Raw genomic sequence first — 56,209 nt, forward strand, 5'->3', positions numbered from 1 at the left:
TTTTTATTTGTTTTTGAGGTAGGGTCTTGTTCTAGCCCAGGCTGACCTGGAATTCATTATGTAGTTTCAGGCTGACATCAGACTCACAACGATCCTCCTCCTACCCTGCCCAGCCTGCTCCCCAGAGATTTCTCTGTAATGAAGACCCCTCCATCCTCTCCTCCCTCCCAGGAACATAAGGAAGGGAGTTCCCTTCTGGCCTGAGTATTCCTAGCTTCCCTTTGGATACTAACCCTCCCTCAATAAGTCTCATAATTCATAATTTACCCTTCTTGGAGTTTGTTTTCTCAATTATTTATTAAAATGGACAAGACCTCAGAAGTTGGGATTCACAGGCCTGGGGGGGGGAACTCCAAAATCCCATAATAATGTGAGTGCTTATAGTCATATATACACGAATGTACATACATACACATTTTATTTTATTTATTTGAGAGTGACAGACAGAGAGAGAAAGAGGCAGCCAGAGAGAGAATGGGCACATCAGGGCCTCCAGCCACTGCAAACGAACTACAGATGCATGTGCCACCTTTGTGCATTTGGCTAACGTGGGTCCTAGGGAATTGAGCCTTGAACCAGGGTCCTTAGGCTTCACAGGCAAGCGCTTAACCACTAAGCCATCTCTGCAGCCCCACGTGCACGTTAAAAAAAATCATATATATTCATTCTCCATGGTCCCTGGAGCTGAGTGTCATTCATCATCTTTTTCTCTGTCTAGAATGCACTTAAGTTCTTGTGGCCTGGAGTAATAAATTGAACCAGGGACACATGGATAGTGATGGAAACAGAGCTAAGTTATTGAGAGACGTTTATTAAGAGCTGGACAGATGGCTTAGCAGTTAAGGTGTTTGCCTGCAAAGCCAAAGGACCCAGGTTCAACTCCCAGGACCCAGATAAGCCAGATGCACAAGGTGGCGCATACATCTGGAGTTCATTTGCAGTGGCTGGAGGTCCTGACACGCCCATCCTCCATCTGCCTCTTTCTCTCTCCTTTTCTCTCTCTGTCAAGTAAATAAATGAAAAATTTTAAAAAAAATTTAAATTTTATTTATTTGAGAGTGACAGAGAAAGATAGAGAGAGAGAGAGAGAGAATGGGCACACCAGGGCTTCCAGCCACTGCAAACAAACTCCAGACGCGTGTGCCCCCTTGTGCATCTGGCTAACATGGGTCCTGGGGAATCGAGCCTCGAACCGGGGTCCTTAGGCTTCATAGGCAAGCATTTAACTGCTAAGCCATCTCTCCAGCCCCCCCCCAAAAAAAAAATTTAAAAAGTGCTGGACAGATAGCTCAGTGGTTAAGAGTACATTCCTCATAAGCACGAGGGCCTGAGAGGACCTGAAGTCATCCTGGCTTGCTGTCCTAGCACCCATATAAAGAGCTGGGCATGGCCATGCCCGTCTGTAACGCAGTTCTGAGGGGCAAAGACTGGGGAAGCTCTGGGGCTCATGAAAGCAGCAAGCTCCTGAATCCGAGACTCCTGCTCAAGGACGCATGCAGACGGGTGAGTGATGGAAGAGCACACCCAGGTCAGCCTCGGTGAGAATGAGACTGACTTAAAAACAAAAGACACAAAAGCCTCACGCCGCGAGCGTCCTGACCCTTTACAGTGGTCAGCAGTGTCCTCTAGCATTTGGACATGGAGGGGCTTTTCTTATACTTACTCTGTTTTCTTTTTTATTTTACTTTTTTCTGAGGTAGGGTCTCACTCTAGCCCAGGCTGACCTGGAATGCTCTATAGAGTCTCAGGGTGGCCTCGAACTCACAGCGATCCTCCTACCTCTACCTGGGATCTGTGCTGGGATTAAAGGCGTGCGCCACCACACCCGGCTTCATTCACTTTTTCTTAACTGCCTCTTCCCATGTACTGAGTACCTGCCATGGACCGGGCCTTTCAGCAGAACCCTGTCACATGCTCTTAATTGCTCTCAAAACACTAGAGCTGAGGGTCGCTGGGGCTGAAAGAAGAAAGACACTGCTTGTGGAGCCCATCAGTCCCTAAGGGCAAGTCCTTAGCTAAGCCGGCACACCCCGCAACAGAAGAGAGGAGAGCAGGAGGTGCCATGGAAGCAAGCCCAGGAGTAGGGTTGGAGAGCCCACACTGCTGGATGACGGCAGCCTGCGTCTGCTACGGGCACCCTCCTGAGGACGTCTTCAAGTTGCTGTATTGAGGACATTCGTGGAACCACGCACTGAAAAGGAAATCGTGGTTTGGTAAGTAGCAGGAAGAGAAACAGCATGCTCTTAGTGGAGGCAGAGGTCTTGTCCAGGAAGAGCTGGGTTAGGGTTAGGCGTCTCCTACCCGACCTTTGAGAGCCTCACAGACACGCCGGCATGCATGGCCTTCGTAGTGCATGGAAGAGTCAGGTCTGCGTGGGGGAAGGGCGTTTGGGCCTTCCTATTTTGGTGTGTGAGTATTGGTCCTCCCCTTCGTCCCTAGCCCATCTAGCGCTACATTATGATCTAAAAAAATATTTTTCTTATGTTATTTAAGAGAGAGAGAGAGACAGACAAAAAGAGACAGAGAATGAGTTTTGACATGCCAGGGTCTCCCCTCACTGAAAAAGAACTCCAGATGTATATACCACTTTTTGCATCTGGCTTTACGTGGGTACTAGGATATCAAACCCGGACCATCAGCCTTTGCAGGTAAGCGCCTTAATCACTGAGCCATCTATCCAGCCCCCAATTTATTTATTTATTTATTATTTTTTTAGTTTTTTGAGGTAGGGTCTCACTCTATCTCAGGCTGTCCTGGAATTCACGATGCAGTCTCAGGGTGGCCTCGAACTCATGGTGCTCCTCCTACCTCTGCCTCCCAAGTGCTGGGATTAAAGGCGTGCACCACCACGCCCGGCTCCCAATTTTTTTTAATTAATTTTATTTATTTATTTATTTGAGAGAGAGAGAGAGAAAGAGAGAGAGAGAGGAAGAATGGGCACATGGGCGCGCCAGGCCTCCAGCCACTGCAAATGAACTCCAGATACATGCACCACCTTGTGCATCTGGCTTATGTGGACGCTGGGGAATTGAACTAAAGTCCTTTGGCTTTGCAGGCAAGCACCTTAACTGCTAAGCCATCTCTCCAGCCCCCAATTTTGTTTTTAATTCATGCTTAGTCCTTTTATTATTCTGAGTACATAATTCTTATCCATTGCTGAGCTAAGTGGACAGACTACTGTTGTACGTTCGCCCTTGTACAACTTTCTGGTTTTCCTCCAAAGTTCATGATTGCTTAACTTTCTGCCCTTGCTCAATCTCTTCTGACCCATAGCCAAATTTCCCCATCTCACATAGGTTCATAAAATGCCTCTAGAGTTATCTTGGCCATAGTCTAGCCTGTCAGCCAACCTATCTGAGAAGGGATGGGAAGTGAGTTTGGGTCTGGCAGATCAGTGAGATGCAAAGGCCCTTCCTTCCTGGATGCTATGAATCTTCTGGCGAGCCAAAGAAACGAATTTGGCATCTTTCTTAGACTCCCTCCCACCAAGGAGGAAGTGACAAAGAGGAAGAGGCTATCCTGGGGGTGGTGGCCCAGTGAGGAGATATGCTATGCTCCCAGGCAAGTTAGGACCCTGGGAGATAGATAGAAGATGGCCTGCCTCTCACATCTTGGCCCTCCTTTCCTGTATTCCCTTGTCTGCCCTGCACTGGCCTGGGACCTCCTGTGCACCAGTTTGTATGGTTTAAAAGAACCAAACAAGAACAAAGGACATGAAGCCAGGCGTGGTGGCACACGCCTTTAATCCCAGCACTGGGTAGGCAGAGGGAGGAGGATCACTGTGAGTTTGAGGCCACCCTGAGACTACACAGTGAATTCCAGGTCAGCCTGGCTAAAGTAAGACCCTACCTTGAAAAACAAAACAAAAAAAGAAAATGAAAGAAAGAAAGAACCCCCAGCATTGCCCTTGGCCCACACGTTTCCTGTGCTGTTCCCCTCCCACAGCCCCTTCGGCCTGCCTGTTTCAGCTCCTCCCCTGCCATCTCGGGCTTACCACAGAGCGAGCAGTGCTGAATCTATGCTGCAGAAGGAAGTCGCTGGGGCAGGATGGGGGTAGGGAAGCCTAACAACTTGGTTTCTCGAAACCCATGTAAAGCCAGATACACAAAGTGGTATATCTGGAGTTTATTTGCAGGGGCTAGAGGCTTTGGCATGTCCATTCTCCCTCCCTCTCTCTCTGAGACACACACACACACACACACACACACACACACACACACACACAAAACTGCTCTCTAAATACTTACATTTATGCTCACAGAGTAATCCTTTTGGTTAGAGAAACTTCTCTTGTCATCTGGCAGTGACCACTGGGGAGACTCAAAGTTCACTAAGATGATGAAAAGAACTGACAGTGGTGTGTTCAGCACAACTCTATCACACCCTCCAAGGCTCAAGGAACTTGACAGAGGATGTGGCAGAAAAAAAAAAAAAAAATTAAGAGCCAAAGGAAAGGGAGGAGTGCTTTGCAAAAATGTCTTCCGAATACAAAGTGGTTGTGGTGTTCATGGCCTCACGGTGGCTGATGCTACCTATACAAGACCTGCGTGATAGAGGGGAGATGACATCAAAATAGAGGAGATGGGGGCTGGAGAGAGGGCTTGGCAGTTAAGGCGTTTGCCTGCAGGGTCATAGGATCCTGGTTTGATTCTCCAGGACCCACGTAAGCCAGATGCACAATGGGGCGTATGCGTCTGGAGTTCATTTGCAGTGGCTGGAGACTCTGGCACATCCATTCCCTCCCTCTCTCTTAAATAAATAAATAAATAAATAATATTTTTTAAAAACTAGAGGAGATGCTGGGCGTGGTGGCGCACACTTGTCGGGTTGTTTGCAGTGACTCGTGGCAGGAACTAACACAGCACTAAAGATCTCTGCAAGTCTGTGGCTCCATTGGGTGGCTCGTGGGCCAGTTTATGTTTTAGGTATTTTGAAGCAGAGGTTTTCATTTTGCTTTCCATGCAGTTTGCTTCATAGCTCGACAGCTGTGGAGCCAGGACCAGTAATATCAATTTGTTAACACTTTTTTTTTTGCAGTTGGATATAGTGCTTGCTGTTCTTCCCCATCTTTATTTATTTATTTTTTGGTTTTACGAGGTAGGGTCTCACTCTAGCTCAGGCTGACCTGGAATTCACTATGTAGTCTCAGGGTGGCCTCAAACTCAAGGCAATCCTCTTACCTCTGACTCCCGAATGCTGGGATTAAAGGCGTGCACCACCACGCCCGGCTTGCCTGCTATACTTTCTTTGTGGATCCTAACTTCTATCAGTTACATCCTTCCTGTCCAAGTAATGCTTTTACCTTGAATTATGTCTTTCTGATTTATGTGGTATTTGTATTTTCTTCCACATACGTACATAGCTTCCATTCCTTATTTTCAGTGTTGTTCTTTGGGTTTTTAAAAATATTTTTATTTATTTATATGAGAGAGAGGAAAGAGAAAGAGAGAATGGATATGCCAGGGCCTCTTGCTGCTCCAAATAAACTCCCATTACATGTGAGTCTGGCTTTATGTGGGTTCTGAGGAATAGAACCCTGGTTGGCAGGCTTTGCAAGCCAGCACCTTCAACCACTGAGCCATCTCCCCAGCCATTACTTGCTTTTATTTTGAAAGTCTTTCTATGTAGCCCAGGGTGACCTTGATCTGACAGCAATCCTCCTGCCTCAGCCATTCAAGTGCTAGGATTACAGGTGTGAGTCATCATGCATGCCTGGTTTCCCAATGTTGTTCTTTTAACAATTTATCTGACAGCATCTCTTTTCTTCCATGTGTACATGCATGTGATGTGTATGCACATATGTAGACACACATGCATGCATAGGTACCAGAAAACAACCTCAGGTGTCATTCTCAGATACCACCTACCTCTCTTTTTATTTTTAATTATTTATTTATGTATTTGAGAGAGAGAGAGAGGAGAGAGAATGGGTGCACCAAAGCCTCCAGCCACTACAAACAAACTCCAGACACATGCTTCCCCTTGTGCATCTGGCTTACATGGGTCTTGGAGAGTCAAACTGAAGTCCTTTGGCTTTGCAGACAAACGCCTAACCCCTAAGCCATCTCTCCAGCTGCCCCCCTTTTTTTCAAGGTCGGGTCTCTCTCTAGCCCAGGCTGACCTGGAATTCACTCTGTAGTCTTGATAATCTCCAAACTCACGGTGATCCTCGTACCTGTGCCTCCCCAGTGCTAGGAGTAAAAGCGTGTGCCACCACGCCAGCCCTACCCACCTCATTTTGGGACAGGATCTCCCACTGCCTAGAGATTACAAATGAGACTGGCTGTCCAGTGAGTCCTAGGGATCCTCCTATCTCTGCCTCCCAGCACCAAGATTACAGGCATGCTCCCCTGATTATATGGTGGGGGCATAAATGAGATGGCCACCATAGCCTCCTGTACTTTGAATGCTTGTTGTCCAGCTAGTAGCAGTTTGGGAGGTGAAACTTAGCTACTATAAAAGGGATTTTTGTTTTCCCATTTGCTGTGTTGGGTCTCATGTTTTGTCTAGGCAATAGGAAGGTAAGTACAACACATGGGAACTAGGCTTAGAACTCGGGGCTTTCTCCCCTTGCTTGCAAGCCAAGCACTTTGCCAGGAACTGTCTTTACACCCTTCTGCAAGCAACTTGTACATATTTTTTTCCTTTCAGATATAAGAAAATACACATAACACTTCAGGGCCTTAAATACATCACTATTCTTGTAATTATCACCACCCATCTGCATAGCTTCATCTTACAAAATTGAAACTGTCCCAATTGGACAACCTTATAAAAGTTTTAAAAAAAATGCTACAGAAATGTTCACATGTATATTAAAGCAGAAAGAGTACCTCAATGAAACCCCAGATTCCCCAACTCCAGCTTGCACTGTGATCAGCTTGTGATCAGTCTTGAATTATCTACACCCCAAGCCCCATCTGCGGCCACCATAGTTATTTGGAAGAATATCTGAAATGGCATATGTTCATCTGTAACTATTTCAAAATGCAACTCTAAAAGATGGAAGTAGTTAGACCCAACCCCAAAACATCACCACACCTAAAAATGTTAGCAAGTTTCTTAGCGGTTCTCTGTGCTATGATTGGCTGTCTTGGGCATCTTGGGCCGCAGGTCTCCTGTCCACGTGTCCCCTCCCCCTTTATTCTCCTCTCCACGTGTCCCCTCCCCCTTTATTCTCCTGTCCACGTGTCCCCTCCCCCTTTATTCTCCTGTCCACGTGGCCCCTCCCCCTTTGGTTGTGCAGTCTGTCATTTGTCGTGGGAGGTTTTCTCCAGTCTGATTTTTTTTTCTTTTTCTTTTTCTTTTCTTTTCTTTTTTTTTTTTTTTTTTTGAGGTAGGGTCTCACTCTAGCCCCAGCTGACTTGGAATTCACTGTGGAGTCTCAGGGCGGCCTTGAACTCACAGTGATCCCCCTACCTCCGCCTCCTGGGCACTGGGATTAAAGGCGTGCGCCATCACCCCCGGCTCCAGCCTGAATGTTGTGATTGCATCCCTGCGATGTTATTAAGCATGTTCCTCTGTTCCCCACTTCCCTGCCTGCCTCCAGCCTCCACCCTTCTCCCTCTCTCATAGTTCTGCCTCCATCAGCAGACAAAGCCCTCCAAACACCTCTCCGTGGCTGACAACCCCCATGCAGTCAGCCCCTGCCCACTGACCCCTGGGCCCCATTTTTCTTGATGCCAGAGAGACTGCTGTCTCCCTCAGTCACCCATCACTCCATACCTATCTTCTTGCTGTGCAAACTTGTCATCAACAGCAGGTCCCATCCTCTCTCTGAGGCTCTCCTTAGACATCCCACCCAGGAGCAGGTGTAAAGGGGCCAGGGGAAGACCAGCATGGGAGGCAACAGGCCACGTGTCACTCCTTCCTCACAGGAGCTGACTTAGAACAGGAAGCAATGGGCTGGGCCTGGGCTGCGTCCTCCAGATGAGACCACAGAAGCAGCTGGTGAGGAAGAGCAGGCAGAGCCAAGGCCTCCAGGGGACCGAAAGTGGGGTGAGTACAGGACCTCTTGTCGGAGTGGCTTTTATAGGGCACACACCTCAGTCCCGAGAGTTACAAAGAACAGCTGTCCCCAGGAAATGGCTCTGTAGGATTGCCAGCCCTAGAGTGGGTTCTAGTAGCTTCTCCACGTCCTCAGTCTTTGGATGTCATGAGACCATTCATTCCCAGACCCTCCTTCTTGACATTCCTTGAAGGTTTTTATAATGGAGAGAAGGGAAGACGTTAAGTTTTAGGAAGGAACTTCCCAGCCTGCCCTCCAAGTCTCTGGGACTTGGATTTCAAGATGCCCAGCCTAGCCCATAGCATCCCGTACAACGGGGAAGTCTTCTGTCTAGAAAGGCCCCAGGCTTGCATCCTCTTAAGGTCGTGACTGGGCCTGGGTTCTGTGTTCACGGGACCGTATCTCAGGCAGGGCCAGGATGGATAGCTATAGGCCTGGCTTTGCAGAGGTGGCCTCCGGGTCATGTGTCCTCTGAGGGGCTGGCTGACCCATGCAGTGGGTTCCGAGAGGTTAAGTCTCAGTCATCAAGTGTAGTTTCCACGCTCAGTAGTGACTGAGCAGATAAACCATTGGCCAATAAGCTTGCTGAGTCAGGCCCAGCAGTCCTCTGCCCTCAGGGGAACAAATTAGGCAGGTCCTCAGGGGCAGGTGGGGCAATAGATGCCCTGGCTTCCTGTTCCCACTCCTCCCCCATAGTCCTTGGGTTTTTGGCTGTAGTATGGGGTGGCAATCCCACCTAGCAGGTGGCATTAACACAGAAAAGCAGGCGTGGTGGCACACACCTTTAATCCTAGCACTCGGGAGGCAGAGGTAGGAGGATCACCGTGAGTTCGAGGCCACCCTGAGACTACATAGTGAATTCCAGGTCAGCCTGGGCTACAGTGCGACCCTACCTCAAGAAAACAACAAAAGAAAAAGAAAAAAGAAAAGCATGCAGTAGCTTGTGTAGAGACTGTGGTCAACTAAGGATTGTGGGGGTGGGCAGACCCTGAGACAAGGAGGGGACCCCCTGATGTCCAAGGCATGGGAGGGCTTGTTTGGAAGGAGTGTGAGCTAAGGCAGCCACTGGCCTCCCTGCAACCAAGTGAGATGAAAGGCTGGACTGGTGTGGGACTTCGTTTCCCTCCTTGTGAGAAGGAAGGGTAAGCTGGCCAACTGCGTAAACTCCAACTGTCTGTAATCACCAGTAAGTCCAAACTCACTCACTCCGCTAAGGAGAGAGCAGTAGGGACAGCTGGGGCTCCCACTAAATCCAGCTCGATCTGCAGGCGGTGCTCTGAGAGGCAGTGGTGCGTGTGGATGGGACCTCACAGCACATGGGTGGCTTGGCTGGGACAAGTGGGTCCTGGGTGGGGCCCCTTTCTGCATCCCTGTCTTTCTGAGCATGAGCCTTACTGCTACCTAAGACTGTATTATCCAAGACCCCCAAGGGCTGGTTCAATAACACATGTTCGCCCAGAGGGTACCATCCTGGCCTCTGGGAAGCCCTGGCTCAGGGTGCCCTCTCCTGTGAGCTGGTCAACCTTGACTGACATCCAGGAGACACCCATACACAGGCAGCCCGATGCTGGCTGCAATCAGTCTCCCTTCTTTGCCCAAATGAAACCTCAAATGCTGGTGCCAATTCCCTCCCGGATCTCACGTGTCCAGACCAGCGGAGCCGAGGCCTGAGGAGGAGCCTCTATGAAACCTCCCCCGCAGGAGGCGGCAGCAGAGCTGAGGCCAGGCAGCCCAGGAGTGATGAACGGGTCAGGGAGGGAGGGGGCCCTGTGGAGAGTAAACTCTGCTGTCCCCAGAGAGGCGGATCCAGACCTTGCTGCTGCATGTACTGTCACACCCGGTGGACCTGGCAGTCTGCGCGGAGCCCGTGCCTTGCCAGGGCAGTAGGTGACATAGTCACTCTCAACTCGGGACCTGGAAGGTCCTCTGCTTTCTTCTTGTGGAACCTTCTCCTGTGTCCAGGCAGGCTGGTGACATGGCCAGAGTCCTCTAATGGGTTAGTGTTAAATTCCTCCTGCTGCCAGCCAAGTAGTGGTCCCTTGGTGAAGAATGGACTGTGAGAGGTGACGTGTGGAGTCCAAATCAAGTCTCACAGCATGCTGGCCTTGTGCTTGGCAGCTTCCTCCTCCTGTCAGGCCGTCTTATCAGAGGCCTGGAACCCTCCCAGCATCAAAGGAGCAGGGACAGGAGTTGAGTTGGAAGCCATGAGATCCAACTTTCCTGTGAGCGTGACACCCCCATGCAGCCAGGCACTAGAAGGTTCCACGTAAGATCTGAGGGGATTGGCAAACCCCCTGCTCAACACTGATGGGGGAAGAGAGCAGCAGAGAACTGCTGGCTTGCCCTGGGAAGAGGCCAGGCAGGAAGTCACAGTTCTGCCCATGGTCTTAAGCCCACAGCGCTGTCCCATGGCTCTCTGGCTGCTCCCCAAAAGCTGGGCATTGTCTTGGGGTCTGGAGGACTAGGATTCAACAGGAAGTGGCCCTTCAGCTGATAGAATAAGGCCCGCCACTCCACAGAGGACAGTCTGCTTTGCTGTAGAGTCAACTGCTATAAATGTTAACCTCGGAAAATGCCCACACAGTGACCTCCAGCCCGTGTGGGAGCAAGCCACTGTAGGGGGGCTACCACCCAGCCCCACTGCCACATGAAAGTCACCATCACAGGATTCTTTGCTCTCTGAAACAAGGGAGGAAACTGAGTGACCTGCCCATGGTCCCTGGACAGCTGGACAAAGGTCGAGCACAGCTCTGTCCTGGCTGTACAGCTGAGCCTCTCAGTCTCTGCCTCCTCCCCCACCTCCCCACAGTCCCCTGCCACCACAGACTGAGGCCAGGCACGGCTCCAGGTTGGTTGAGACAAAAGGTGGCCATGCCAACAGCAGGGATACTGTCATGATGGACAGTTCTGTTTCTACAAGGCCAGCATGCTGTGAGACTTGATTTGGACTCCAAACGTCACCTCTCACAGTCCACTCTTCACCAAGGGACCACTACTTGGCTGGCAGCAGGAGGACCTAACGCTAACCTCTGGCCATGTCACCATGTCTGTTCACTGCCCAGAGCTGGTCTTCACCCTAGTGAGCCTTCCACAGCCTCTGCCCCTGCCCTACCTGTAACTCTCTTTGTTTGTTTGTTTGTTGTTTTTTTATTTGCAAGCAGAGAGAGACAGACAGTCAGACAGAGAGACTGGGCACTCCAGGGCCTGTAGCCATTGCAAACAAACTCCAAATGCATGTGCTCCTTGTGCATCTAGCTTACGTGAGTTCTGAGGAATCGAACCTGGGTCCTTTGGCTTCACAGGCAAATGCCTCGACTGGTAAGCCATCTCTCCAGCCCACCTGTAACTCTACAATAAGTCTGGGCCTTGCTTCCTGCTAAGAAGAGATGTGTTAGGGTGCAGGACCAGGCCTCTGGGATGTTTGAATGTGGCCAGTGTGAGACATCGGAACCTCCACGCCCAACTGGTGTGATGCTATAGTTCTGGAAACTTCAGGGAGTAGGGCCTTGTCCTCCAAACAGCAGGCAGCATTCTCACATGTGCCAGCGTCTGAGGGTACACAGTCAGCTCTAGGGGAGTGGCACCCTGCCCAGTTGATTTTTAATTAGCATCACTTGTGCTCTGGTGACATTTGGAGTGATGGGGATCTGGCGTGTTGAAGCGTGATGGAAACTTGGTGGAAGTGGAGGAAGGGCTTCAGAGAATGTTCCAGAGTCCCCAAGCTGTGTCCCAGAAAAGGCAAACAAATGCCCAAGTACTCGCTGGATGAGTGAGTGTGAGTGAGTGAGTGTGTGAGAAGTGAGTTGAAGACTGTGAGTGAGTGAGCGAGTGTGTGAGGAGAGAGTTGAAGGCTGTGTGAGTGAGTGAGCGAGTGTGTAAGGAGAGAGTTGAAGGCTGTGTGAGGAGCGAGCGAGTGTGTGAGAGAGTTGAAGGCTGTGTGAGGAGCGAGCGAGTGTGTGAGAGAGTTGAAGGCTGTGAGTGAGGAGCGAGTGTGTGAGAGAGTTGAAGGCTGTGAGTGAGGAGCGAGTGTGTGAGAGAGTTGAAGGCTGTGTGAGTGAGTGAGTGTGTGAGAGAGTTGAAGGCTGTGTGAGGAGCGAGCGAGTGTGTGAGAGAGTTGAAGGCTGTGAGTGAGGAGCGAGTGTGTGAGAGAGTTGAAGGCTGTGAGTGAGGAGCGAGTGTGTGAGAGAGTTGAAGGCTGTGTGAGTGAGCGAGTGTGTGAGAGAGTTGAAGGCTGTGTGAGGAGCGAGCGAGTGTGTGAGAGAGTTGAAGGCTGTGAGTGAGGAGCGAGTGTGTGAGAGAGTTGAAGGCTGTGTGAGTGAGCGAGCGAGTGTGTGAGAGAGTTGAAGGCTGTGAGTGAGGAGCGAGCGAGTGTGTGAGAGAGTTGAAGGCTGTGTGAGGAGCGAGCGAGTGTGTGAGAGAGTTGAAGGCTGTGTGAGTGAGCGAGTGTGTGAGAGAGTTGAAGGCTGTGTGAGGAGCGAGCGAGTGTGTGAGAGAGTTGAAGGCTGTGAGTGAGGAGCGAGTGTGTGAGAGAGTTGAAGGCTGTGTGAGGAGCGAGCGAGTGTGTGAGAGAGTTGAAGGCTGTGAGTGAGGAGCGAGCGAGTGTGTGAGAGAGTTGAAGGCTGTGTGAGGAGCGAGCGAGTGTGTGAGAGAGTTGAAGGCTGTGTGAGGAGCGAGTGGGGAGCGAGCGATCGAGCGAGCGTGTGAGGAAGCGCGTGGCTGGGGAGCAGGCTCCCCTGGCGCGCCTGTGGGGTTACTCCCCGCTGTGGGGTTACTCCCCGCTGTGAGGTTACTCCCCGCTCTTCCGCGCATGACAGCGGTGGGACAGAAGCCAGTGGCTTTGGGAGTCTGGAGCAGCAGTTCCAGGCAAAACGTCGGCGCTGTAGATCACAGACGTCTGCGATGTCATTATATGCGTCCAAGGTAGGTGACTGGAAACTAGAGGCAGGAACGCAGGAGGAACTGAAAATAATGGTGATGCCACCAGCCACAGGACACGGAATATTCTGATAAATGATCTTTTCATTTCTCCGTTCAGTTTCACTGTAAAACTGAGTCGCACTGGACAGTTGTCTATGCGTCATTGCTACTGTGTAGGGCTTCCCAGGCTGTGCGTCAGTCATTAATCTTAAAATGTAAAAAAAAAAATCACAAAAACCCATCTTCCAACTTGACAACTGCTCCATAAATGCAGGTACTTTGATAGCTTTCCTGAGTGTGACAATAGTAAGTTATTCAATGTCTGCTCAACAGCTGCAATTATCCTGTTGTGAATTCTCTGCTCATCTTCTGTCATTAACTTCTTCTTTTTTGGTTTTTTGAGGTAGGGGTCTCACTCTAGCTTAGGCTGACCTGGAATTCACTATGGAATCTCAGGGTGGCCTTGAACTCATAGTGATCCTCCTACCTCTGCCTCCTATTTGCCTCCTGAGTGCTGGGATTAAAGGCGTGCTCCACTACAGCAGGCTTTGTCGTTAACTTCTAAGATCCCTTTAGAGAGAAACCTTACCTCACCTTTTGCACTACACAGATGTTAATAGGTTCCTCTGTGCAATTTAGTTTGCTCATGCCGGGCATGGTGGCACACACCTTTCATTCGCACTCGGAAGGCAGAGGTAAGAGGGTTGCTGTAAATTCGAGGCCACCCTGAGACTACAAGTGAATTCCAGGTCAGCAAGGGCTAGAATAAACCCTACCTCAGAAAACTAAAAAAAATAAATAAATAAATAATAATAATAATACAATTTATTTTGCTCCTATTTTGCCATTATTCATGTCTTCTTAAGAGCTCCTCTCAATGTTCATGCCCACTTTTTCTTGCTCCTTTTATGTCTAAAGCCTCGAGCCCTGTACACAGTCACCAAAGAACCGGAGCAGTGGGCTCCAGGGTGTGGACACCATTATGGGATCCCAGAGCTCCAGCGGACTCAGCCAGGGACATACAGGGTCAAAAGGAACGGAGGGGGCTGGAGAGATGGCTTAGCGGTTAAGCGCTTGCCTGTGAAGCCTAAGGACCCTGGGTCGAGGCTCGCTTCCCCAGGACCCACATTAGCCAGATGCACAAGGGGGCGCACGCGTCTGGAGCTCGTTTGCAGTGGCTGGAGGCCCTGGCACGCCCATTCTCACTCTCTCTCTCTTTCTCTGCCTCTTCCTCTCTCTTTCTGTTGCTCTCAAATAAATAAATAAAAATAAACAAAAAAGTTTATATTATTAAAAAAAAAAGCGTTGAGGTCTGACTTGTGATAGTCGCAGACTTTCACTTTTGTGTCCCTGAGACAAGCGGGGTGATGGGGCCTCCCACCTCCTCTCCTCCTAAGTCCTCCCGGGGGTGCTCTGCGGGTCTTGACTGCTCGCTTCCCGGCCATCTTCCTGCAGGCACCCCACCTGTGTTCTCAGACCCGGGACAGGAGGACCAGGCTCCGACTCGGCGCTCTGATGGACACGGGGCCTGACTTCTCGGAGGCCTGGGCTGGGGTTTTGCAACTGTGAAAACCTTTGAAACAGGAAGCAGCCCACGCCAGCCTCCCGTTGTCTTCACTTCTTCCTCCACGGCTTTGCTAGCATCGTCCCTTTTTGTTATTTTGAGACGGAGACTCATGCGCCTCAGATGCTCTCTGTGTAGCTGAGGGTGACCTTGAGCTGCTCCTGTTCGCTCGCCTTCCGCCTCCCAAGTGCACACCACACGACAGGCCTGAGTTACCCTTCTCTCCTGCCTCTTCCGTTCCTCTTTCACTGTGTGAATTCGGCTTTTCCATGGGAACGCGTGTGATTGTGGGGGTTTGACTTAGATGTCCCCCATAAACTCATGCTTTGAATGCTTGATTCCCAGGTAATGGTGACGTGGGTGGTGCAGCCTTGCTGGAGGAGGCGTGCTGCTGAGGGTGGGTATTGGGGTTAGTAGCCCCTGGCTTGCCAGTGTGGGTTTGGCTCACTCTCCTGGCGCTGTTGTCCACCTAAGGTTGGTTGGCAAGACGGCGATGTCCAACCTCTGTTCTACCATCTCTCCCCTGCCATCACAAAGCTTCCCCCTCGAGACTGCAAGCCAAATAATTAAAAACAAAACAAAAATTAAAAACACTTTGCAGCCAGCATGGTGGCTCACGCCTTTAATCCCAGCACTTGGGAGGCAGAGGTAGAAGGATCGCCGTGAGTTCAAGGCCACCCTGAGACTACACAGTGAATTCCAGGTCAGCCTGAACTAGAATGAGACCCTACCTCGAAAAAACAAAGAAAGAGAAAACCACTTTCCTCCCACCAACTGTTTTATCCCAGCAACACGGAGGTAACTGCAACAGTGATCTTTCTTTAGATTGATTGATTTATTTATTTATTTATTTATTTATTTATTTATTTATTTATTGGAGACAGAGAGTGAGAGAGAGAGAGAATGGGCATGCCAGGGCCTCCAGCCACTGCAAGCAAACTCCAGACACATACGCCACCTTGTGCATCTGGCTTACGTGGCACCTGGGGAATTGAACCTGAGCTTGTAGACTTCACAGGCAAGCACCTTAACCACTAAGCCATCTCTCCAGCCCTGCAACAGTGATTTTGATGGGATCTGTCCATTGTGACCATCGAGGGGGGTCTCTCACCTCCAGGGTTGAGCATCCGACGGCCTGGGGAGCCACACTCTTGTTTGCGCTTTCTCCGCCTGTTCTGGGGGCAAAGCTGGGGGAGGGGGCAGAAGACCACAGTGGCCAGGCAAACCGCCACTTGTCAGCTGCCCTGTTGAGTGGAGGACCTAACTATTCCAGGAGCCGAGTGTTGAGACTCAACAGCGACACCTGTCCTCCTGAGAGGAGGGAAGACCCAAGCCCCATGATCAGCTCTAGTCACACGAAGGGAACTGAGGCAAGGGGCCCAGACACGCTTTACTCTCTCGGGCCTGAATGGCGCTGGTTTGGGGCCAGACCCCCAGGACCAGTGCTAGCTGCCGGTGGGGGGAGGTTTTCCTACGCTGGTTCTCACGCACAGAGAAGGGCTGGCTGCCAAGAAGGAGCTTGGTCCCAGCTCCGCTCAGCTCCCTGCGATGCCCCCTCATCCGTCTGCCCTCCGAGCCCACGGAACTGCAGTTGTCTGCACTGTGGGATACAAGGGGACAAAGTTGGGCTGGCACCTGTTGGCAGGCATCCAGCTTTTTTCTAAGCGTCCCTGGGCTGGATATGGTGACAGTCACCATGAGGCAGAGGCAGTTCTGTCCACCACCCACTTCCTGTGGTCGAGGTCAGTGCAGTGTGGTTATGTGGGTTGGTCTTGCTGTAACCGAGCTGTGCTCCCTTTTCGGGGAGGTGCATAGGTGTAATGGGACACCCGGGTCTGCATCCTTTGTTGCTTGGAGACTTGGTTACCCCATGTGGGAAACTGAGGAGTTTCTGGGCTGGTCATCATGAGTGTTTGGGGTGAGTCTGAGAAAGCAGGCGAGTGCAGAGTGATTGTGGGTCCTTACGTGGAACCAGTCAACCCCCCTCAGAGCCCCACAGCTGTGTTTAGTGCTCTCTGTGGGGAGTAGCTGTGGCCTCAGAAGGGAGGCTGTCCTGACACTGACTGGACTTGCGGGTGCCAATGTGCAGGTCCCAGGGGTACGTGCTAGGCCCCTGAACCTGTTGGGGGGACAGTGGACATATGTGTCTTCCTGTGCCACAGCAAAGAACCCTAAGGGTGGGACCAACCATGGCTGCCTGGGCTTGAGCCCCGTACTCCAGGGACTGGGGGCCTCAAAGCCAGGATGGGCTCCACTGACCCAAAGCAGCCTCCCATCACCCAGGCTGAACTCAGGAAGCCAGGCCAGAGTGGGAGTTCTGCTTTGCCCTAAATGGGAAGGACCAGGGGTTTGTTTGACATCTCAGCCCCACTGGTAATCTTTCTGGGGAAGACACGGGGGTGCTTTCAAAAGGACAGGAAATGAGAGCGCAAGGGGCCTGTACTGGTGGAGTTCCACCAAGGGGTGGGGGTCTAGGTGGTGCCGCCTCAGAGCCTGGCCCCAATGCAGAGTTTCAGGGAACAAGGGCTAAAGCAAAGCCCTCTGCCTGGCCAGTGCACCCAGGCTCAGAGGCCACAGTAGGGGACTACACAGTGTCCTCAAGGTAGTGGCCTGTGTTGGGCCCTGTTGGCCTAAGTCTGCCCATCCACCCCTTCCCCTCTCCACAAGGTAACTCTGTCTCCACTCCCAGGGTACCCAGCTGGCCTCAGCCCACTCTGGGGAGGAGCTGACTCTGGTTTAGGGAGGCACGCTGATCTTTGTGTCTGTAACACGGGCCCTGGTAGAGGTGTCTCTTCTTGATGGCTTGCTTTGCTGTGAAGTTGTCATGTCCTAGGCAGTTAGAACAGGGTATGTCTGGCCCCCATTGAGGCTGGTCCTTGGCCAGACTAGGCACTAACAAGTGAGCAGAGAACGGCAGTGCGGAGTCAGAGGTGGGCAGAGGGAAGGGTGGCAGCATGAAGCTGGGCAGAGGGGAGGGTGCCACCCTTACCAGCTCCCCCATCTTCAGGGAGGTCACAACTCATGTCTCCTGGCAGGCCCAGAGCTCCTGAAACTTCATGACTGAGTGACCATCAGCTGTCCTCTGATGCTGGTGACACTTGGGTTTCCCAGGACAGGACAGGGGGATATGACTCTAGAAACAGGTGGCAAGCAGAGAGGAGACACCACATAGCCCTTTCTTGCTCTGCTTGGGATAGTGGCCAGATTACCAGCTCTACTTCCTCCAGGGCAGGAGCGGTATAAGTCCCAAGGGTTGTCTGAGAAGGACATAGACACACAGACAGATGGTCCCAGGCTCTCCCTCAGCCAGCAGTCCTGGCACTCACAAGGCTTCAGCTCACTGTGCTCTCTTAGCCTGGTTCTGCCACCTTTTGAGAGGCCGGGGTCATCCAGGCCTGCATTCATAACTCAGGCTCACTTACTGAAGACTCAAGGAGTGTGCACCTCTGTGTGTGTGCACACACATGTGTGTGTGTGTGTCCCCGTGGGCCTGCTACCTGCTCTCCCTAGCACCTAGCCACCTGAGCAGGTATGCAGCCCCCCACCACCTCTCCCTGTGGCAGCTGGGGCCCAGCACAGAGATTTTGAGTGACATGCTTCTCAGCTGCAATATATAGGAACGCAGTCTCAGGTGGCCTCGAACCCATGACCATCCTCCTACCTCTGCCTCCCGAGTGCTGGGATGAAAGGCGTGCGTCACCGCGCCTGGCTGCAGCTCTGTTTCTAGGCCAAGCCAGGAGGGGTTCTGTGGTTGGTCATCCCAGAGTCAGCGAGCCCTTTCCTCCACAGGACATGCTGGGCCGGCACCGGCTGCTGCTCACTCTGATAGAGCTGGTCTCCTTGGGATGTGGTGAGTTCTGTCCCCATGCCCACCCTTGATGTTTCCAAAAGAGCAGGTCTGCCTCGTGTCGCCCTGGGCGCCATTCCCCTGGTGGCTGAGGAAGGCTCATTCCTCCAGGAATAAATCCCAGGCACAGTCTCTGTCCCCACACAGCATGGTGGTTCTGATGTCCTGCAGGACTCTGCTCTGCATCCCCTTTGGGGTGACCTGGAGCCTCAGACGCTCGACTGTACCCTCCCATGCTCTCCTCCACCCTTATTTACTGCTCATCCCCAAGAGCAGCCAAGATGGGCGAGGGGACACTCACTCACACAACCTGTCTGTCTCCACAGCTCTGTCCCAAGAATGCACCAAGTACAAGGCCAGCACCTGCCAGGACTGTATCCAGCAGGGGCCTGGCTGCTCCTGGTGCCAGAAGCTGGTAAGAGCTGTGTGGCTGCCCTGCCCTAGTCTGAGCTGCCCTTCCTGCCTTCCTAGGTGGGACCCTCTTCCCGCCTCTGAAGCCAGGGCCACCAGGTAGTGCTAGGAGAAAAGCTTCCTGAAGGGGGTTGATGAATGACCTATGGTGGTCCAAGCTGCACCCAGGTGCATGGGGAGGGACAGGCCAACTTCTGAACACAAAGACAGACTTTCCACTGGGACAGAGCTGCACCATTCTCTTCTGGGACCTTCTGGGTTTTACCTGTGATGCCTGAGGAGGGAAGGTGATGGACCTGCAGCCAGGTACGGTGGGGACTTCCCATCTCTAAGTAACAATTTCCTGGTGTGCCCAGGCCTCCTCCTGCATGGGATTCCTCACATGAGGACGGGACCCTCCACACAGTTCCTTCCCAGGAGTCCCAGAAGTCCTGAGCCTACAGGCCTCTTGGGAACACATTGATGGCTGTCTTCTCAGCCACTGGAAAGCAGACCCCCAGAGAGGAAGCCCTGATCTCATGTCTTCATGGGTCTTTAACAATAAGAACTTACAAAAGCAAGTAAATGTATTTTGATAAATACATGTATGTTCACATTTGATCCTATTATCAAACTTGGGAAATTTAATATTCATATTATGTGCAGACCTTGTGCAAATTTTGCCATTTTTCCACTTTTTTTTCCTGGTCAATATGATCCAGGGTCACACAAGATGTCCAGACTCTTTATTCTCCTTGTGTCAGGAACAGTCCAGTTTTCACTGTCTTATTTTTGGCGTTTTGAAAAGGCTGGAGTCATCAGCATAGCAATAGCCCCCAGCGGCTCCTATCCACTGTCTCCCCTGATTCAACTTCAGCATGTCTTGGCAACACCTCACAGTGGTCACCAGAGGCACATGCCACCCCTCTGTCCCCGTGCTGGCAGCATCAGCCTGGACCACTCGCCAAGGTGGTGTTGGCCAGGCCTCTCCTGATAATGTCCCACGTTCCCCTCACAGTTAGTGACTTGGCTCAGTTGTGGGAGTGCTCCTAGGCCCACGGGATCCTGTATCCAGCAACTACTTGCCATCTGTCCACTGGTGACCTGGAACCGAAGCCATTACTACTGTGGTGACTCTCTCTCTCTCTCTCTCTCTCTCATGTCTTGATAGATCCATCCATCTTTATTTTGTTCAGTAGCTCTATACCTATCTTTTTTTTTTGTCAAGTTCATGTTTAAGCTATCTTAGCCCTGCCTGCTGTGCCTCTCCAACATGGCTCTGGGGGCCATCTCTGACTTCTGTTTTGTTTCAAGCACTTTCTTGCTCGGAAATGACCAGCTGTTCCAGCCTTCTCTGCTTCTCCTGTCCTGGCCACAGAGTCCAACATCTTTTTAAGGGCTCTTGGCTCCCTCACAAGAAGCCAGAATCCCCGCATCCTTAGCGTTTCTCCTTAACTTTGCAATCCCATACGGTGCAGGGGCTTTGCCAGCGCTGGCAACTGGCAAACCTCCGAAGAGAGCCAAGCGTGGTTGTGCCTCTGCAGTTGATGGTGGCACTCACGGGTGGGCTGGGTTCCTCCTCTGCTGTTGAGGGTGGCACTCACGGATGGGCTGGGTTCCTCCTCTGCTGTTGAGGGTGGCACTCACGGGTGGGCTGGGTTTCTCCTCTGCAGTTGAGGGTGGCACTCACGGGTGGGCTGGGTTCCTCCTCTGCAGGTGATGGTGGCACTCACGGGTGGGCTGGGTTCCTCCTCTGCTGTTGAGGGTGGCACTCACGGGTGGGCTGGGTTCCTCCTCTGCTGTTGAGGGTGGCACTCACGGGTGGGCTGGGTTTCTCCTCTGCAGTTGAGGGTGGCACTCACGGGTGGGCTGGGTTTCTCCTCTGCAGTTGAGGGTGGCACTCACGGGTGGGCTGGGTTTCTCCTCTGCAGTTGATGGTGGCCCTCACGGGTGGGCTGGGTTCCTCCTCTGCAGGTGATGGTGGCACTCACGGGTGGGCTGGGTTCCTCCTCTGCAGGTGATGGTGGCACTCACGGGTGGGCTGGGTTCCTCCTCTGCAGGTGATGGTGGCACTCACGGGTGGGCTGGGTTCCTCCTCTGCAGGTGATGGTGGCACTCACGGGTGGGCTGGGTTCCTCCTCTGCAGGTGATGGTGGCACTCACGGGTGGGCTGGGTTCCTCCTCCGCAGGTGATGGTGGCACTCACGGGTGGGCTGGGTTTCTCCTCTGCAGTTGAGGGTGGCACTCACGGGTGGGCTGGGTTCCTCCTCTGCAGTTGAGGGTGGCACTCACGGGTGGGCTGGGTTCCTCCTCTGCAGTTGAGGGTGGCACTCACGGGTGGGCTGGGTTCCTCCTCTGCAGTTGAGGGTGGCACTCACGGGTGGGCTGGGTTCCTCCTCTGCAGGTGATGGTGGTCCTCATGGATGGGCTGGGTTCCTCCTCTGCTGTGGGAGCCATGCTGCTCATTCGCCACAGGAAGTCAGGAAACTGGTCCTCAGTGAATTCTCTCCAATCTTTTTTTTTTTTTTTGCATGGGGTGGAGGGGTGTTTCAAAGTAGGGTCTCTCCTTCTTGCCTGGGCCTACTAGAATTCACTGCACTGTCTCAGGGCAGCCTCGAACTCATGGCGATCCTCCTGCCTCTGCCTCCCGAGGGCTGGGATTAGGGGCATGTGGCTAAATTCTCTCCATCCTCGCTGATCGCTTATGTTTCCTGAGCACTCAGGACATGGATGTAGCTCTGATGGCCAGAATAGCACCGAAGCACGCTAGGGAGGCGGCACCTATTCAATCATTTGTGGGTCATTCATCTAAGGTTTCCGTAACGAAAGCAAGCAAACCATCCCAGGAGCTTTCCGCGCTTTGCAGCTTTGCTGGGCGTGTCTTGAACATGGCCGGCTCCAGACCAGGAAGGACTCTCTAAGTACCACCACGTCAGGTCTGGGGGTTTCTTAGTGGGGGGACACAGTAGTCAAGGCGAAGGTACCCTAGGCCCATGACCCCCCACTCCACCCACTAGTTGTTTCCCTCTGAACTGCAAGAAGTTCAGCATCAAGCTCTGCCCCGTGTCCTAGGGTCCCAGGCTGCTTGGGGGTGGGGTACCGTACCGGCTGAGGGACAGGACCCATGCTCCCTTGGGAGCTAGTAGCTCCTGGGACAAAGGTCCTGCCAAAGAAGGGCTAGAAGGTTTTGGCCAGCTCTTGAGCCCAAAGCTACTCCTGCTCTCAGGCTGCTGGGGCTGCTCTGCTAGATCAGAGGCGGGGGACCCCCCAGAATTTGCTACTGGACGCAGTGGCTGAGGGATGGAAGAGTGTTACAGCCCATGGCTCTGCATGACTGGGAGCCATCGGGGAGACTGAAGACATCTGCAAGGGTCTTTTCCCTGGCTAGCTGTCCCACCCCACAGGGACACCCAGCCAGAATTCCAAGGACAGGCGAGGAGGACACAGGGCTGAGTTCTGCTGTCCCCATACTGTGGTCTGCTGACTCTGGCACCCTCCTCCAGAACTTCACGGGCCAAGGGGAGCCTGACTCCATACGCTGCGACACGCGAGCGCAGCTGCTGATGAAAGGCTGCGCGGCCGACGACATAGTAGACCCCAGGAGCCTCGCTGAACCCCAGGAGGACAGGCAGGGAGGCCAGAAGCAGCTGTCCCCACAAAAAGTGACAGTTTACCTGCGACCAGGTAGGCGTGGCCTAGGCTGGAGGCTGGAGGCGGGGCAGGGCATGCAGGTGATGCGTCTGGGAACTCAGCCTGGGCCCGTCTGTCTGCGTCTGCACAGGGAAGAACTTCAGCACTGAAGTGTGACCTGAACTCCCCCGAGGCCTTTCAGCTCTCTGGCCCAGGCTGATTTTTCCCAAGTTCCACTGTCTGCATAGAGCATCTGAACTTTCTTTTTTTTTAATGGATATATTTTTTTTATTGACAACTTCTATACTTACAGGCAATAAGCCATGATAATTCCCTCCCCTCCCTACTTCCCCTTCACAACTCCACTCTCCATCATATCCCCTCCCTCTCTCCATTAGTCTCTCTTTTATTTTGATCATGTTTTTCTGCTAGCATGAGGGTCTTGTGAAGGATTGCTAGGCACTGTGAGGTCATGGATATCAAGGCCAATTTCTGTCTGGGTGATTGCATTGTGCACAGTCCTACCCTTCCTTTGGCTCTTACATTCTTACCTCTTCTGCAATGAACCCTGAAACTTGGAGGGTGTGATAGAGATGTTTCAGTGCTGGACACTCCTCCGTCACTTCTTCTCAGCACTATGTTGCCTTTGGGGTCATCCCAGTGGTCACCACCATCTGAAAAGAGAAGCTGCTCTAACCAGAAGTGAGAGTAACATTAATATATAAATATGAACATTAAGTGTAGTGCTTACAGGTCAGTTTAGTGAGAATAATATATGCATTTATGCAGACAAGAACAGGCTTTATACCCCTAAGACTCCTAAGTTACCTCCCTTGCCATAGGCTTTTGATTAGGTTTTCAGTGCCAGGCATGTATTCCCTCCCATAGAGTAGGCTTCCAGGCCAATTAGAGAGCAGTTGGTTTCCCCCAGAGCCGACATGCCACTATTGCACCCATTTGGTCATTTGGCCTGTCTGGCCAAACTTGAGGCTTCCAGTGTCCACTGTTTTCACCACTGATGACTTCTGTCTCCCATAGGGCTGCATGCAGTGCAGCTTTTTCCAGTCTACAGTTGGCTGGTCTATAGGGAGAAGGTTTTCAGCTCAGTACCAGCTCTATTTCTCAGTGATCTTGCCACCCAGACATGTGGTCTTTAGCAATAGGGTCTTAACATCTGTTTGTGGTGGGAAACCAAGGGCCTTGGCAATAGCCTATAATGTTTTGGAGGCAACAGGGGCCCTCCCTGGCCAACAACTCACTGTAACTTATCCCATCTCTGGCACTGAAAATTTTCTAGTAAAAATTGATGGCTTCTGGATGTGCTATTATCCAAAACCTAGGCTTCCATATGTCTTATTCAGAATATCTTGAATTTTGATTGACCCTCCCCCCACCCTTCTTTTACTCAATCTCTTCTTCTGGCCTCGCTTAGGCCTTCCACTCCCTGTAATCTGTTCTTCTACTTAAATATACACAATACCATCCCCTAAAGTCCTTTCCTCTCCTCCCTCCCTTACAGCCTGAACTTTCTTTTAGTCCAAGATTCTTTACCTTGTTTAAAAGGAAGAATCAGACGTCAAGAAAACAGTAAGCAACTCCCACTCTCAAAAGACCAAGGCACTCTTGGCAAAGCAAGGTCCCCAGTAAGCCCAGACACTGAGTAACTGCTTCAACCTGCAGGGCTGCCACACGGACTTGAGTGTGACCACACCGCCTGTACAGCCCCCGTGTTGTTCCAAGGCCGGGTTCTCAGACAGCAGGTGTGGCAGAGGGAGCAATGAGCAGACAGAAACTAAAGACCTAACAGTAGACAGACTCCACCTGTGGCCACTGTCACGGGGCCTTCTAGACCGCTCAAAGCTAGCGAGAAGACTGACAGACAGTCCTTTATAAAGGGCAAGGGGAGCTCCCCAGAGAGGAGAGCAGACGGGGCCCAGTGTGCTCCTGGAGGACCCAGCTAGCATCTGAGGACAGGAAGGTTGGTGCGAGGAAAAGTGAGTGGCTGAAAGAGGACGTAGAGGCGGTTGGGGGTGACCAGGTGTCCCTGGGGCCAATAGGGCACGGTGCTTGCCTGTGTATGCCCTGCGAGCTGACATGAGTTGCTGTGCCTTGGGACCTCTGCCATTGACCTCTGATTCCAGGGCTTTGTCCTGCTGACCCCTGGGTGGCCACCCTGTCCCCACGTCTCAATGAGGAGACCCAGGCTGGCATAGGCATGACCCTTTTGGTAGGGAAGAGAGAGAGAGACTTCTCTCTGTGACTGTTTTTGAAGGGCCCCAAATCCCTTTACTGGGACTCCGTCCTCATGGCCTGGTGACCTTCAACACCACGACCTTGATGTTGAGGCTTCCAGCGTATGAATCTGGGGGACACAGACACTCTTAGCACAACACGCAGCCATTTCTGCAGAGGAAACGTGCTGATCTGAATCCAAATCTGCCATCCTATGCCTATCTTCAGCCCCCTGGCAGGCTATGGTGAAGGGGCCTCAATTTGGATTTGGAGGCCGGGTGAGGGCTGGCAGCATGCAGCCAACTTGGTGCCATGAGCTCCCTGAATGCCCACAAGTCAGGCATGAGGTTCCCCTCACTCTTCCGGCAGGTCAGGCAGCTGCATTCAACGTGACCTTCCGGCGGGCCAAGGGCCACCCCATCGACCTGTACTACCTCATGGACCTCTCCTATTCCATGCTGGACGACCTCAACAACGTCAAGAAGCTAGGTGGTGACCTGCTGCAGGCCCTCAACGAAATCACCGAGTCTGGCCGCATTGGTGAGGCCCTCCCTGCACGTGCTGCAGCCCAGTCTTTCTCTCCCATCCTGCCCACCAGCACACACCTGCATGTGGCACGTCCCCCGGAGGGGGCCCTGGGGTGCAGACACTCTGTCCATGGGACTGGAGTCGGGCCTGCATCTGAGGGTAGGGACCAAGGTCCATGCCTAGTCATGGCCCCCAAGACCCATGGACTCCTGTTCCCTCCCTCCTCCTCCTCCTCCTCCTTCTTTTGAGGTAGGGTCTTGCTCTAGCCTAGGCTGACCTGGAACTCACTATTGAGTCTCAGGGTGGCCTCGAACTCATGGCGATCCTCCTACCTCTGCCTCCCACGTGCTGGGATTAAAGGCGTGTGCCACCACGCCCGGCAGTGCCAACCACTTTAAAAGAATGTGAACTGCACAGTGACCATAGCTTAAAGAAACTGGTCACAACAAACTATGTAGGGTGAGGCTCTCAGTGCTGGGCAGCACCAACATGTTTGCCCAGAGCAAACCTCCATATACAGACAGTGGGACTAGGGGAAAGGCACCCTGCCTAGCGCCACATCCCAAAACGGCTCTCTGTCATCCTCTGTGCAGGCACACCCACACGCACGTTCGGAAACAGGATGCACTCTCACAGATTTGTGTGTGCACATACACTCGTGCACACTTGTGTTTACACATGTGCATGAGCCCACATCTGTATATGTTCACATGCACACTCATGCTCATGTGTGCACAAACACACTTGTACGTGTTCACACACTCACACTCACCCAGGTACCCAAGCTTACATGTGCACATGCTCACACGCACACACGCATCCACTGCGTGTTCATGGCCTCACGTACACTCACCCACACATGGCCACATCTTGCTTAGGCCACATGCTCATGCACATGGCCCACACGCAGTATCTGGCTTTCGCCCTCGTCACGCTGCAGGGCAGGAGAGGCCGAGGCTCAGGCGGCCCAGTCAAGTCTCACTCTCGGGTCCCCTCCCCTCCCTTATCTCAGGCTTTGGGTCCTTTGTGGACAAGACGGTGCTGCCCTTTGTCAACACGCACCCCGAGAAGCTGAGGAACCCCTGCCCCAACAAGGAGAAGGCCTGCCAGCCCCCGTTCGCCTTCCGGCACGTGCTGAAGCTCACTGACAACTCCAACCAGTTCCAGACAGAAGTCGGGAAGCAGCTGATTTCTGGAAACCTGGACGCCCCTGAGGGTGGGCTGGACGCCATGATGCAAGTTGCTGCTTGCCCAGTAAGGCCACTGGCCCTGCTCGTGTCTCTTGGTTTCCTCAGACTTGGGGGTCCCTCCGGACGCTGCAGAGCCACTTGGTCTGGTTGATGATCTTCTCAGGGACTCACTCCACTGAGGCCCACGTTTCCAGCCTGGGCCTTGGGAGGACAGCCTCTGCCGGCTCAGGTCACCCTTGAACCTCCCGGAGCAGAGAGCAAGGAAACATGGCGACAGGGTCCTCCAAACCACACACACTTGTCATTGTCAACTGGTAGCTCTGACAGCTCTTCTGCCGTTGGGCTTCTGGGCAGCCTTGACCCTGCTTCCTGAAGCCTTCCTTCCTCCTTTCAGGCCAGAGGGCAGGAGCTGTCCCCAACCCCTGTCTCTCCTAACCAAATCTGTCCCAGGGTAGCTTTATAATAACATTACTCAAAGAAGCTGACCCCAGACTCAGCCCTGCGGCTTTGCTGGGCTCGTGTCACAGACACGCGCTCACGTGCTCGCCAGAGCGGGCTAGGCCACAGGCCTGCTACAGGAGCGGCTCCTTCCAGACAGCTCTGCTCTGCTGGCGCGGGTCTGCGTTTTAAGGGACACTTCTGTGCATATTTCTCCTTTGGGATTGCTTCCTTGGGATCTAGTCCCAGGTCTGAAAGGATGGGCTGCAAAGGACTTACTTGTTTTGCATTTCTACTGTGTGTTTGGATTCCCTCATGGGCAGCATGTTGGGGTTTATATACTACCTGGGCACTTGCTGGATATTCTCAATCTCTCTCTCTCGCTCGCTTCCTCTCTCTCTCTCTCTCTCTCTCTCTTCCTCTCTCCCATCTCTATTTCTATGTATCTTTCTGTCTCTCTCCGTCTCTGTCTTTACCTGTCTCTATCTCTATCTTTCTGTCTCCATCTCTCTCTTTATTTGTCTCAATCTCTCTCTATCTCCCCGACTCTGTCTTTCTATCACTCCCTCTGCCGTCTCCCTGTCTCTGTCTTCTCTTCCTCTCTATCCTCCTGCCTACTGTGAAAACTCAGTAGTCAAGGGGGATGCAGCACCAGCCACAGCTTGCCCCCCTTGAGACCCAGAAGGGAAACTGAGGCAGGTAACTCCTGGCTGACTTCTTCCCAGGAGGAAATTGGCTGGCGCAATGTCACACGACTGCTGGTGTTTGCCACGGATGACGGTTTCCACTTTGCGGGTGATGGGAAGTTGGGTGCCATCCTGACCCCCAATGATGGTCGCTGCCACCTGGAGGACAACATGTATAAGAGAAGCAATGAATTTGTGAGTACCCTGCTTTACCAGCCCTGTACCCTGGGTGCTGAGACCAACTTAAAAAAGTACCTGCAGCAGTAGGGCTGGAGAGATGGCTTAGCGGTTAAGCGCTTGCCTGTGAAGCCTAAGGACCCCGGTTCGAGGCTCGGTTCCCCAGGTCCCACGTTAGCCAGATGCACAAGGGGTCGCAGGCATCTGGAGTTCGTTTGCAGAGGCTGGAAGCCCTGGCGTGCCCATTCTCTCTCTCTCCCTCTATCTGTCTTTCTCTCTGTGTCTGTCGCTCTCAAATAAATAAATAAATGAAAATTAAAAAAAAAAAGTACCTGCAGCTGACCATGGTGGCACATGCCTTTAATCCCAGCACTTGGGAGGCAGAGGTAGGAGGATCACCAAGAGTTCGAGGCCACCCTGAGACTACATAGTGAATTCCAGGTCAGCCTGGGCTAGAGTGAAACTCTGTCTTAGGGGGAAAAAAAAGCACCTGGGGGCTGGAGAGATGGCTTATTGGTTAAGGCACTTGCCTGCAAAGCCAAAGTCCCAGGTTTGATTCCCCAGAACCCACATAAGCCAGATGCACAAGGCGGCACATGCATCTGGAGTTTATTTGCAGTGGCTGGAAACCATGGTGTGCCCATTCTCTCTCTCTCTCTTTCTCTCTGTCAAAAAAAAAAAAAAAAAAAAGTACCTCAGGCCTGTTAGAGCCATGAATGGGGTGACAGAAAATGGAGTGAGAACAAGGCCACACAGACAGAGCCTGTTCAGGTCACCCTAACAGAGCCTGAAAACCTTCTAAGACAAGTGACACACCACAGAGGCCTCCTGGAAGCCCTGGTGGTGATCACGAGGCCTCTGGACACTACCTCGGGCCAGAGCAGGGGCTGTTCTGACACAACTTCCCCATTTGTCACACTGTCCCCACACGCTCCTGGCCTTCCTGTAATAACCCCATTGGGGTTCTAATCTCATTCTCGGGCACGCCCAGACCCTCCCACAGGCACTTCAAAGGATTTTACACTTCCCACATCTTGGGGCCCACCTGGAGCCCACAGACCAGACCCTAAGGGTATTGGTGGATAGAATCCAGGGACCCAGATCTTTGGGCAAGAGGAGTGGGGCTTCTGCCTGAAACTGAGTGCTCTTCAGCAGCACAAGTGGACACCCTGGCGGTAAGGGGTGGTGTCTGGGCCTGCCCCCAGTGGGAACCCCAGTGCCCATAGCGTTGGATCCTCAAGACACTGCTGGTCTGGCCAGCTCTAGAAGTCGCGGGTGCTGACTGGTACACGGTCCTTTAAACAGCAGTGATGAAGGGGCCATCACAGTTGTCCATATGCTGTCCACCATGTTGCAGTCCCTCCATGTGACTGGGTTCCCGTGTCATCCAGTCACCTGGCAAGGGCTGTACTAAGCCCTCATAGCCTTGGGCACTTGCTCCTTCCAAGTGGCCTGGAAGGCTTGACTGACAGGATGTCACTTTCCTGCAGGACTATCCATCGGTAGGCCAGCTGGCGCACAAGCTGTTGGAAAGCAACATCCAGCCGATCTTCGCAGTGACCAAGAAGATGGTGGAAACGTATGAGGTAAGTGGTGCCTGGGGCAGTGTGTTTTACAGCCGTCTCAGCTGCAAAGTGACAAAACCTGCCACCGCATCATCGCCTTGCTCTGCTTTGAGGCCGCTGTGTGGGTGGCCAGCCCGGGCCAGTGGCCAACAGCTTTCTGGGTGTGAGCGTTGTGGTGGAGGAAGCTGAGGCCATCTTTAGGCCACACAGTGTTCACGTGCGGATTGAGGAGGAATTTCCTAATCTTAAAGTTCCCCAATGCTACTCTTTGTGTGTTTTTTTATGCAAAGCAATATCTTGGCGTTTGTTTCTTAGAGAAAATGCCCTTGTTTTATATCCGCCTATATTTGAACATCATCGCTCCTTACCAAGTGTCAGGTGCCCACAGGAAAACGTGCCAGTCTCAAGGGAAGACCGTGGAGAGTTTGCCAAGCAAGCCCCATTGAATAACCAGCTTCTGGATGATGGGAGCAGCCGTTGCTGGGCCTGCTTGGGGCTGCCTCTTTGAGAGGCCCCGACGCTATCCGGAAGGGGTGCTTCCTTCATTTGAGTGTGGCATGAGACAAGGCTTGCAAACACCTTAACAAGGAGGAGCCAAAACCAAAACAAACAGGACCCTAGACTTGGCACTGACTTTGAAACTGCCATCCAGCCCCGTGGAGAGGACACAGCCCCCTCTATGCCCTGTGCTGTGGATGTGGACAGCTCAAGCATTCAAGCCTTCAACTCCCCAAGTCCCTCATCCAGAAAGCTCTATCTTGGAAACTAAGGTCCCAAAAGAAGGTGGAGTCTCACTCTTGCCATCAAGAGGCTATCAGAGCCCTCAGCCCAGATGGCAGGACTTTTTCCTCCGTCCACACTTCCTTGAGGACATCAGTGATCAGATCCAATGGGATCTGAGGGATGAGTGGCTACGGGGCTGGACAGAGTTTCTGACCATTCAGGGGGCTTCTCGTGCCCCTCTCTGCTCTACCCTGGGCTTGTCAGTATACCCCAGGGGAAAAGCTTGTGCAGGCTCACGTGTGTCGAGCTCCCAAGCCCTCTCTGCAGCTTAGTGATTTGCTGGAAAGACCTGCAGAACTGAGCCAAGCCGCTCAACACCACGATCCCATTTATAACAGCCCAGGACACCAGTTAAAATCAACAGAGGAGCCGGGCATGGTGGCACACACCTTTAATCCCAGCACTCGGGAGACAGAGGTAGGAGGATCGCTGTGAGTTCGAGGCCACCCTGAGACTCCATAGTGAATTCCAGGTCAGCCTTGGCTAGAGAGAGACCCTGCCTCGAAAAACCAAAACAAACAAACAAACAAAAAATCAGCAGAGGCACAAAGGGCATGGGTCCAAGTTCAGGAGAGCGAGGCTCAAGCTTCCAGTTGTCCCCTCCCTATGACAGTAACCTTGATGTTCCCAGCCCAAGGTGTGACATCCACAGAGCATGTCCACCTTCCTTGGGAAGGGAACTCAGGCCTCAGAGGTTCTGCTGGGTTCAGTCACATAGACTCAACTGAGCCCATGGCTGGCCTCCGGCCCTGTCAGAGCTTGAGCCCAGAGCCCAACCTCCAGGTGACAGCGTGGGACCACTTGGAGTGGCTCAAGTTGTGGGTAAACCAAGATTGTCCTGCCAGGAATCGCCTTCAGGACCAGGCTTCCTTTGGAAATGTGTAGGATGTGGACAACCCAGGCCTGTGATGGACCCTTTGCTGTACAAGGAATTTACTGGAAGTGGGAAGTGCTGCGTGTGGCCCCTAGGAGGAGCCCTTTGCTCACGCGGACCGACCAAATGACCAGTTCTTTGGGATCAGCGGACCAGTGAGAGAACCTCAGAGCCCAGATCTGCGGTGGCGGGGAGGCTCCCTCCACCTGCCACTGTTTCTGCATCTTTAGCATCTCCTCTGGGAGGGATCCTGAGAGGGATCCCTGAGCTCAGCTGCCCCCAGGGGACAAATCTCTTTCCCTGAGGATGAATCGGTGTCATCACCCCTAGCCACATCCGCATGGACACGTGTGACTTCAGGCTGACCTCCTTCACCCCACAGCTCCGCGGAGCCATGCAGCCCCGTACATGGCGAGGCTGAGCGTGAATCTGGGGCTTGGGGAAGGAAGCTCCAAAGGTGGCTTTTGTGGACTGTGGTAAACGGGGCTTAGGGGGTCAGGTCTCAGTAAAACTGTAGTTACTGGGGCAACCATCAGACCAGAATTCCTGCTGCTAGGTCTCCAGGCTCCAGAGAGCGTGCAACACTTAGAGTGTCACCAGAGAGGAGGAGGAGGGACAGGCTTGAGACACTCTGAGTGGACGATGGGAGCCATGCCAAAGGGCAGTAAGTCCACTCAGAGCAGGACTGACAGCCAGAGTGGCAGGAGATGGCTGCCTGCACTGTGCCTCTCAGGCTGTAGCAGGTGCCAGCTCCTCGTTACCAGTGGTAGGAGTCGTGTTAATGAAGACAACATTGTAGTGAGGGAGGACGTTGCAGACAAGAGACTGGAGTCCCACCACCTCCCTCGCTTTGGGTGCCACAGGTCTACCTAAGCCTCCATTCTTTATGGGTGTCAAAGCCACGGGGATATATGTGGGCAGTACACACCAGACCCCCTCAGCATGTGCTTCGAGCAAGTCCCACAGACTGGAGGTGAAAGAGCCCTGGGCAAATGACACTGGGTGACAGAGCCCAGAGACGATCGGTTGCCAGGCTGGGACAATCTCATGAGCTCCACGGAGGAAGGAACAGACTTCATTCCAGGGAGTCACAGCAGGGTGCTGAGCAGAGGTGTGGCCCCACGGTGGTTGTGTGTCCTGGAGGGGCGACGACTCTTTCCTCTTCGTGAAATATGGCACAACCCTTGCATGAGGCTGGGCTGGGAGGGACACTGGCCCATCTGTGATGCAGCGTCTCTGGCTGGTCCACCTCCAGGGACATCTCTGGGCAGCAGGCCTGTCAGCTTGTCACAGGGCTGATTGTCACAGGACTAGATAACACAGTCACTAGTAAAAGTGAGATCTCTCAAAGTCATCATCGTGCTCAGGACTTATAGCTCCTGTGCTTGAACCTCATTTTACAATTATCTGCTTATCGTACTGATGTGGTGGGGTATGGTGCCACAGTGGATCAGGTGTGTGGTGGGGTACTGTCCCACAGTGAGCCAGGTGTGTGGTGGGGTACTGTCCCACAGTGGGCTAGGTGTGTGGTGGGGTACAGTCCCACAGTGGGCTAGGTGTGTGATGGGGTACTGTCCCACAGTGGGCTAGGTGTGTGGCGGGGTACTGTCCCACAGTGGGCTAGGTGTGTGGCGGGGTACTGTCCCACAGTGGGCTAGGTGTGTGGCGGGGTACTGTCCCACAGTGGGCTAGGTGTGTGGCGGGGTACTGTCCCACAGTGGGCTAGGTGTGTGGTGGGGTACTGTCCCACAGTGGGCCAGGTGTGAGGTGGAATGCTGCGTCACAGTGCGCAGGGCATGTGCTCCCAACTCGGAAGCTTAGAGTGACAGTGAGGGCCAGGAGCGTTCACACCACAGAAGTGAGTGCGCACTTGGCTTAGTGCTTCTTTATCTCCACCCCTCCCTCCCTTTCTTCTCTCCCTCTCTCCTTCCTTTCCCCTCTCGCTTCCTTCTTTTTTCGGAACAAGAGATTGATCCCAGAGCCTCACACGCTCTTGGAAGCTCTGTCACAAAGCCACATCCCCAAACCTCTTCTCACTTTTTATTTTGACCCAGAGTCTCACTGTGTGGCCCAAGCCGGCCCTGTACTTGAAAGTCTCCAGCCTCAGCCTCCGATAGCTGGGTTAATGGGCGGATGTCACCAGGTTCTTTTCTGCTTCCTGCACGTAGGTTAGCTGCTGCACATGCTGACTTCAGGTTCTCGTGGCTCAGTGAAGTAGAAAATGATGAGGCCCCTGGCCATCACGAGCCCGGTGGCCGTGGAGGGGCTGGTAGCGCCAGGTACCAGCTGGCTCTTCTCTCCTGACAGAAACTCACAGAGATCATTCCCAAGTCCGCTGTGGGGGAGCTGTCCGAAGACTCCAGCAACGTGGTGCAACTCATCAAGAATGCCTACAACGTGAGTCTTCAGTGGGCACCAGGCTGGCGGGGACCCCATGGTCAGCAGAATGGCAGTAGGGAAGAGGAGTCCTGCCTTGCTAAGTCCCCTGCCAGGGCCTGGCCCCCCCCATAGCCTCCGGACAGGCATGGCAGGGAGAAAGAAGATGGATGGGGTCCTCTCCAGGGCTTTCCCGGCAGGTTGGGCTGGTGCGCCAGCCACTTCCCACGGGACAGCTCCGTGTCCTCTTGTGGGTGGTGTAGCTGAAGTGGCCCACCCTAGACCCTCCCCAGGCTGTCCCTAACACAAGCACCAGGCCTCCCTCACCTGCGGATGTTTTCTGCTGATTGCCATGGAGAAGTGAGGAGTGGGTAGCTGGGTGAGGGCAGATGCTACCCCCCAGGATGGGGAGACCCCAGAAATCACTGAAGTGGCCATGGGCCCTGTGAAGACGCCCTTTGGGTGGAATGCCTCTTTTTAAATATTTATTTATTTATTTATTCATTTATTTGAGAGAGAGAGAGAGAGAGAGAGTGGTAAAGAGAAAGAGAGAATGGGTACTCCAGGGCCTTAAACCACTGCAAATGAACTCCAGATGCATGCGCCCCTTGTGCGTCTGGCTTACATGGGTCCTGGGGAATCAAACCAGGTTCCTTAGGCTTCACAGGCAAATGCCTTAGCCACTAAGCCATTTCACCAGCCCTGGAATGCCTCTTAAATACAACTCCCAAACTAGCAAGGGTGCTGTTTTCCTGATGCACTGGATACCAGCACAAAGGCGAAGGAGACCAACACAGAGAAAAATCAACTCCTACCAAATCAGAGAGCCAGAGCCTCAGAGGCCCCCAACACCTCATCACTGAAGCAGACCAAAAATGAGCCCAACATGGCTCAGGGAAATTTTGCGGAAGAGGGGGCAGAAAGAATATCAGAGCCACATGTTGGGTCATGATATGCAAAGACATTTATCTTACCCATAACTGTGGGCTAACTCCACAATGCACGACCCATATACCTCAACAAGGAGGGGCCAAGGGGAGGAGGTAGGTCACAGATGAGCCTAATAATGGTACTAAACTGACTGTATTTGCTGAATACAAAACTAATTAATAAAGAAAATTATAAAAAAAAATCCTGCCGGGCGTGGTGGCGCACGCCTTTAATCCCAGCACTTGGGAGGCAGAGGTAGGAGGATCGCTGTGAGTTCAAGGCCACCCTGAGACTCCATAGTGAATTCCAGGTCAGCCTGGGCTAGAGTGAGACCCTACCTCGAAAAACCAAAAAAATATATATAAAAATAAAAATAAAAAAAAAACATAAAAAAAATCCTAAAACCAAACAAACAAACAAACAAAATACAACTGCCCACCCTACTTTGGGCTGCGGCCTTATCCCTTATCTTCCTCATCCAAACTTCACCAGTCTATGTGCAGCAAGGTCTGTTACCTCAGGGCTTCCCAGGTGTGCGCCAGACGTCACTCAGGATCCAAGCCCCAGCAGGTCCGTGAACAACCATTCTAGAAACTTATCCCTAAATGACACGCATCTCCAAGGATATGGCCTGTGGTCTTCCACCACATATCCCAGAGGCTAGCAACACGTCACATGTGAGGCCCTTGAACAGCATGAGCCCAGGGAGGGCCCCATTTACTTTTTAAAAATTTTTGGGCTGGAGGGATGGTTTAGCGGTTAAGCGCTTGCCTGTGAAGCCTAAGGACCCCGGTTTGAGGCTCGGTTCCCCAGGTCCCACGTTAGCCAGATGCACAAGGGGACGCACGCGTCTGGAGTTCATTTGCAGTGGCTGGAAGCCCTGGCGCGCCCATTCTCTCTCTCTCCCTCTATCTGTCTTTCTCTCGGTGTCTGTTGCTCTCAAATAAATAAACAAAAATTTAAAAAAAAATTTATATTTGCTTAAGAGAGTCAGAGAGGCAGGCAGTGAGCAAATGAGAGAATGAGAATGGGCACGTCAGGGCCTCCAGCCACTGCGAACAAACTCCAGATGCGTGTGCCACCTTGTGTGTCTGGCTCACATGGGTCCTGGGGAATCGAACCTGGGTCCTTTGGCTTTGCTGGCAAAAGCTAAGCCATCTCTCCAGCATCCTCTCATTTCCTTTTTTATCTGAGCGATCCTCAAGTGCCCTAAGTAGGCTCCTGTGCCCAGCTGCTGTCCAGCCATGTCTGTGCCCTGTCTTTATGGTGATGATTTGGGTGACCCAATCACTGTAGGGCCTGTGTCTGTGTTAGTTCTCTGCAAGTGGCCTGTCTCATGGCATCACCCCCTGTCCCTACCCTGGCACATCCAGCTGAGCGACCAGAGGACGAGCCTGCACTCAAGTGATACAGAGCAGGGGGGGCAAAAAGGGAGCTGGTGCCTCACCACTGGCCAAGGTCAGGGATAACAGGAAGTGTCACACCCGAGCATGACTGTTCTGTGCTTGCAGAAACTCTCTTCCAGAGTCTTCCTGGACCACAGCACCCTCCCCGAGACCCTGAAGGTCACCTACGACTCCTTCTGCAGTAACGGAGTGTCGAGTGTCAACCAACCACGAGGGGACTGCGACGGAGTGCAGATCAATATCCCGGTGAGCCTGGCTGGCTGAAGGGCCCAGAGTCCCATCCTAGCACATTTAAATGTCTCTGGGACTCAGGCCCAGCGAAGGTTAACAAACAGTCCCTTCTTCCTCTAAGCGTACTTGCGTAAGTGTTGGGGGAAGGAAGCGGAAGTGCTCTAAACCGCTCCCCAGCCACCACATGCCAAAACCTATGGATGTGCAGAGCTGGGCAAACTAAAGATCTGGCTGGGTCAGGTTCTACTACTTTTTGTTTTGTTGTGGTTTTGGATTTTTTTTATCTTTTTGTTTTGTTTTGTTTTGTTTTTGTTTTCAAGCTAGGTCTTGCCCTGCCCAGGCTGACCTGGAATTCACTATATAGTCTCCGGGTGGCCTCAAACTCATAGCGATCCTCCTACCTTTTCCTCCCAAGTGCTGGGATTAAAGGCGAATGCCAGCACTCCCAGCTGTTTTTATTTTTGTCTTTTATTTTCTTTTCTTCCTCCTTATCCCTTTTCTCTTCCTTCCTTCTTTCTTTTCTACCTTCCTTTTTTCTTAAGGACTCCTTATGTATTCCAGGCTAGCCTCAAATTCACTGTCTAGACGAAGCTGACCTTGAACTCTTGATCCTGCTGCCTTAGTCTTCTAAGTGGCTGGGATCAGAAGTCTGCTCCGCAAGGCCTTGCCACAAAGTCACACCAACCTGCTCCCTACCTCAACCAGCCTCCCTCCTTGGGAGGGCCCTGGGTAATGGGACAGGAGCAGCACTATGAGCCTGGTTACCCATGATCCCAACCTAAGCTCCACCATCTGCTACAGGTCACCTTCCAGGTGAAGGTCACAGCCACAGGGTGCATCCAGGAGCAGTCCTTTGTCATCCGAGCACTGGGCTTCACCGACGAGGTGACCGTGAGGGTGCTTCCCCAGTGTGAGTGCCGGTGCAGGGACCAGAGGCAGCAGCAGGGCCTCTGTGGGGGCAAGGGTGCCATGGAGTGTGGCATCTGCAGGTAAGGAGGTGTGAGGACCCACAAACAAGGCAGGTGTCTTCAGGTGTGCTGGGCGTGGGTGGCTCGTGAGATCCCACCCTTCCAAATATGCTGCTAGGCTCTGTGATGTGACGGAGGAGGGGGACCAGGGGTCATTCCCTGGAGCTCTCACTCTTGCTCCCAAACCACTGTGTTCCTTGGTGTTCCAACTCTGCTCTCCATGCTCTGACCATGCAGGGATAAAGACATGGGGGTGGCTGATAGGGAACCTTCTCATCAGAGGACAGAGACCCATCTTTGGGGCACAGGAAGCTCTCACTAGGGTGGCCCGGGCAAGTTGCTTTCTCTGACAGTCCCCCGTGGTCACCTCTCTCTAAACTTGGAGATCCTGGGCCATCAGGCTGGCAGCATGTAGCTAAAGTGGCTTGGGGAAAGCTGGCCACTTCTGGCAGCCTGGGCTCTGAAGGGCATCTCCACGGGCATGCGTACACATGCCGCGGCTTAGGACATGGTCAAGCAGGGACGCTCCACCTCAGGGAAGAGGAAGGATGCCCTGTACCCAGCAGGAAGGTTACCTGAGTGGCCTGAGTGCTCCATCACACAGAGGAAAGTGCCCACCCTTAGGAACATTCTTGGCCTGACACTGTGCCTTCCAGTCTCCACCTGCCCGTGCAGCCCATCCCGTTCTTCCCAGATGGCCCCTTCCGTCAGAGGGAGGATTGGTTGGTTGCCCGGCATCACAGGGCACTCAGATTCTGTGACCTTCAATCCCTGTTCTTCCTTAACAGCAGTGTCAACAGTGAGGGCCCTAAACCCCTAGCCATGGTGAGGGTCCACCTATCATGACGAACCCCCTCCTTAGCCCAACATCTCCAGCCTGCTGTGAGGTGGGGAAACTGAGTTTCAGAGAAGGGTAGAAGGCAAAGATGATAATGATGAGGTGGCTCTAGGTTTTGAGACAGAAGGCACGAGAATCCTCCCAGGGCAGGGGCAGTTGGCCTCACCCTCTGGGCTCTGCCCATCCTGGGACACCAAGGATCTTGTCAGTGGGTGCTCACCTCGGCCACACACTGCCCCCTGCCGGGCTGCCTGCCACATAGCTAGACAGCTGTCTATAGCCACAGCGCCCGCCAGAGCTGCAAGGCTGCCGCTCCCCAGGCTGCGTCTCACGTCGTGGGCGACCCTGTTCCCACACCTCCTCCTGGCGGCAGCAGCAGCAGTCTCTGCGACTGTCCCCTGGTGCCCAGTGACCCCTGCCCTCATCCTGAGTGGTCAGCCCTGGACGGCCTCCCTGAAACCCTGAGCTGGCTTGGCTGGAGGACTGGGCCATTAGTCAGCCTCTGGCAGGCAGTATATTTGTAAGACACGTCAGGATTAGCTCCTGCCATCTGTGTCCCAATAAGCCACATGCCACGTTCTGACATCCTCCTACCAATCTAATTCCATGGTGAGGCAGCAGTGCCCAAACCCCAGCAGCCCCCTGGAGCCCAGGGAGCAGACTCTGACCACTTGGGATAAGCACACTGCATGGGGGCGGTGGGGGGGGGACGGTAGCTCCCAGGATTGCCGTTGTCATCTGTGCGCTCTCAGGGACATCCCTGCCTAGTTCATAGCATGTGATGGAGAAACCTTTGCGGGCGGAGAGAGCTAATTACGGTTGTTGAAGGCTGGGCCCAGAGAGATGGGAGGTGCCTCCATTGCAGGGGAGGGACCTGAGCACAGCCCCACCCTCACCCCTTTGCCAGGTGCAATGCAGGGTACCTTGGGAAAAACTGTGAGTGCCAGACACAGGGCCGGAGCAGTCAGGAGCTGGAGGGAAGCTGCCGGAAGGACAACAGCTCACTTGTGTGCTCAGGGCTGGGGGACTGCATCTGTGGGCAGTGCGTGTGCCACACCAGTGATGTCCCCAACAAGGACATCTTCGGGAAGTACTGTGACTGTGACAACATGAACTGCGATCGCTATGACAACCAACTGTGCGGTGGCTCAAGTGAGTAACCCCAACGGGGCCCGTCAGCAAGGTCTTCCTTGTCCATTTGAGTCAGGAGGTCATGAGTGGGATGTTGGGAATAGGCAGGTGGGCAGATGATTTCAGCAGAACATGGATAACCTTCCTCCCTTCCCCATTTGTTTGTGTCTGTATGGGTCGGGTCGGGGTTGCCTTAGGAGGGCCCCACGGGGGTGGGAGGGTAATAATTATGGCTTCATCAGGATGCCGTTCAGATGCGATGGGGCGGCCTCTGCTGGCATGGTAAGTAGGGAGGGCCTCCCTGGTCCCCACGTCCTTGCCCAGGTGCAGCCGTCCCTGCATAGTGCCGAGGGTCTGCGTGAGGAGAGGCAGGTGGAGGTGGGCAGCAGGGAGGTCTGGAGGCAAGGCGACTTAGCCATGTGAGGGGCTTCCTGTGCCCCCGGGCCGGGCAGGGGAGTAAGTCTTGGTGGCCCCGGGCTGTTTTGCAGGCAGGGGCAAGTGCTCCTGTGGTCAGTGCAAGTGTGAGATGAAGTACGAGGGCTCGGCGTGCCAGTGCGAGAGGTCCACCAGAGGCTGCCTGAACACGCGGCAGGTGGAGTGCAGCGGCCGCGGCCGGTGCAGCTGCAACAAGTGCCAATGCAACGCCGGCTACCAGGAGCCGCTGTGTGAGGATTGTCCCGGCTGCCCCTCGCCCTGCCCCCAGCTAATGTGAGCGTCCTCACTACCTACACCAGCCTTGCTACTGGGCCCACCCAGAAGCCCCCAGGGAGCACCATTGCATTGCACCAGGCCTCAGCTTGTCCAGCAGGACCCATGGCCTGGAGGGCACCTGCAGGGAGCCCCACGTTAGCAGGGTACAGCCTCACCCACACGCCTGTGCTGGTCCCTAAGAGTGCCCAGCCCTCCACCTGGCATGTAGATGGCCAAACCCCTCGTACTCCATGCGCCCGGGCACTCTCATGTACCCTGACACATCTGTGCACCCCGGGGTCACCCACGCAGCCATGTACAGCTCTGCAGCCTGGCACACACGCCCGCTCACATACCAGTGCACCTCACACACCCGGGCGCCCTGGACGCGCCCTTGTCCTCCTGCATGCTCATACACCTTGGCATGCCAGCACACCTGCGGCACACAGACTCAGCGTCGTCGCTGAGACGAACTTCCAGACCCGGCACAGTCATGGAGGGAGGAAGGAATATTTATGGAGGCTTGCAAATGCGGGGCAGTCCCATAATGGGAGAAGAAGCTGGCCTGCTTTCACAGGACCAAGCAGAGAGAGAAGCACAAGCCAAAAAGCCAAAAGCCACACCGCACAGCACACTGCAGGAACTCCAGCTGGGCACACTGCATATCTTTAGGTTGAAATCTCAAACCCACCACCACACCTCAAGATCTGCCCAGTGACGCCGCCTCCAGCCAGGTGTCTGCATATGTAAACTACAAACTAATAAAACACTAAATAGAGATGGGCGTGGTGGCACACGCCTTTAATCCCCACACTCAGGAGGTAGGGGGATCGACATGAGTTCGAGGCCACCCTGAGACTACATAGTGAATTCCAGGTCAGCCTGGACCAGAGTGAGACCCTACCCTGAAAAAAAAAAAAAATCCATGGGTCTTGGTGGCCATGACTAGGCATGGACCCTGGTCCCTACCCAGAGATGCAGGCCCAACTCCAGTCCCTGAATATGTGTTGGGGGCCATCTATTCAAACTACCACAACACCCATGCGCACTTACGATCTTTGCATGCCCCTGCACGAGCCTGCTCAGCCTCACGCACTGACACGCTATTCCCTGCCCCTGACCCCTCCATGCCCTCACCATGCTGCAGCTCCTGCGCCGAGTGCCGGAAGTTTGAAAGGGGCCCCTTTGAGAAGAACTGCAGCGCGGCGTGTGCGAACGTGACCCTTCAGGACTTCCCCTTGAAGGGCAAGATGGTGAAGACCTGCAAGGAGCGGGACTCGGAGGGCTGCTGGATGTCCTACAGCGCGCTGCAGTGGGACTGGGAGAAAAGCTACCACATCTACGTGGAAGAGGGCCGAGGTGAGGCTGGGCTGTGCCTGGGTCAGGCGCAGATGGGATACGGTGAAAAACTGTGGGGTCGGGGCTGGAGAGATGGCTTAGCGGTTAAGCGCTTGCCTGGGAAGCCTAAGGACCCCGGTTCGAGGCTCGGTTCCCCAGGACGCACGTTAGCCAGATGCACAAGGGGGCGCACGCGTCTGGAGTTCGTTTGCAGTGGCTGGAGGCCCTGGTGCGCCCTTTCTCTCTCTCTCTCCCTCTCCCTCTCCCTCTTTCTCTGTCAAATAAAAATAAAAATATTTTTTTAAAGTAGCTGTATCAAGCCGGGCCTGTGGTGCAGGCCTTTAATCCCAGCACTCGGGAGGCAGAGGCAGGAGGATCACCGTGAGTTCAAGGCCACTCTGAGACTATGTAGTGACTATGTAGTGACTATGTAGTCAGCCTGGTCTACAGTGAAACCCTATCTCAAAAAAAAAAAAAAGTAGCTGCATGTCGGTTGTACTTTTTAAAAGCCCAACTGACAGCCACGTGGACATGGTCTTATGTATAAGGTAGGTGCTATCTTATCAGGGACTGCGGAGGACACAGCCCAGGACTTGTCATCCAGAACAGTCTTGTCAAGGGATGAGGTAGACGTGGTTAATGCCGGGTGGCAGGATGGACACATTTTGTCAGAGCACACTGTCTTTCCAGGAACTGGGTGGATTAGTCCTCTCAGGACATATGGTGGACATGGTCCTGAGAGGGGCCAGACAGACTCAGTCCTGGAGGGCCTGAGAGGTCAGGTGCACATGGTCCTGTCACGGACAGGGTGGATATGGTTCTGTGAGAGGTCAGGGAGGTACAGTCCTGTCAAGGCCCAGGATGGACATGATCCTGTGAGAGGTCAGGTAGACTCAGTTCTGTCAGAGCATACAGTGGTCACGGTCCTGTAAGAGACCCGGTGGCCTTAGTACTGTCAAGACTGGAGTGGAGACTGTCCTGTTAAAAGCTGCCGCTTGGCCCAGGACCTTACCAAGGGAACGTGGACAGGGTGGGCTAAGGTGTTGACGGTGGGTGATATGGATAAAACGTGACTTTTGGATAGAACATGGTGGAGTAGAACTAGAAAAATCCCACAAAAACAGATGATGGGTCCAGGAACCCCCAACAAATGGAGTGGGAAGTTGGAGATTAAGAGCAGTTTGGAGGTACGTTGAAGCGACAGCAGCGAAGATGCTGGATGCTGGGCTTGGGCAGGAAGACGACAGACAAGCACCCCAGGACCCCAGCTCCTCACCTCACTCAGGCTAAGACAGCTGAGGAGATGGGGCTGGGGAGGCCATCCAGGTGACTGCAGGAAGCACCGGCCAGCAACACACCAGGACTCTTGCAAGACTGAGACCTAGAACCTTCCTTCTATGTTTTTTTTTTTTAATTTTTTTAAATTTTTATTTATTTATTTATTTTTGGTTTTTCGAGGTAGGGTCTCACTCTGGCTCAGGATGACCTGGAGTTTCACTATGTAGTCTCAGGGTGGCCTCGAACTCACAGTGATCCTCCTACCTCTGCCTTCCGAGTGCTGGGATTAAAGGCATGCGCTATCACACCTGGCTCTATGCTCGTTTTTTATGAAACCGTGGCTGAATTAGTTAACCTCGGTGAGACTGATGGATCTCTCTGAAAAGACAAAAATGAAGAGAGAGAGCTCATGAAAGTGCCAATGTCAGGGGCACAGCAGGCCAGGACCCATATTAGCTGTTACCGCCTCTGTCCCATGGTGAGGACTAGCTGTGAGGCTCACTATAGCCTAGAGCCCACACTCAGGAGGCCAGGACAACATGGACCCTAGGACCGGCCCTTATCCCACAGATTCCTCAGCCGTCTGAGCGTGGGCTTGCAGCTCTTGGCATTGGTCACCACAAAACACCTTTCCATGAGTCCACTCCCACACTGTGCAGTGAGATGGCTGGTGGTCCCTTGGGTGCATCCCCAGCCCAAGTACTGACACAGCATCTGCGGCCCCAGTAGCCGGTGTCCACGATTTGGGAAGCTGGGAACTCCCACATGCAGGGCACAGGTTGGCCCCTTACCTGGCCTCCCCTTCTTGTCTGTGAACCAGCAGCCCAAGTGACATATACACACGCATGTGTGTGTGTATATATATATATATATATATATATATTTAAGAGCAACAGATGCAGGGAGAAAGAAGCAGGGAGAGAGAGAGAGAGAATGGGCATGCCAGGGCCTCCAGCCACTGCAAACGAACTCCAGATGCATGCGCCCCCTTGTGCATCTCGCTAATGTGGGTCCTGGGGAATTGAGCTTCGAAGCAGGGTCCTTAGGCTTCACAGGCAAGTGCTTAACTGGTAAGCCATCTCTCCAGCCCCCAAGTGACCTTTAAGTGCAGTTTGGAGCCACAGTTTCTGGTGAGGGCCGGGACTGGGTTTTTTCATCTGACCATGTGGTGTGGTGAACGGTGAGTCTGCGTAGCGGGAACAGGCATGGTGCAGTGGCCGCAGGCCTGTGGGCCGGGACTGACGCTCGGGGACACGTGCTTCCTCCTTAGAGTGCGTGGAGGGCCCCAACATCGCTACCATCGTAGGGGGCACTGTGGCAAGCGTCGTGCTTATTGGTGTCCTCCTCCTGGTCATCTGGAAGGCCCTGACCCACCTGAGTGACCTCAGGGAGTATAGACGCTTTGAGAAGGAGAAGCTCAAGTCTCAGTGGAACAATGTAAGTTCCCAGGCCTGGAGGCTCTGCAGGGTGCATGCACGCCTCCTGTCCTGCACTGGGGGACTGCGGCTGTCCCCGAGGGCTGCATACACCCGGCCCCAGCAGTGAGGCCTCTCTGTGGGCATTGCAGTGGTGCAAGCTTTTCCTGGGCACTCAGGCCCCGAAAGCCCCCCTCCCTCTTCCTGGCTCACTCCCCAAAGCGATGGTTAACTACTGACCCCAGCAGCGGCCTCCAGTCAGCCCCTGAGGCCCTCCCTGCACTGACAAGGCTGTGTTTGGTTTCTCCCCAGGACAACCCCCTCTTTCAGAGCGCCACCACAACAGTCATGAACCCTAAGTTTGCTGAGGGCTAGGCACCCCCTGTGACCACAAGTTGTCAGAATCAACCAGATAGGACCCTGGAAGCCACTGTCTCCAGCCTGTGCTCACGACATGCCGTAGGACTCACCACAGAGTCACCGAGAACCCAAAGTCTGCTGTTTCTTTCCACCCTGACCGTGAGAGGGCTGCCAGGTTTTCTCACCTTCTAGATGAGGTGCGCGGCGGACTCGTCTGCAGTCTTTCTATCGAGCCTTGGAAAGGAGCCTCCCACGCCTTCGGAAGCTCCACACCAGTTCTCCTATGTGAGGGGTGGGGCGGAGGGGATGTCAGTCTCAGTAAATGTGATGCCAATTTATTTATATGTAAGCTTATCAGGGCACAAAACTATATCCCATGTATTGTACTGCTAACCAGTCACGTGTATAAATAATAAAGCTTCCATCCAGGCTGTCCACTGAAGCTGGGCTCTGTGGCTGTCCCACACCCTCCCCGCTGGGCTCCAGGGTGCTTTGTCTCACTGTTGGCTACTCTTTCACATCCTGATGGTTGAGATGAGCTTTAGGCCATGAGCTGGCTTCTTCCTTACCTATGCATACAGAGCTCTCACAGCCTCCATCTCAAGTCCCTTGTGGCTTCCAAAGAAAGGTGTCATGGTCCTATGGAAATGGCAGGAAAGGCTCCTCACCTCTCCGTCTGCCTCTCCTGCCCTCTGGGTTCAGGCACAGCACAATGGGTGGTGGTTGGATCCCAAGTCAAGAAGAGGTTTATCTTTGTTTATTTATTTTGTCTTTTGTCAAGGTAGGCCCTCACTCTAGCTCAGGCTGACCTGGAATTCACTATGTAGTCTCAGGGTGGCCTTGAACTCACAATGATCCTCCTACCTCTGCCTGCCTCCCAAGTGCTGGGATTAAAGGCGTGCACCACCATGCCCAGCTCCAAGAAGTGTTTTAGAAGGTGGTCCTGTCCTGTGGTGGCCTGTAAACCACTGCTGATCCAAGTTTTGAGTGACTGACCCCAAGTTGAACGTGATCATGGCGTGCCAGGGTCTTGAGGGTGATGACCCGACACTTTAGTGCTCTCCTTGAAAGAGTTATTTTGCAGCTTGGCATGGTGGTGCACGCCTTTAATGCCAGCACTCGGGAGGCTGAGGTAGGAGGATCACCGTGAGTTTCAGGCCACCCTGAGACTACATAGTAAATTCCAGGTCTGCCTGGACCAGAGTGAGACCCTACCTCGAAATAAACAAAAAAAGAACTATTTTGCCTCACAGTTTCCAAGGGTTCGGCCCATGCTTGGGCACAGCATCATGTTAGCAGGAGAGTGGGGTAGAGGCTACTCACTTCATGGCAGTCAGAAAGCAGGGAGACAGGAAGGGCCCAGCAATACGATACACCAAGGACTCAATCCCAGGGATTCGTTTCCTCCAGCCAAGCCCTTCCTCCTAAAATTTCCACCCACCCCCCCCAAATTGTGCCACTATCTAAGGACCAAGCCCTCAACCCATGACCTACTTGGGAAACAAGTTCATGTCCAGCCCACAACACCTGGCCATGTAAATGGGCATCTGGCATGTGTATGTGTACCTAGATCTCAGAACGGGTAGAGGCTGGGCATGGTCAAAGGGGCTGTCGAGGTGGGGAATTCCAGAATTCCAGTGGGTTTCTGTGCTTCAAGATGTGTATTCTTGCTCAGATCCACTTGTGCATCTGTGAGATGCCAAAGAACTGAGTGCAAAACACGGACTTGTGCATCTGCATCCTAATACTTTTATCTTTTTTCAAATGCTTATCTTTTCTTACAAATGGAATTCTTTGAGCCGAACATGGTAACACACACATGCCTTTAGTTCCAGCACTCAGGAGGAAGAGGTAGGAGGATTGCCATGAGTTCCAGGCCACTCTGAGAATACAGAGTGAATTCCAGGTCAGCCTGAACTGGAGTGAGACCCTACCTCAGAAAGCCAAAAAAAAAAAAAGAAAAAGAAAAAGCAACAACAAGGGCTGGAGAGATGGCTTAGCGGTTAAGCGCTCGCCTATGAAGCCTATGGACCCCGGTTCGATGCTCAGTTCCCCAGGTCCCACGTTAGCCAGATGCACAAGGGGGCGCACGTGTCTGGAGTTCGTTTGCAGTGGCTGGAAGCCCTGGCGCGCCCATTCTCTCTCTCTCCCTCTATCTGTCTTTCTCTCTGTGTCTGTTGCTCTCAAATAAATAAATAAAAAATGAACAAAAAAAAAAAAAAAAAAAAAGCAACAACAAAAACTAACCAGGGTGTGGTGGTGCATGCCTTTAATCCCAGCACTGGGGAGGCAGAGGTAGGAGGATAGCTGTGAGTTCAAGGCCACTCTGAGACTACATAGTGAATTTCCAGCTCAACTTGGGCAAGAGCAAGACCCTATCTCAAAAAAAACAAACAAATGGACAAAAAAACCTAAAAACAAACAAACAGAATTCTTTTAAAACTTCAGCAAAGGGCTGGACAGATGGCTTAAGTGGTTAAAGTGCTTGCCTGCGAAACCTAAGCACTCAGGTTTGATTCCCCAGTACCCATATAAGCCAGATGCACAAGGTGGCACATGCATCTGGAGTTGGTTTGCAGTGGATGGAGGCCCTGATGCGCCTATTTTCTCTCCCTCTCTCTCTCTCTGTCTCAGCCTCTTTCTGTCTCTCAAATAAATAAAGAAATAAAATATTTTAAAAGTTCAGCAAAATGGTAGGTTAGGGCTGGAGAGATGGCTTAGCAATTAAGGCACTTGACTGCAAAGTGTAAGGACCTGTTTGGCTCTCCAGGTCTTAGACTAGATACACAAGACGATGCAAGCACATAAGGTTACACATGCCCCACTAGGTGGCGCAAGCTTCCGGAGTTTGATTGCAGTAGCTGGAGGCCTTGGCTTGCCAATTCTCCCTCTCTCTCTCTCTCTCTCTCCCCCTCTCATGCAAAAATAAATGAATTGTAAGAAGGTAGACTAAATGACACCCAGTTCATTTGAAGAATACCCATGGTATGTGTCACTTGCTGGACAAGGTGGATAACACAGCAGGACTCCTGACCTCAAGGAGACTAACCCTCAGCAGACCACAGCAGTAGAGGTGAGCTACAAGGTGGCCTTCTATTGTAAGTAGCTAGTTAGGGGACACAAGCCCAAAAGAGTATCAGCGTCAACCTGCCCTGCCCTGACAAGACTTAGCCAGCAACCGCACTCCAGACCCATCCCTGGGCTGGGAAGACGGCGCCGCAGTTCAAGGTGCCGGCTTGCAAACTCAAGCCTGACTTATGAAGGTGGTGATCAGAGAGAGACCTCGTTGGCTCTCCTTTCTGGCTCTTTCTTGGAACCTTGTGTCCTCACCCCCTCCCAACCTTGGGTTATTTTTGAGTCTGTGCTCTTCTCCCTGACCCATCAAACCAACCAAGGCCCATATATACATTTAAACTTAACCAGTAAAACTCATCCCAACTTGATGCCTCATTTACAGGCAAATGCCTTAACCACTAAGCCATCCCTCCAGCCCCCTCATTTAATATAAGCACAGACTAGTCAGATGCCTTCTCAGTCCATGAAAACCCCATTCCAGAACGCTGACTGACTGGCTGCTCATTTTTATGAGACGTCTCCCATCCTGGGAGCTTTCTTTAACTTTCAGTAAAACTTTGTTTACTTACCCTTCTTCCACTGTCCTTGCTTGTCATTCATTGGAATGGGGAGACAACAAACTCAACCCTGAAAGCCAGTAATGTGACAAGTTACCTTCTCGTTGCTGTGACAAAACACCTGACCAGAAGCAACTTGTGGAAGGAAGGGGCTTAGTCATATGCACATAAGGCTATGGGCCCCGCACATTCAAACTACCACATTCTGTCCCTATCCCAACACACCCATGGCTAGCTCATGATGCAAAATGCATTCAGCCCAACTTTACAAGCCCCATAATCTTTACCAATCTCAACACCATTCAAAACTAAAGTTTCATCTGAGACTCAAGACAGCATCTGAACTGAGAGCCCTATAATCAAAATACAAGGTACGTACTTCCAACGCCAATAGCACAGAATGAACATCTCCATTGTAAAAAGAAGGCACAGGGCACGCAAAGATGGTTCCATGGTTAAAGGCGCTTTCTTTTTTCTTTTTTTTTTAATTTGTTTTGTTCATTATTTATTTATTTATTTGAGAGCGACAGACACAGAGAGAAAGACAGATAGAGGGAGAAAGAGAGAATGGGCACACCAGGGCTTCCAGCCACTGCAAACGAACTCCAGACGCATGCGCCCCCCTTGTGCATCTGGCTAACGTGGGACCTGGGGAACCGAGCCTCGAACCGGGGTCCTTAGGCTTCACAGGCAAGCGCTTAACCACTAAGCCATCTCTCCAGCCCTAAAGGCGCTTTCTTGCAAAGGCTGCTGGCCCGTATTCAATTCCTCAGCACCTCCATAAAGCCACGTGCACAAGGTGACACTGCGTCAGTTGGCAGGAAGTCCCCCCTGAGACTACACAGTGAGTTCCAGGTCAGCCTGGGCTAGAGGGAGACCCTGCCTCAAAAAAAAAAAAAAAGACTGGAGAGGTGGCTTAGCAGTTAAGGCACTTGCCTGAAAAGCCTAACAACCTGAGTTTGATTCCCCAGTTCCCACATAAAGCCTGATGTACACAGAGGCACACGCATCTGGAGTTCATTTGCAGTGGCTGGAGGCCCTGGAACACCTATTCTCTCCATCTTTCTATCTTCTCTGTCTGCTTGCAAGTAAATAAATAAAAATACATACATATAAAAAAAATTTTTTAAAGACAGAGCCAGTTGTGGTAGCACACACCTTCAATCTCAGCAGTTGAGAGGCCTTAAGTAGGAAGATTTCTGTGAGTTCAAGGCCATCCTAAGACTTAATAGTGAATTTCAGGTCAGCCTGGGCTAGAGCGTGACCCTACCTTAACAAAAAAACAAAAAAAAAACAAACAAACAAACAAAAAACCTTGGGGCTGGAGAGATTCAGAGGTTCAGAGGTTAAACCACTTGGCTGCAAAGCCTAACAACTCAGGTTCAATTCCCAAATATCTACATACAGCCAGATGCACTAAGTGACACACACATCTGGAGTTCATTTGCAGTGGCTGAAGGCCCTGGTGCAGCACCTACTCTGTCTGTCCCTCTTCTCTCTACTTCTGTCTGCTTGTAAATAAATAAATACATTTTTAAAAAGACATAGCAAGGAAAGAGTGGACCAATGCAAAACAGAAAATCCACAAGGGTGGAGAGATGGCTTAGCGGTCAAGGCACTTGCCTGCAAATCCAAAGGACCAAGGTTCGATTCCCCAAGATTCATGTAAGCCAGATGCACAAGGTGGCACCAGTGTCTGGGGTTAGTTTACAGCACTGGAGGCCTTGGCATGCCTATCCTCTTTCTCTCTATCTGTCTCTGTCTCTTTCTTTTTCTCTCTACTCTCTCTCTCTCTCTCAAATAAATAAATAAAAAATGTAATGTAAATTTAAAAAAGGAAAATCCATAGAGTAAATATCAGGTCTTGCAGCTCTATGTCTAGCAACCTGAAACTCATGATGAAATCCTGTGAGCTCCAGAGGAACTCCTTTCAACACCACTCCTCTAGATGTGCTTCATGCAGCCTGAGCAGATCACTCAAACCAGTACCTTTGCTTGGTGACTACCTCATATTTATGGCATCTCCAAAATCCTTGAGTCTTTGCTGCAACCCACAGTCCATCTTCACGTCATCAGGGCCTCTTTTCAGGGACTACAACTCTCCTTCACATTGCCAAGCCTCAGTGGCTTCTAGGAACTTGTCATAGCTTCATGACCTCTATGTCCTATATCTGTAATGCTTCCAAAACCAGTACCAGGTGGGTGTCACTGACAAAGTTCTTGATCCAGGGGATAAACCTTGAGGAGCAGAAAACTCCCTCAGCATTCTTCTGTGTGGCCTCCTCCTTTCAAAAGAATCAGCACTCCCCCTATTGTCCAAAGCAGAACAATTGCCCATCCTTACCATTACCAGCTGCAGTCTCCAGCCTGAGACTTTGTTTTGTGCAAAACTTTATAGTTTTCAATCCTTCTGCTCTGTACTTTCCTCTACTAAACATACTAGTCCATTACTTTTAAATTCATCTCTGATGAACTTCTCAGGGCACAGATAGACTCAGCCAGCCCCTCACTAGGACATCACACAAATTGCACCTGGCCCAGCTCTTGACAAAGTCCTCTTTCCCCTCTGACTCATAAGCTGAGTCTTCATAGTTCCCAGTTCCCTCTGCATTTTTGGTCTTTCTGATTCTCACCAGAATAGCCCATCAAGCTCTGCTTATAGCACTGCAAGTTTTCTCTGGTACCAAGTTTCAAATCCTTCCATATTCCCCCTTCAAACTAGTTCCAAAGGGCCAAAACCCGCCCAGCCAGTCTCATTGCCACAAGAACCCACTTCTTGCTATCAGTTTTCCGTAGCATTTACATAAGTTCTTGTTGCTGGGACAAAACACCAGACCAAGAGCAGCTTATGAAAAAAAAAAAGAGAGATTTATTTTTGGCTTACAGTTTCAAGAGGAAGTTTCATCATGGTGGGGAAAGTGTGGCACAAGTGGATAGCCAGCCAGGCATTGTGTCACCACAGCATCAGGGAAGAAGTAGCAGGAGTGAGCTAGCTCTGGAAAGGGGGAACTGGATTATGAATTCCCAAGGCATATCCCCAGTGACACATCTCCTCCAAGAGGGCTCCACCTCCCACAGGTTTCACCAGCTCAGGGTTAAGTATGAGGCTTAATCACAAATACATAAAGCTATGGAGACACTCACATTTAAATCACCACAGAAATCTGGGTGTGGTGGTGCACACCCTTAATCCCAGCACTTGGGAGGCAGAAGTAGGAGGATTGCTGTGAGTTCAAGGCCACCCTGAGACTACATAGTGAATTTCAGGTCAGCTGTGGCTATAGTGAAACCCTACCTTTTAAAAAACAAAACAAAGCCACAAAACCAATCACCACAGGTAAAGCAGGACTCAGGACAAGGTCAGGGACGGTGGGTTCTGGGAGGAGGTTCCATGATGCAGGGCTAGGGTTAAAGGTACATGGGTTGTCCCCCTCCCACACCCAGTGCCATCTGCTGGCAGAGCTCACTGCCACCCTCATTTCCTGCGCTAGCCTGAGGAAGGCTCTGGCTCCAGCCCCACTTAAAGCTGCTTTGACAGCACCAGCCTAACTGGGCCCCTAAGAGGCCTCAGTGTCTTTCCTGACCAACACCCATTCCTTCCTAGAGAGTTCTACCTAGCCAAGGCTATCAGGCCTCCTATTCTGGGCTTTATGCCTCTCCTACATGCTGAGTACGGAAGAGTAGGTGACCCTTAAAGAAATTTTTTAATATATTTTATTTATTGATTGATTTGAGAGAGAGAAAAAAAATGGGCACGGGAATCGAACCAAGCTCCTTTAGCTTTGTAGGCAAGTACCTTAACCGCTAAGCCATCTCTTAATCTCCCCCATCCCCACCTGGGATCCGATCACTCTGGAAACCCTTGGTATTACTTTTCACTCTCGAATCCTCCCTGTGCTACACTGTCTCCCCCAAATTCACCTGTTAGAACTTAATACCCAGTGTAATGGTGGCAAGAGGTGGGGCATTTGTGAGGCAGAAGGGTGGAGCTCTGCCTAGTGAGATTAGCAACTTCATAAAGGGAGGAGGGAGCTTATTCAACCATCATGAATGTCTATGATGCAGAGCAAACCTTCACCAGCTGCCAAACTGTCTGGAGCCTTGATCCCCACCCTATAGATTTATGACGGATTAATTTCTCTTCCTTACAAATTGCCTATCCTCAGGTATTTTGTTAGAACAGCAGAAATAGACTGAGGCATGTTATTTATTTATGAATCAGCCTGTTTGAAATAAGTCACCACCGATCAACTTTTCACCCTGTTAGCAGAGCCTTATCCTTCCATGTCCAGAAAAAGAATCCAGTTTTATTTTATCAGGAATGTTAAAAACAAACTGAGCAGCACTAAACCATTTCCAGACAAAGCTAGTTTATGGGTCATGCTCACCTCTCTGACCTGTAAATACCAGCTTCACCTGTGCCCAGGCTCTGCCAACTCCTGATGCACCTGCCACATAGTCTGCACATTGGAAGTCCTGTGCTGCATCTCATCACAGCTGTGACGGTGGCACATCCCAACCACAGCTCTCCGTCCTCTGGGGTCCCCGTGGGCCACTGACATATCCTTTGCCAGTGTACCCAGGTCTGCACAGATGCTACAAACGGAAGCCTGTCCCTTGTTCACAAGGTGTGAGCGAACTCCTGACATTCTGCATTAGCCTCTGTCCCCAGAGCTCTGGTCCCAGCACCTTGGTTCTGCTTAACCTCATAATCCTATTGCTGTGAAAGTCAGCAAAACCCCCTTCCATTGCAACACTGTCCTCACTTGCCTTCCGATTTTAAAGACGTGCTTTGACATGTGAGTGGGCTGAAGTCACACCCATTAAGATAACTAACAGCCACTGTGTTCTGAGCACCAGCCCTTTCCATGAGCTAACATTGTGTGGTGGTATTTGTTTTACCCTTTATTACTATTCTTTTTTTTGTTTGTTTGTTTGTTTTTTGTTTTTTTGGGGCAGGGTCTCACTCTAGCCCAGGCTGACCTGGAATTCACTATGTTATCTCAGAGTAGCCTTGAACTCATGGTGATCCTCCTACCTCTGCCTCCCAAGTGCTGGGATTAAAGGCGTGTGCCACCATGCCCAGCTCCCAAACTCTTTTTTAACATTTATATATGTATATATGGCTAGCAAAGAAGTAGGTTTTCATATGCCTTATTCATAACATCTTAAATTTTGATTAAGTCCCCTCCTTCCCCTTCTCCTCACCCACCTAATCCTGCAATCCTCTGTTGAGGTATGAGTACCCTCTGGCTGAGCTGTGAGGAGAAAGTGTGATCCCAAGTGCAGTCCTTGGGTCTATGACCAGCTCCATTTCTTCTACACGATGGTACCTTGAGTGAGTGATGTCTTTTGTCTTATCAATAGTCTAGGTGAGGGGCTGGAGAGATGGCTCAGCAGCTAAGGTGCTTGCCTACGAAGCCTAAGGACCCAAGATTCCCCAGTACTCATATAAACCAGATACACAAGGTGGCACATGCATCTGAAGTCCATTTGCAGTGGTTAGAGGTCTCCATGTGCCCATTCTCTCTCTATATTTCTCAAATAAATATTTGAGCCAGGCATCGTGGCGCCTGCCTTTAATCCCAGCACTGCGGAAGCAGAGGTAGGAGGATCGCTGTGACTTTGAGGCCACCCTGAGACTACACAGTAAAATCCAGGTCAGCATGGACTAGAGTGAAACCCTATCTCAAAAAAAGAAATCAATCAATTAAAAAATTAAAAGTAAATAATACACATGTTTAAATTACTTCTAACTCTACTTATTATGTATTTATTTAATTAATTTTTATTTGAGAGCAAGGAAGAGGGAGAGAGAGAGAGAATGGGCACACCAGGGCCTCCAGCCACTGCAAACAAACTCCAGACGCATGTGCTGTCTTGTGCATCTGGCTTACAGGGGTCCTGGAGGATTGAACCAGGATCCTTTGGTTTTGCAGACAAACATTTTAACCAGTAAGCTATCTCTCCATCTCTAAATATATATTTTTTTAAAGTCCAGGTGAAGGAATAGATGGTAAGACCCTATTGCTAAGACTCCATATACTTGGGATGCAAGGTCACTGAGAAATCCTGCTGGAGCTGAGCTGAAAACCTCCTCCAACTAGGCCAGCTGACAAAAAGCTGGAAAAAGCCATGCTGCACACAGCTCAATGGGAGAGAGCAAAATCACTAGTGAAGATACCCAACAGTGAACACTGCAAGTCTTATATCTGGCCAACTAGGCCAAATGAGCTAACAGGTGCAATAGTGGCATGTCTGTTATGGGGAAAACCAACAGCCCTTTAATTTGACTGGAGGCCTGCTTCATGGGAAGGAATACATCCCTGATATTGAAAACCTACAACAGGGGTAGTCATGAGCCCTAGGAGTGTAACGTCTGCTGCTGTCTGGCTAAAAGTATATACTATGCTCATTAAACTGCCCAATAAGCACGTCTCTTAATGTTCATATCCATATATTAATGTTACTCTCACTTTTGGCTAGAGAACCTTCTCTTTTCAGATGGCAGTGACCTTGGGATGACTTAGGAGGCACCATGGTGCTAAGAAGAAGTGACAGAGGAATTCTCAGCACTGAAATATCTCAATCACACCTTCCATGGCTCAGGGTCCATTGCGGAAGAGGTGGCAGAAAAAATGTAAGAGCCAAAGGAAGGGTAGGACTCCTTAGAATGTATTCCTCCAGACACAAAATGGCCTGGATATCCACAATCTCACAGTGCCTGACACTACCTACATAAGACCATCATAATAGGAAGGAAAAATGATGATATCAAAATAAAAGAGAGACTGATTGAGAGGGTGAGGGTATATGATGGCGAGTGGAGTTTCAAAGGGGAAAGTGGGAGGAAGGGGGGGTTACCATAGGATATTGTTTATAATTACGGAAGTTATAAATAAAAAAATTATTAAAAAAAAAAACAAAAAATAAATCCAGGTGAGCTGGGCATGGTGGTGCATGCCTTCAATCCCAGCACTTAGGAGGCAGAGGTAGGAGGATCGCCATAAGTTTGAGGCCACCCTGAAACTACAAATGAATTCCAGGTCAGCCTGGGCTAGAGTGAGACCCTACCTCAAAAAAAAAAAAAAGTCCAGGTGAGCTGGGCATGGTGGCACATGCCTTTAATCCCAGCAGAGGTAGGATGATCACCATGAGTTGGAGGGCAGCCTGGTACAATGTAGTGAATCCCAGGTCACCTTGGGGCTAGAGTGAGACCCTTGGAAAAGAAAAATAAAAACAAGCCACAGGCCTTTAATCCCAGCACTTGTGAGGCAGAGGTAGGAGGATCGCAGTGAGTTCAAGGCCACCCTGAGACTGCATAGTGAATTCCAGGTCAGCCTGGGCTAGATTGAGACCCTACCTCAAAAATCAAAAAGAAAAAGAAAAGCAAATAAAAATGAAGAAGAAAGAAAGAAACCGAATGTCCAGTCTCAGGGAGGACTGGGAGAGGCTGGCTGCTCGCCAGGGATGGGAGACTAGAGTTTTCTGAGTCTCTGATCCTAAAGTCCCCCAGAGCACGAACCAAGACCGTGGCCCGTGAAGCAAATAATCACCCAGCCCCCGGGGAACCATCCCGCATTCCGAGGATGCGAGGGTATGTGATCCCCATCCTGCCTTAATCCAACCATGGCAAATGGGCTCTGTCCTGGAGGCGGGCCTCCCCTCTCTTCACGCCTCCTGCCTCCCGCTCCAGAGCTCTGCTGTCTCCTATCTCCCAAACCCAAACCCAGGCCACACTCCTTGCCATGTCCCTGTGGGAGTTCAAAGTCCCAGACCCTCTCACCAGTGCTCTGTCCTCTTGCGCTGAGAATCCGGGCGACCAGATGTACCATGGTCCGGGAGGCAGCCTAGCTTCTCACACAGCTCTAAGCCATTCTAACCGGCTGAGGCCTGTACCCAGACTGATGAGAAAACCAGCCACACAGATCCTTCTCTATGGAAGGAAACTGAAAACCCCCAGCAGGTGTTTCAGGTAGCGCACAATTCTGGGGTGCAGCCCTGGAGTCCCCTGAACTATGAGCCTTTAGCTTCAGCCCATGTGCCCAGTCTGCTATGCAAGGCCCTTTCTGTGTTTCTGGGGGCACAGTTACCATCCTGCCCAGCCCCGGGCTGTTGCAATGGTGTCTGGCACATTCCTTAACCATCTTTCAACTTGAAAAAAACACGCTTTTGGCTCATAATCTCATTGTTTCTTTTTCTTAATTTGATTTTTTTGTTGTTGTTGTTGTTTTTCAAGGTAGGGTTTCACTCTAGCCCAGGCTGACCTGGAATTCACTATGTAGTCTCAGGGTGGCCTTAACTCACAGGGATCCTCCTACCTCTGCCTCCTGAGTGCTGGGATTAAAGGCCTGTGGCTCATTGTTTCTTTTATGGTTTTTACTTTCTGGATCACAAGACAGGTAGGGCATTTGTGAACCTGAAGCTCTTCGCTTAACTGCAGAGGTGTCTGCAAAGTTCAAGTTCAAGGGTGTCGAATCACATCGAATCAATCTCCCTCTTTTAAATCTTGACTTATAGCTACATGAAACAGGAACCTTAGCTATACTTTTTAATGTATTTTTATTTGTTTATTTATTTGAGAGCAACAGAGAGAGAGAATGGGCATGCCAGTGCCTCCAGCCACTGCAAATGAACTCCAGATGCATGTGCCCCTTTGTGCATCTGGCTAACGTGGGTCCTGGGGCATCGAGCCTCCAACCGGGGTCCTTATGCTTCACAGGCAAGAGCTTAACCACTAAGCCATCTCTCCAGCCTGGCTATACTTTTTTTTTTTTAACTTCTGCA

The 56,209-nt window shown here is 51.9% G+C and overlaps 1 protein-coding gene across 1 annotated transcript; it reads left to right on the plus strand.

Annotated features, from left to right (window-relative positions):
- The first annotated feature begins 7,934 nt into the window (after positions 1–7,934).
- On the plus strand, positions 7,935–44,232 carry Itgb2 (integrin subunit beta 2). The gene is made up of 16 exons (XM_004669345.2): positions 7,935–7,998; positions 18,279–18,339; positions 18,663–18,751; positions 22,230–22,410; positions 24,958–25,128; positions 26,129–26,370; positions 27,470–27,625; positions 29,098–29,193; positions 33,137–33,226; positions 35,647–35,787; positions 36,574–36,761; positions 38,486–38,730; positions 39,198–39,417; positions 40,547–40,758; positions 43,286–43,452; positions 43,743–44,232. Exons 2-16 carry the CDS (start codon positions 18,282–18,284, stop codon positions 43,803–43,805), a joined length of 2,319 nt encoding a protein of 772 aa, XP_004669402.2. The 5' UTR covers positions 7,935–7,998; positions 18,279–18,281; the 3' UTR covers positions 43,806–44,232.
- Positions 44,233–56,209: the final 11,977 nt, after the last annotated feature.

This window comes from Jaculus jaculus, chromosome 5, assembly GCF_020740685.1.
Source record: "Jaculus jaculus isolate mJacJac1 chromosome 5, mJacJac1.mat.Y.cur, whole genome shotgun sequence".
In the NCBI taxonomy this organism is placed as follows: domain Eukaryota; kingdom Metazoa; phylum Chordata; class Mammalia; order Rodentia; family Dipodidae; genus Jaculus; species Jaculus jaculus.

Coding starts and splice junctions, on each gene's coding strand:
- Itgb2 (XM_004669345.2), top strand. CDS start 18,282: ATGCTGGGCCGGCACCGGCTGCTGCTCACTCTGATAGAGCTGGTCTCC. Junction 18,752..22,229: donor GCTCCTGGTGCCAGAAGCTG/GTAAGAGCTGTG, acceptor ACCCTCCTCCAG/AACTTCACGGGCCAAGGGGA. Junction 33,227..35,646: donor TCATCAAGAATGCCTACAAC/GTGAGTCTTCAG, acceptor CTGTGCTTGCAG/AAACTCTCTTCCAGAGTCTT.